This window comes from Miscanthus floridulus, chromosome 11, assembly GCF_019320115.1.
Source record: "Miscanthus floridulus cultivar M001 chromosome 11, ASM1932011v1, whole genome shotgun sequence".
In the NCBI taxonomy this organism is placed as follows: domain Eukaryota; kingdom Viridiplantae; phylum Streptophyta; class Magnoliopsida; order Poales; family Poaceae; genus Miscanthus; species Miscanthus floridulus.
This window is the reverse complement of record NC_089590.1, coordinates 67,235,376-67,307,464: the sequence shown is the minus strand read 5'-3', so window position 1 is coordinate 67,307,464 and position 72,089 is coordinate 67,235,376. Positions and strand designations below refer to the sequence as shown.

Genomic DNA, 72,089 nt, shown 5'->3' with positions numbered 1-72,089 from the left:
CCTCTCTTCTCTAGCCCCGCCTAGCTGCCCTACCGCATTCGCCATCTTCTCGCGCATCACGTGCGCCTGCTAGCTCGCCTTGCCGTGGTCGGAGATGGCCGCCGGCCTCGTGGCCGAGCTGCGCCGCCGCGCCAGCGCAAGCGCCGGCATGGCCTCTGCCTCAGCCAGCCAGGCCGAGCCAGGCCGTGGGCCGACGCCTGCCGGGTTGTCTCCCCTCCCTTGCGCTCGGGCCGCGTAGGCCAAAAGCGGCCATGGGCCAGCTGATTCCAGCGGGCCGGCCTAGTAGCGATTGAAGGAATTATTTTCAATTTATTCTTTATTATTTGAAAATAGAAATGGTTTGCAAAATGTTTAGGTACTCAAAGTTGCTCTAAATCTATTGAAATAAATTTGTCTAGGTTCCTTATCATCAGATCTACTAGAGAAAATTATTACATGTCATTTTTGAAATACTTTTTTGTAGAACTTTATTTAATCATGAATATTGCTGATAACTTGAAAAATAGGTAGAAAAATCTATAGGCTCCAAAAAATATGATTCTAGGTTTGTTGATCTTATTATATAATGAACTTCCTAGGAAAAATATGTTTCATGCATGTGCTGTGGGAAAATTTTGAGGTGTAGTTCAAGTACCTTTAATGGCTGATTTTTGTTATTTTTGCTATAGAGCAAACTTTGTATAAAACATGCATGTGATAATTTTTGTACAGTCATTGTATGATATGAAGAACCTAAAAAAATACTAACTCTGTTGTTTGACACTTTTCACAGTTCAAAGTATTTTTATGTTCATAATCCTGCCATAGCTTGTGATTTTTGTGTAGGCTAATCCACTTATTCAAACACCATGAAAACCTGATGGTAGACTTCTTAGGGTAATACTATGTTGTAGTAATTTTCTAAGATTTTTCTAAGCAAGAAAAATTGAGGTTGCTATTCAAACCTATTATTAATTAGGGTTTAATTAAGCATTGCTTTATGTGTTTAAGAAATTAGCAAAGCTTTGGTGTATCTTTGAAGCATTTCATAAGATATGTTGACTTAACATATTTGTAGTAGAAGAGAATGCAGTAGATAATATTTGCTTGTAGTATATTTTCTTGGATGATGTTGACTACCTTGCATTTAAACATATCCATTGTATTCATCTCATCCGATGCACCGATTGCATAAGCACTTACGCACATTGCATCATACAGGATCGCAAACCGAGAACCCAGTCGTCATACCCGAGAAGCCTGAGGAGTAGTTCGAGGTGCAGCCGCAGAAAGTGCCCGAAGCCGACGAGGAGAACGTTGAGGAACTTCCGGAGTGCCCCGATCACCGTCCGAGCTCCTTCGAGAGAGGCAAGCCCCAGAGCATTTTCTCCTGGTTTGCGATTATTTAATTAAATGCTTTACTTTAATTGATGCATTACGTTCAGGAGTTGTTTGCAACCGTTGCTGCATTATACCTTGTCTACCTTTGTTATACTATATCCTTGTTACCTGGGTATCCGCAGTCGAGTCAATGCTTAGCTAGCTTAGACCGGTAGAAGTCGGGTGATTCCCTATCACCTGCGAGCTATAGGTGGTTACCTAGATCTGCTTAGATGACTATGAAGTCATGGTATAACTAAGTGTCAAATGAAGTTGAGACCGGACGGAGACTTGTAGAGTTTTGGACTGTAGTGCTTTCCGTCTGTGTCGATTAAGGACCGACCGTTGTTGGGCCTCGAGTCATGTTGAACGCATGCCTTATATTTAGCTGGCCGGATAAAGTACCTTCCGACCGTGAAGCTGGGAAATTTTTCAGGCAGAGTAGATTGCCCGCAACGCACTATACCGGAGCAGGTGTGGTAGGACACGGGGGCGGGATGATAAGACCAAAGTGTAGTCGGTCGGCCCCCGGGTACATGTGGTTCCTGGCAAACTCGAGATTCCTGGAAAGTTGACTCGGTGATTAATATCTCACTTTAGTGGGTGAGTGAGGTTTGTGTAAGGAATAAATCACCAGCTGGTTAGGAATCGATTCGAATCGCCATCGCTCCTGGATAGTGAGCACTTGACTTGAGTTACTTCATCGTAGTAAATGTTTATGGAACACTTGGACAGTTATAATGAATATGATAGTATGGAAGTTGTTTAATGATCATTGGTTATCATTATCTGCTTAATCATATGTTTACTCTAGTATATGTGCAAATCTAGTTGACAGGTTAATAACAATTAACTTGGCAATAATGCTTTTTAGAAAGGTTCTTGAAATGCTAAAAATGCTTCTTTTTGCAAATGAGTCAGCTATCCTACTATAAAGCCCTTCATAATCCTTGGTGTTATTTATTTTCGGTTATGTTGGGTAAGTCTAGCTGAGTACCTTCTTGTACTCAGGGTTTTATTCCCACTTGTATGAGTGCCACTTGTTTGAGTGGTAATGTATGGATCATTTGCCTCTATGCCTCGATAAGTGTGAGTTGTGAGAGCATGATCGGATACACCGCCGATCTAGGGTGAATGCTTATATGATGCTGGAGTAATTACATGTTCTATGCATGTTTTACAAAGGTATCTTATGTATGGGTCTTCCGTCTGTTGAGGCGATGCCATCAATAGGACGATGGTTCGGGTAGTTACTACCATTGTACACGTATCTGGGGATTCGTGTAGAGCGTGTAGATAAAACTTTACTGCTTTTATGCATTCATTGGGAATTGGGCTGAAATGAATCTTCTGTAGGTACATAACAATGCTATCATGTAGAACATATTAGCTACGTATTGAGAGATCATTGTATGCCCCCGAATTCGTCGTTAGAAATTAATTATTTCCTAAGTTTGTGAGAACGTACGGCACGTACATACATCATGTTACTTTGCTTTGGAGAGTGCTCCATGATGTGGGGTACCCAGAGGGTCAAGAGCCGGTGTACTCTTGGAATGAGAGCCAGTTAGCAGAGGATGGACTCATAGTGGTGGAGATCACGGTTCCTGCTCTCGGTGATGCTCCAGATTAGGATGGTTGGCACTTGGAGTTTTAGGGTCGCACTCCAGCTGAGGGTGTAGAGGGAGCTGCCTTTTGTGTCATCAGGGATATTATGAGCAGATTTCCCAGTGAGCTTGCAGCAGCTCTAGCTAGCACTTTTCCTAGGGATGATTCTCGTGATGCCATTTGGGTTCAGCCTCAGGGAAGTGCATTAGTCAGAGGTCCAGCTGAGGGATAGGCTAGCAACAACCAGGCAATGAGTGCTATGTTCGCCGCCATCAGAGTGTATGAGGGTCTCGAGAGTACCTACTAGACTTTGACTGGCTTGCGGGGTGAGGATTAGCTCAAGGGGAGAAAGCAGAAGAAGAGACAGGCACGTGCTATAGCTAGCTTGCAGGAGCAGTTGGCTGATATGAACTTACAGTGAGATCAGGCAGTTGAGAGAGGTGATAGAGCTATGCAGCAAGTGCATATGTTGACTCAAGCCAACAATAATGTAGACTGCATGATTAGACAGTTGGTTCAGGAAAAGAATGAAGCCTGAGACGAGAGGGACCTTCTGCTGCAGAGGGTCGATGAGCTAGAGGAATACAACGGCAACCTACACGAGGAGTTTCACGCACTCTACAATGGGGTTGGCCCATATGCTCCACCAAACGCCGCTAGCATGGACATCGACGATAACAACGAGGACGAGCCTGTAGTTTCACCTGGGGGCGATGGTGATGTCTCCGATCCTGACGATGGCCCCGAGGAGTAGGCTAGTTGCCTTGCGCTAGTATCTAGGTCCTATCGCGATGACCTTTCTTTTGTTGGCATGTAACCTATTGTATGTTGCTTCGAACGTATGAGACTTGGCATGTGGTTGGAACTTGAATTCGAATGCGATATCTGAATGCATAAAAAGTCCAGTGTATGTATGCTGGCAGTTTGATTGTAAGGACGTGATGTTTACCATTGAAGTAATTTGATTAAGTGTTGTTGTTTTGATTGGGATGTGATTGTTGTGCCTCTATTTTATTGTATGAATTTATTCTCTCCAGTAAATTCAGTACGGCATAATTTTTCCTTCACTCGCAATGATTACAGCTTCACTCAATCATTACTTGTTGCTGAAACATGCAGATGACAAACACTCGCCAAACCACGTATGGGGCCGCTGAGACCGGTGCTAACGGTGCGGGGACCGGTGGTGGTGGTGGTGGAAACCATGGCAACAACAATGAGCCTCCCCATGAACCACATTTGCCACCTCCTCCCCCATTTACCCTTGAGATTTTCCTCGCACAGCTGCTCGGGAGTCAGCGCAACGCGGAACAATCTCAGAAGAACATGAAGGATTTTCTACGCACCATCGCCAACAACGTTCAACGTGGTAATAATCAAGGTGATGGCATGGGAGTGAACTAATATAGCAGCTTCAAAGATTTCATGGACACCAGGCCACTAGTATTCAAGGAAACAATAGAGCCACTCGATGCTGAGGAATGGATCAACACGATGGAAGATAAATTCCGTGTGTTGAGGATGACTGAGGTGCTAAAAACGGAGTATGCTGCACTTCAATTGCAGGGACCGGCGGGAATGTGGTGGAAGCACCATCGCACCACCTTCCCTCCAAATGCTCAGATTTCTTGGAGAGAGTTTGCTAAGGCCTTCCGTGGAGTCTATATTCCACCCGGGCTGACCGAAATGAAGTTGGGAGAGTTTCTGGCATTGAACCAGGGCACCAAGACTGTGATGCAATATCTGCATGCCTTCAACAACTTGTGTCGCTATGCTCCCGACATGGTTGACACAGATGCCAAAAGGATAGCCAGTTTCAAGAGGGGACTCAATCCAAAAATGATGAAGCATGTTGGTACCAACAACCGCGTCAGATTCAATGACTTCATCAGCGACTGTCTGAAGCAGGAGAAGAATAACAACGCCAGCACCGTAGCCAAGACACGTAAGAGAGTCTTTGAAGGTTGTCCGTCCCAAGCTAGAGCACCTATGGGAGGTCGTCCTCCATATCGCCCATCGGCACCTGGCGCTAGGTTCCGGCCACCTTAGCAAAGAAGTCAGAATTTCTGTGGACCTCAGAAGCCGTACAAGATGGCAGTACAGCCCAACAAAACAGCCGCAACTGCGGTACAAGGCAGTTCCAAGGGAGCTGTGGGATCTACCGGGACAGTGAGAGGACCCTGCTATAACTGTGATCAACCCAACCATTTTTCGAGGTTTTGTCCGTACCCGCCCAAGAAGAAGCAACAGACTTATAATGCTAGAGTGCATAGTACGACAGTGGATGAAATTCCAGAGGGAGAGCCCGTCACTACTGGTAAGTTTTCTGTCAACGAAAACCCTACAGTTGTTCTATTTGATTCTGGATCATCGCATTCTTTTATGAGTCAAGCATTTGCATAGAAACATGAACAACTATGCACAGAATTGGGTTATGGTTACCGTATAAGTTCAGCAGGGGCTGATGTTTCGACCAACCAGATGGTTCGAGGGGCAACCCTTGAATTAGGTAGTAGGAAGTTCCGAGTGAACTTGATAGTTATGCCTGGATTAGTTTTGGATGTCATTATAGGGATAAATTGGATGAAGGATTGGGGAGCAGTCATAGATGCTGGAAGTTGAGTACTTACCCTTAAGGATCCCCTGGGTGAGGGTACTTTCCAAGTACCATTGCCTCGGAGAACAGACCTGATAAGTGTTACATGTGCTACGACAGTCATTCCTATTCATCAGATTCCGGTAGTGTGTGAATTCCCGGATGAGCTACCTAGTCTTCTGCTAGATAGGGAGATTGAGTTTGGAATTAAGCTAGTCCCCAGAACAGCTCCGATTTTAAGGAGACCCTATCGGATGCCTCCCGATGAGTTAGCTGAGCTAAAGAAGCAATTAGAAGATTTATCAAAAAAGGGATTTATTCGGCCAAGCAAGTCTGAATGGGGATGTCCCGCCTTGTTTGTGAAGAAGAAGAAAGAGGGCATGTTGAGAATGTGCGTAGATTATAGGCCACTCAATGCTGTGATCATAAAGAATAAGTATCCCTTGTCTCATATTGATATTCTGTTTGACCAATTATCCAAGGCCAAGGTGTTCTCAAAAATAGATTTGAGATCCGGTTATCATCAGATCAAGATTAGGCCACAGGATATACCGAAAACCGCATTTTCCACCAGATACGAGTTGTATGAGTATCTTGTCATGTCCTTTGGCTTGACAAATGCTCCTATATACTTTATGTTTTTGATGAATACAATTTTCATGCCAGAATTGGATAATTTTGTGGTAGTATTCATCAATGACATTCTGGTGTACTCCGAGAATGAGAAAGATCATGAAGAGCATCTGAGAACTGTCTTGACCAGACTTAGGGATCATCAACTATATGCTAAGTTTAGCAAATGTGAATTTTGGTTGAAGGAAGTTCCTTTCCTTGGTCACATTCTATCAGAGAATGGGGTTTTAGTCGATCCAAGTAAGGTGCAAGAAGTTATGAATTGGAAAGCACCGACCATAGTTCCTGAGATTAGAAGTTTCTTAGGACTAGCGGGTTATTACCGTCGCTTTATACCAGATTTCTCAAAAATTGCCAAACCAATGGCAAGCCTCCTATAGAAGGATCATAAGTTTGTGTGGACAGAGGAGTGTGAAGCAGCTTTCCACACTTTGCGGAAACTGTTGACCACTGCTCCTGTTCTAGCACAACCAGATATCGAGAAACCATTTGATGTGTTTTGTGACGCATCGAAGACTAGATTGGGCTATGTTCTTATGCAAGAAAGGAGAGTCATTGCTTATGCATCACGATAATTGAGAAAGCACGGGGTCAACTATCCAACACATGATCTTGAACTTGCTGCAGTTGTGCACGCCCTAAAAATTTGGAGACATTACCTACTTGGTAATGTGTGCAACATTTTCACAGATCACAAGAGTCTTAAGTACATCTTTACCCAACCAGAGCTAAACATGAGATAGCGCAGATGGTTGGAATTGATCAAGGATTACAACTTGAATGTGCAATATCATCCTGGAAAAGCTAATGTAGTGGTAGATGCTTTGAGTAGAAAGTCACATTACTTGAATGTGCAGCCATTACTTGAAGATGGGTTCGATCTAATGCATCCTGCTGTGTTACATAGTATTCAAATTAGTTGCTCTTTGAAGAGTAAGATAATAGAAGGCTAGAAAACTGACAAGGGGATATTCCACATCAAAGAGAAAATAAAAGAAAAGCTGTCTCAACACTTTAAAGTGGATGAACAGGGCGTGTTGTGGTTTGACGACCGTCTTGTGGTTCCCAAGGATCGAGAGCTTAGGAATAAACTCATGGATGAAGCTCACCTTTCTAAGCTATCTATCCATCCCAAAAGTAGTAAGATGTATCAAGAACTAAGATCTCGTTATTGGTGGACCAAAATGAAGAAAGAGATTACAGCCTATGTTGCCAGATGTGACACATGTTGTCGAGTGAAAGCCATTCACATGAAACCTGCCGGTATGTTGCAACCCTTATCAGTCCCTGGTTGGAAGTGGGATGATATAAGCATGGATTTTATCATGGGTTTGCCCACTACTCAAAAAGGGCATGATTCGATTTGGGTAATTATGGACCGTCTTACCAAGATCGCTCATTTCTTGCCTATCAAAACAGAATATCGACCACCTCAATATGCCGAGAAGTATATCGTAGAAATTGTGAGGTTGCATGGTATACCAAAGACCATAGTATCTGATAGAGGCTCATAGTTCATGGCTCACTTTTGGGAACATTTACACAAAGGCTTAGGAACTAGTTTGATTCGCAGTACCGCTTATCATCCTCAGACAGATGGTCAGACTGAACGAGTGAATGCTGTTTTGGAGGATATGTTAAGAGCCTGTGTATTGTCTTCTAAGGGATCATGGGAGTCATGGTTACCATTAGCTGAGTTTTCTTATAATAATAGTTATTAAGAAAGCATCAAGATGGCCCCATTCGAAGCTTTATATGGCAGAAAATATAGAACACCATTGAATTGGGTCGAGCCTGGAGATAGAAGGTATTATGGCATTGACTTTGTAGAAGAAGCCGAGAAGAAAGTTCATATTATTCAGCAGAATATGAAAGCTGCCCAATCACGTTAGAAAAGCTATGCAGACAAAAGAAGGAGACCCCTTACGTTTGAAGTTGGTGACTATGTTTATCTGAAATTCACGCCAATGAAGAAGAAAAGGTTTGGAGTCCGAAGAAAGCTTGCCACGAGATTCGTAGGACCATACAAGATCTTGGAACAAAGAGGTCCGGTAGCCTACAAGTTAGAGTTACCTAAAACAATGAGTACCGTTTTCCTAGTTTTTCATGTATCACATCTCAAGAAATGTTTGCGTGTTCCAGAGGAAAGAATAGAACCTCGAAGTATCCAACTCAAATCAGATTTGGTGTATCGTGAGCAACCAGTCTGAGTGTTAGACACTAAGGAACGTACTACTTAGAATAGTGTGGTGAAAACATACAAGATACAATGGGATCATCATGATGAGGGAGATGCAACTTGGGAAACAGGAGAGTATCTGCAAAAAGCTTATGAAGAATTTTATAACAAATGGTTTGTAACCCAAATCTTGGGACGAGATTTTTATAAGGAGGGAGGGCTGTAACACCCTGGTGTTATGCCTGCATTTAGGCACTGCAAATCATGCATATCATGCATCATCAAGCATTCTAATCACACATGCCTAATCATGTAAATAACAACTGAAACATGGTTTTGAAACATTTGAAACATGTGTGAAACCTGAATGTTGCATACCTTTGTTAGAATGAATTTTGCTTGCTAGGTTAGTAGAACTTGTTTGGCTATCATGGTAAATCATCTAGAAATGTTTAGTTCAATTTTTGGAGCAAGGTTTGTATTCAAATTAATTCAAAATTTGGCTTCAAAAGTAATTTCCCAAAAATTAGAGTTTGGAGTTAAACATTGACTTTGATTTTATAATTCAAAATCTAGAAAGAATTTGGCTTTGGTCATAACAGCAAAGTTGTAGAGAATTAAATTCTAATCAATTTTCATTTTTGATACATTTTCAAAAGATGTCATTTTATTGCTCAAAATAATATTTGAAGATGGCATTTAAAAATTCCTTGAAAATATATTTGGAAAAGGCTTTTTCCTCCTTCGCGGGCCGCCGCTTTGCTTCTGGCCCATGACCAAAGTCAGCCCAGCCAGCCTCCCACGTGCGCCTCGCCTCGCCTCGGCCCAGCCCAGCCCAGCGCCGCGCTGGCCTGCCTTCGCGCGCCTGCCCGCTGACGCGCCGCGCCGCGCGCCTGACCGCGGCAGAGCGTGCCCGCCGCGTGGCAGCCATGTGCCGTCGACGCTGCCGTGCGTCACAGCCGATCTGCGCCCATGCCCATGCGCCCGCCTTCACCTACCAAAGCCAGTGCGCTCGCTGGCTTATTCCCGCGCTGCCTCTCCTCCCCGCCAGAGCTGAACGCCCCAACTCTACCTCTCGCCGTGCCCATGCACCCGCCGGCGAAGTCCGCCGCAGCTCCTCCACCTCGGCCGGCAATCATGCTCCCGTAGCTCCGCCTTGCCCTCCTTCAAGTCATGCTCGTGTTTGCGCCGCCTTCCGAGCTCAGGTAGCGCTGCCTCAAGCCCCGCCACCGACGGCCATGGCGCCGCCGTGCTCGGCCGCCATGGAAGTCACCTTTCCTCTCTTCTCCAGCCCCGCCTAGCTGCCCTACCGCATTTGCCATCTTCTCGCGCATCACATGCACCTGCTAGCTCGCCCTGCCGTGGCCGGAGATGGCCGCCGGCCTCGTGGCCGAGCCGCGCCGCCGCGCCAGCGCAAGCGCCGGCATGGCCTCTGCCTCAGCCAGCCAGGCCGAGCCAGGCCATGGGCCGACGCCTGCCGGGCTGTCTCCCCTCCCTTGTGCTCGGGCCGCGTAGGCCAAAAGCGGCCGTGGGCCAGCTGATTCCAGCGGGCCGGCCCAGTAGCGATTGAAGGAATTATTTTCAATTTATTCTTTATTATTTGAAAATAGAAATGGTTTGCAAAATGTTTGGGTACTCAAAGTTGCTCCAAATCTGTTGAAATAAATTTGTCTAGGTTCCTTATCATCAGATCTACTAGGGAAAATTATTGTATGTCATTTTTGAAATACTTTTCTGTAGAACTTTATTTAATCATGAAAATTGCTGATAACTTGAAAAATAGGTAGAAAAATCTATAGGCTCCAGAAAAATATGATTCTAGGTTTGTTGATCTTATTATATAATGAACTTCCTAGGAAAAATATGTTTCATGCATGTGCTGTGGGAAAATTTTGAGGTGTAGTTCAAGTACCTTTAATGGCTGATTTTTGTTATTTTTGCTAGAGAGCAAACTTTGTATAAAACATGCATGTGATAATTTTTGTACAGTCATTTTATGCTATGAAGAACCTAAGAAAAATACTAACTCTATTGTTTGACACTTTTCATAGTTCAAAGTATTTTTATGTTCATAATCCTGCCATAGCTTGTGATTTTTGTGTAGGCTAATCTACTCATTCAAACACCATGAAAATCTGATGGTAGACTTCTTAGGGTAATACTATGCTATAGTAATTTTCTAAGATTTTTCTAAGCAAGAAAAATAGAGGTTGCTATACAAACCTATTATTAATTAGGGTTTAATTAAGCATTGCTTTATGTGTTTAAGAAATTAGCAAAGCTTTGGTGTATCTTTGAAGCATTTCATAAGATATGTTGACTTAACATATTAGTAGTAGAAGAGAATGCAGTAGATGACATTTGCTTGTAGTATATTTTCTTAGATGATGTTGACTACCTTGCATTTAAACATATCCATTGTATTCATCTCATCCGATGCACCGATTGCATAAGCACTTACGCACATTACATCATACAGGATCGCAAACCGAGAACCTAGTCATCATACCCGAGGAGCCCGAGGAGCAGTTCAAGGTGTAGCTATAGAAAGTGCCCAAAGCCGACGAGGAGGACGTTGAGGAACTTCCGGAGTGCCCCGATCACCGTCCGAGCTCCTTCGAGAGAGGCAAGCCCCGGAGCATTTTCTCTTGGTTTGCGATTATTTAATTAAATGCTTTACTTTAATTGATGCATTATGTTCAGGAGTTGTTTGCAACCGTTGCTGCATTATACCTTGTCTACCTTTGTTATACTATATCCTTGTTACCTGGGTATCCGCAGTCGAGTCAATGCTTAGCTAGCTTAGACCGGTAGAAGTCGGGTGATTCCCTGTCACCTGTGAGCTATAGGTGGTTACCTGGATCTGCTTGGATGACTATGAAGTCATGGTATAACTAAGTGTCAAATGAAGTTGAGACCGGACGAAGACTTGTAGAGTTTTGGACTGTAGTGCTTTCCGTCTGTGTCGATTAAGGACCGACCGTTGTTGGGCCTCGAGTCATGTTGAACGCATGCCTTATATTTAGCTGGCCGGATAAAGTACCTTCCGACCGCGAAGCTGGGAGATTTTTCGGGTAGTGTAGATTGCCCGCAACGTACTATGCCGGAGCAGGTGTGGTAGGACACGGGGGCGGGATGATAAGACCAAAGTGCAGTCGGTCGGCCCCCGGGTACATGTGGTTCCTGGCAAACTCGAGATTCCTGGAAAGTTGACTCGGTGATCAATATCTCACTTTAGCGGGTGAGTGAGGTTTGTGTAAGGAATAAATCACCAGCTGGTTAGGAATCGATTCGAATCACCATCGCTCCTGGATAGTGAGCACTTGACTTGAGTTACTTCATCGTAGTAAATGTTTATGGATCACTTGGACAGTTATAATGAATATGACAGTATGGAAGTTGTTTAATGATCATTGGTTATCATTATCTGCTTAATCACATGTTTACTCTAGTATAGGTGCAAATCTAGTTGACAGGTTAATAACAATTAACTTGGCAATAATGCTTTTTAGAAAGGTTCTTGAAATGCTAAAAATGCTTCTTTTTGCAAATGAGTCAGCTACCCTACTATAAAGCCCTTCATAATCCTTGGTGTCATTTATTTTCGGTTATGTCGGATAAGTCTAGCTGAGTACCTTCTCGTACTCAGGGTTTTATTCCCACTTGTTGCATATGGGCAGATGTATTACGGCTATTGTATCAACTGCCTATATCCTGCGATGGGTGATGCTTAGGACCATGGGCATGGTCATTCCTTACGTCTCGTCTGATGCTTTTGTTGGAGATGATCATTCGCTGGCACTATATTTAAACTCCGCGTGAGTGTGTGTGTGGTTTGAACAAATGACTTCCGCTACATTTATTTGAACTGGTTTTGTAATAACTATGTTGAAACTCTAATGTATCTAAGATTGCGAACTTTTATGTAATATGTGATGGTGACCGCTAAACTTATTACGATCTTGACTGGAATGGAAGTTGGTTTGAAATCCTTCATGATTTCACGGACTACCGGGTTATACGGGCTTAAGTTTGCTAAATCGTCTGCTCTGGCGGATGATTTTCTTACTTAATTTCGTATAATTGGTCGATTCTGTTACAGCCGCCGGCTTCACCGCGCTCATGTTGGCCTCCGTCACCATGGCCTTAGTGGTCCCGGGGGCTTCGACCCCTGCCACCGTGGCCTCAGTGGTCCTGGGCACCCTGGCCTCCATTGCCTCTGCCTCGGTGGCCTCAGCGACCAAGGACGCCTTGGCCTCATCTGACCCATGGGCCTCGGCCTCACGGGCCGAAGGCGCTTCCTCCCCCGCCTGTGTAGGGGCTACCTCGGTAGCCTCTCCTTGGGAGACCAGCTCCTTCGGGTTGGCCCTCGCCAACGCCGCGCCACGTTGTATGGCGGCTTGTGCCTCCACCACCCAATGGGCGGTGGAGCTAGGGCTCACCTTGAGCACCTTAAGTGGTGCCAAGGCGGGCACCTCTGCAGCATGCTTCCAGCTAAAGATAAGATACTTATGGGGTTAGCATGCGACCAAAGAACAAATAGAAGATGCTGCGACTATGCCGAAAAAAGCCTTACCTCGAGCGGGGTTGCAACCGCTTCGGCATGACGACCCTCCTCTGCGAAGGCGGCGGCGGTGGTGGATGCACGGCCTCTATATCCGCCGGTGCCGGCTGGTCCTCGATGGACCCCGGCACCCCCTCGGTCCTTTGTGGGGGTAGTTGCGTCGCCCCCACCACCACCTGCTCCACCTCTGCCATTGAGCCCACTGGGCTGACGGCGCGCTTTCCCAACGCCCGTGCCTTGGGCATGTCGGCCTCGGCCCCAGGGTGGGCGATCGCTAGCCTTGAGGTGTCTCCTCCTCCTCCTCCTGGGAGCGCTGGGCTGCTCACCAACACCTTGGGCACAGTCTCCCCAACGTTAGGGAGATGGTCCTAGGGACCCCGCCCTAGCTCGCTCGCATCACCACCGCCCGAAGAATCCGCCAACAGTGATAATGATGGAGATGCCTCCACTGAGAGGCCCTCCTGCCTCTACTGCCACCAGCGTTTCTCCAGCTCTTCACGCTCAAGGGTCTTCCTCTTGCGCTTTTCCTGCTTGGCGTCCTTTCGCTTCTTCTGCGCATCGGCATGCGCCCGGTTCGCCGCCCGCCGTGCTGCGTCCTTAGGAACGGGCGGCGGGGAGGCTCGCACGTCCCTCATCCCTTGAAGGAACAGCAAACACAAATAAGGGACTGGAAAATGGCAAGGAACGAGGAGGCCTCAGGGGCTGCAGTGGCATGTGACTTACCAAGGAGAGGAACCCCCGCGACGGGCGCATCGCGATGGGGGTCAGGCCACCGCTCCTCAGCTTTGCCTCCACCATCTTCCTCACTCGACGAAGAATCTCCTCATCAGAGATGGTGGAGGCGGACATCCGGATGCCCTCGATCGGCTCATCCGGTCTCATCTCGAATAGGCGCCGCCGCCAAGCCATCAGCGGTAGCACCCTCCGACGGTGGAAGGCAGCCACGACCATAGCCACCAAAAGGCAGCGGTTCCGTAGCCTCTCTAGCCCCTCCAAGAGCAGCTGTATCTTGGGCTGATCCTCCTTCAGGATGCCATACTTCCACTTCTCCGGACAGCTCTCCATGATCCACCTAGTGTAGGGGGGAAGCCCGCCGTCATCATTGTGAAGATAGAACCAGCTGGTGTACCAGCGGCGATTGGTTGACGCAAGCTAGGCTGGGATGTACAGGTGCTGATGATCCTGGCGCACTTGGAGAGTGTAGCCGCCAGCCCTCACTACCTTCCTCATGCCCAACATGCCCGTCGGCTTGGTGGTATGCCCTGCCCAGAAAAGGTGGAGCCACAGCTCCTAGCAGGGAGCAATCCCTAGGTACCCCTCGTAGACGGCGACGAAGATGGCCACCTACGCGATGGAGTTGGGGTTGAAGTTGTGAAGCTCCATGCTATAGTAGTACAGGAGTGCCCGCATGAATCGGTCCACCGGCAAGCCAAGGCCACGCTCATGAAAGGACACGAAGCTCACGACGTAGCCGTTGCATGGCCTCGGCTCCGGCTCGCCCGACAGAGCGATCCACTCTGGCCTGTTGGGGTCGGTAACCGGATAGAGAAGGCCATCATCGATGAGCGACTGGAGCATCTCCACGGACACGTTGGACTAACACCAAGGGTCCACCTTAATGACAACAGCGCCGGCCATGGGTGCGATGGAGAATACAACTATAGCGGTGAGCCTCTCTCGCTCTCTCTACCTTGCCTCTCTCTCTTCTTCTCCTCGGCGCTCTCTGTTCTAGCAATGGCTCAAGGGCGGCAAAGGCGAATGCGGGCAAGGTAAGAAGGGGAGGGGCAAGGCTCGTTGTGTATTTATGCAGGAAGGAGGTGAAATAGATGGGCGACAAAATCGGGAAAGTTTCCCTCAGATCCGGCACAGTCAATCCAGATCCGATTTTACCGCCCACGTACCCACCTTTTCCTCATTAATAGCGTGAACAGTTACATTCCATCCGCTGATGCGACATCATGTCTGACTGCTGCAGTGGCAGGCGCCGTTCCGCCTCCCCGAGAAAATCACCTCAAAAGGCGTGCCTGCTGTTGTCAAACTAATGGGGGGTATCCCCCACCTGATTCCTTTTAGACGAAGGAACTGGGCGCTGAGCCCATTACGGTCTAGGGGTTCAAAGGCTGGGCCCTCGAGGGTTTTGACAGCCGCCCTAGGGCAATAGAGTCAGGGACGACTACGGGCGAGCCCATACGGGGCTGAGACCCAAGCAAGCGAAATGCTTGGGACGCCCTAAGTCATGTCCGAGACCGGTAGTGAGGTCTCCGAATGGGATCCCACCGTAGGGAGGCACCGAGCCACCGAGGCCCATCGAACGGCCCCGGCACCCACTAGAGAAACCCTCTGGTACCCTTGGAGTGTGTCTCTAGACTACTAGCCGACCCCTATCGAATGAGGTATGGGCCTCCACTCAGACTTACCGGTTAATAGCTCACCGAGGGTGTCACTGCTCGCGCCCACCGAGGGTAGCATGGCACCCTCCACCCCTCCTTCTAAATAAAAAGGATGCGCGAGGGTCGTACAAAAAGCTATGGGACTCCTGATGGCCCTCTCGCTCCATGCAGAGGCTAGGGGGCTCTTCGTGCAACCTTGCCGAGACCCAGCGACCTAGGCTCGCACTTGGGGGGGCTCAGCAAACAACCCATCCTTTCGAATGAAAAGAATGCGCGAGGGTCATACAAAAAGCTAGGGGAACTCCTGACGACCCTCTTGCTCTGTGCAGAGGTTAGGGGGCTCTTCCTGCAACCTTGCCGAGACCCAACGACCCAGGCTCACACTCGAGGGGGCTCGGCAAACAACCCCTCCGTCTGAATGGAAAGGATGTGCAAGGGTCACACAAAAAGCTAGGGGAACCCCTGACGGCCCTCTTGCTCCATGTAGAGGCTAGGGGGCTCTTCCTGCAACTTCACCGAGACCCAGCGACCTAGGCTCACACTCGAGGGGGCTCGGCGAACAACCCCTCTATCCGAGCGAAAAGGATGCGTGAGGGTGGCACAAAAAGGCAGGGAACCCCTGACTGCCCTTTCACTCTATGCGGAGGCTCAGGGGCTCTTCCTACACCTAGGACGAAGACAAGCGACCTGAGCTCACGCTCAAAGCCCCAAAAAACATGATAAAGGGCATCGAGCCCGTTATGGTCTAGGGGTTCAAAGGTTGGGCCCTCGAGGGTTTCGACAGCCGCCCCAGGGCAGCAGAGTCAGGGATGACTATGGGCGAGCCCATGCATGGCCAAGGCCCGAGCAAACGATCGCTTGGTATGCCCTAAGTCATGTCTGAGACCGGTAGGGAGGCCTCTGAATGGGATCCCATCATAGGGAGGCACCGAGCCACTAGGGCCCATCGAATGGCCCTGACACCCACTAGAGAAGCCCTCTAGTACTCTTGGAGTGCGTCTCTGGACCGCTAGCCAACCCCTATCGAATGGGGCATGGGCCTCCACTTAGACTTATCCAATAATAGCTCACCGGAGGTGTCACTGCTCGCGCCCACCGAGGGTAGCACAACACCCTCCACCCCTCCTTCCGAACAAAAAGGATGCGTGAGGGCTACACAAAAAGCTAGGGGAACCTCTGATGGCCCTCTCGCTCCGTGCAGAGGCTAGGGGGCTCTTCCTGCAACCTTGCCGAGGCTCAGCGACCTGAACTCGCACTCATGGGCTCGGCAAACGCAATAAAACCCCTCTCACAACGCCAGAAAAGCCCCTAGGGGAATAAATCCACTCCTCCAGGGCCTTGGGGGCTACACCCGGTAGGTGCGCTCATGTGCACCCACCGAGGCCTCAAGTATGAAACACCATCCCGCCAGGAGCTGCTGTGAGCCGAGTCTCGACAAAACCTCAAAGAGAGCACTCACACTCTCCCTGAGGCTTGGGGGCTACTGTCGGGTACCACAAGAAGGGGTCCCCTAAGCAACGATCGAAAAAATCGCTAAGACCTCATCAAAGTCAAAGCCAAGGGATAGCTATTGGCCAAACCCTAGCCCTGTCCGAAGCCACCTACTCTCTGCCTTGCTAGAGGCCTCACATGGAAGGCCTTGGACGGCCTACCGAATCTCTGCCTCGCTAGAGGCCTCGCACGGAAGGCCTCGGACGGCCCACCGATTTTCTACCTCGCTCAAAGCCTCGCGCGAAAGGCCTCGGCTGGGGAACCGATTCTCTATCTCACCCGAGGCCCCACGCATACAGCCTTGGACGAGACACCGATTCTCCACCTCGCTCAAGGCCGGCCCAGCAAGACAACCCCACCGCCTCTGCCTCGACCAACTTCTTGGACAAGATGTCATGTCCGCCACGCATGTATGACCGCTCCCACGATATCAGCTGAACAATGGCTCGACACAGCGGCATGGCTGACTGGACGCCAGTCACATTGAAGCCATGCTATCCAAGACAGGACAGGGCGAGGGTTTCCGGCCAATATGCTCAGTGTTGTGCCCACGACCGGCGCCCGTACTACGCTGTGCTACCAAACTCCTGCTCTAGGGACAACGCGGCATGCGAAGTCAGGTCTGGGTTACTATAGCCTTGGAATCAGTGTATGAGACCAACTGCTCCCTCCACGCCTCGGCAGTCTACTTCAGAGTCTCGGCAACCTCGGGATTCGCACCCGCCGAGCCCCCACGACGGCTCAGCCTCGGCACCAACTGAGCCTCAGCTCTTTACACTATCAGCACATAGCTACCAGCACGTCGTCCACCATGCCCTGCGTCAGGCTATCACTAGAGCTCCCACGTCGCATAGGATTGGGCGTGGTCGGCGTGTTGCTCTAGTGCATCAAGGACAGGACCGCTCCGTCGACCATACCACCACAGTAACAGGCTATAGGGCTCAAACATGCCGCCTCTGTTTGTAGGACGCCGTATAGCGAACGCATGTATTACCCCTACCTGGCGCGCCAACTGTCGGTGTTTTGGACCGACGGGCCCTCAACCAACCAATAAAAATGTATTGTGTGCTCCTAGTCTAATGACAACTTCATGAATTGTGGCCAAGTCTACCGCACTTGCCGCACTCGTACTGCTCGAGGTCAGTAACAAATGGAGTTCCTCTCCCATGCCTTGTTCTTTCGGATATCTGATCCATAACCATCCTATGCCTCGTCCTCTATCTTGATCCATGCTTGCTCTAACGGTAAGCTAGATCCACAATGTACTTCGGCCCATCATATGGAGGCCACTCTCTAGGGTCCCAAAAAGGCATGAAGCAGGGGTTCCATGTGTGTACAAGCGTGTCGACACTAAACTTGTCAGGTATCCTCCTCTCGATATTATAGTTGCGATGCCTAGCTGCTGCCACCAAATGAGAACATAGAAAGTGGTACTACCTTGGTTTACCACAAGTGCACTTGAAATCTTAGAGGACAACCACATGTATCCTCGACTCTCGAACCTTGCTGTCGGACGTTGTACCACCCCTATGCTGGACCTGATAAGTCCCTGTGGCATGGTCAAAGCATGTAACCTCATGCGTGCCGGCCCTTTCTCTTGTCTTCTCTAGGCATGCCTTTGGTTTTGGAGCCCATATCTCTCCATCACTCCGCAACTGCAATGCATGGGCATGTTTATCGTTGAACCAGACAACAAGCTTATAGAAGGTGAATTGAACGATTACATTCACGGGCATACCACGTATCCCTAATAGCAACTTATTGAATGACTCTGCCATGTTGCTACACTGAAACTCGTACCTCCATCCACTAGCCTCGTGAGCTCTCGTCCATTTCTCCAAATCCCTCATCAAACCTATGAGCCATTGTCTACCTTCTGCATTTGATGCGGTTCTGACCTGCTCCAACTTTTCTTTAAAGTAATTGTCCTCAAGTTATCGAGCAGCCTCCTAGAATAGATCAAAGTTACCCTTGACACCATCCTTTAGGAGTAGATTCTCGACAAGGTGCCGAGTACACCAACGATGGTGCAAAGGTGCATACCCCTCTATCTACTCTTGCACGACATTAAGTATGCCCTAATGCCTATCAGATATGATGCCAATCTCCCTACCAGGCCCAACCATGTGTATCCAGACTAGCCTCAAGAACCATCCCCAACTATCATTGTTCTCCTTCTCAACCAAAGCAAATGCCAAATGAACTAACCTATTGTTCGCATCACAAGATATGGCTATAAGAAGTATGCCCTGGTATTTGCTAATCAAGAACGTACCATTAATGAAGAAGACAGGACGACACTGCCCAAAGGCCTTGACACACTGAGGGAAGCACTAGAAAGCATAGAAGAATATCTACCTCTCATCCTTCTATGCATTTGGTTTTGGGATGTACTCATAATGCATGCCTGAATTCACCGCTTTGATTGCATTGAAAAGAACTAGCAGTTGCTCATACCCATCCTCCTAGTCCCCATATATCATCTTCCATGCTCGCTGCTTAGCCCTCCATGCTTTACCATAAGTTATCATATAACCTCCATACAATGCCTCAATGGTCCTAATAATTGTCCTCACCTTCATGTTGGGTTCTCCCTATAAAATTCTCATCAACCGCTTGGCAATAAGGGTAGATGTCAACTACCGATGCCTCAGTGTCAGCTCATGGTCAGCACAATTGTGTGGCCCAACAACTTTTGTGATCTTCCATTTTCCGGTTACCTATTGCTTCCTTGCACAAAACCTCCATGGGCAGCGTTCCTTGTCACACACAACTGTGTAACGGCACTCCGCATATGAATGCAATACCTTGTAAGGTCTCTTTCGTATCACTGCAAAATCCTGCAACCACCTCTTCAAAGTAGGGAGGTCATTGAACACCCTCTCATTCTCAATTACCATGTTAGGACCAGCCTTAGGAGCTTCTAGGAGCTCATCATCATGTCCTTCTGCAAACGCCTGATCAGAATGAGCAAGATCGCTGAACTTGTGAACTCTAGGATCACAACGGCCAGGAAAGATACGCCTCATTATCTCAACATCACTCTCCGTCAGCTCTCTAACAGGGTGATCATCATCAGAATCAAGAGCCCTGCCATCTCATATGGCTCCGATTCATGCATAATTTCAACACTATTGGAGCCACGAAATCCATCTCCAAAGTTCACTTGCGTAGCAACAGGGGGCACATCTACATTCTCAGGAATGTCTCCTGCAAGATAAGTAGAGAAATGAGAAAAGAATGAAAGAAATAGATGTAAGGAATAGGGTAAGCTCACAAAAAACCATGCGGTTAAGACACTTACTTGGATGATTCTGTGTCAAAGGAATCTCATAAGGAGGATCTACCATGGAAACATGAGTCTGACAACCATCTCCAACTACCGCATTCAGGGTAGATTGAGCATGAGGAACCATAGGTGCAATCTCCACATACAGGTAAGGTTCAAGAATGGGAGGGTCAATGTGTGCCTGCTGATCCATTGCTGGGGTAAACCCATGAGGGATGGGATCAACTAACACTCGACGCACAACCACGTCCAAACATTGCAGCTGGCTCTTCATAGCCGATCTCATATAGTTCTCTTACTGTTTTGCACAACCAATTGAGATCATTCATCTAAAGATGTTGGGAGGACAACCTAGGTGCAGTATACCATCAACTGCAATGCCATCATCTCTAAGGCAATGCAGCTCATCCCGAGCCCTTGCAACCATCTCACTAAATGAAGGTCTATCATTGAATAGCACAGGCACGCTTTGCATGTCAACAAACTCAACATATCCATAGTGATCACTTTCAATGGTGCCTCCATGATATATGGTCACTAGGTTGTCCATCTAGTTCAAACACGTAACGAAACATATGTCCTTTAGTCCAAATTAGACGATAGATAGTACCTAACAAGTACTTTCTAACTACAAACTAAGTAAATAAGATAATAACTACGTATATATATATATACTCACTAAATAGCTACATCATATTTAGTTAACTAAATATGTAACTACATATCTAAGTAGCTATCTAAATATATCTATGTACCTATGTATCTATGTTCCTATCTATCTACACATATATCTCACTAGATCACTAACTAAATCAACTACCTGAATCATCACATTAACTAGTAAATAACAAATGCCAACTAAGTACATATATTGTATATTCATAATTTTTACCTTTCCAATGACTGATCCACGGATGTCGATGGAGTCACAGTGGACAATGGGCGTGGGTCAAGCCGACGATCTAGGCCAGCGGTGGCACGGCCGGCCACTGCAGGTGGCAGGGTCGGCGGTGGCACGGCCGATGACAACGATGGCACACGGCGAGTCTAGCTCGATGGGCGCGGGAGGCATGACGGCCATGACCAAGGCTGGCGGTGGAGGGTGGCAAGGCGAGGAGAGGGTGCGGCACGGGAGCAGGAACTTGTGAAGGGACCAGGGCGTAGGTGGAGGGGCAATGTCCGTGGCACGGCGGTGGCGGCGAGGCACGGGACAGCCTCGGGGTGGCCGCGGTGGCGCTAGGTGGCCTCAAGGCGCGGGCGCGGTGGCGCGGCGCGAGCACGCGTGGTGGCGCAGCTGCGGGAGTGGTGGCACGAGCGCGGGTGCTGGCGCGGTGGTGGGACGGCGATGGTGCGGGCATGGGCACAGTGCGGGTGCTGGCGCGGTGGTGGGGCATTGGTGGCTCGGGAGTAGGCGCTGGCGCGGGAGAGGGTGGCCGGTGGAGCCGCGGGCGCGGACGGCGGCGGCGGCCATGAACCTCGGCTCGGCTCTGCCCAAGCGAGAGAGGGAGAGGAAGAGAGGCGCGTGGCCCATAGGTAGGCACTGAGCTCGGCACCAGGATCTCCAGCGCCAAGCTCGGCGCCAAGATCTACGGCGCTGAGCTCGGCGCTAGAGTGACTGGCACCGAGCTCCCTGCCATGTCATCCACTGAGCCTAGGACCTCGGCGCCAGGGACACTAGTGTCGAGACATGTTAGCTCAGTGCCAGCATCAATGGCGCCAGCTAAGAGTCCATTTTTTGTATTCTTTCCACTAGGGGTCTATTTGTGAGAAACTTTCAAAAAAAGGGCTAAATTGTAAAAAATTCACCCACCGTGCGCCCTCAACTATAGCATAGCAATGGCGAGCAACGAACCCAGCATAGCCCAATCGAGCAGATGCGTCCGACATGGTCATCAAGCTCGACGAGGCCCGCCCCCACGTTAAGCCCAGCATCGCAGATGGGGATGGAGAGGAGCGCCGCCGAGTAGCACGCGACGGTGAGATCTACAGGCGCGATGGGTGGCGCATGGAGCAGGCGGCGCCCGTTGGTGCCATGGCTGCCTCCACGTGGGGGATCTGCATGGGCTATCCTCGCTGCAGCGCGTTGGGACGGGCCTCGTCCTCTCTGTCTCCGCCACGGTGGTCGTCGCGCTCATGGAGAAGAACAGTCACTAACAGAGCCAGAGGGGTGAAAGGTCATTGTGTGATTTTGGTAATTGAGTGACAACCCTAGGAGGACTAATTATGTTTATGTGAGATACACAGGTGATTAGTCCACAGATACATGTGTGTGAGCAACATATGCCATGAAGGTGAAAATGGCTTGGAGATGTTGTAAAGCTCACACATGTGATGATGAAGGAGCTTATTGCACAAGAGACATGACATTGAGTCATGTGATCAAGGTGGAGAAGATCAAGACATGACTTGGCTTGATGGACCAGTTGCAAGAGTGAAGGGCAAGTCAGAGGCTTTGGAGTGATGGACCGCGTGGTGGTGAAGCTTGAGCAAGACTTGGCGCCGATGGACGAAGGCAATGGTGAAAAGCAAGTGAAGTCAAGATCGATGAACCAATATGATCACGTGATGATATGAAGTGGATCATATCATTGTTTATCATGTTGGTGCATGTGTTGCATCGACATTGGAGGAGATGGAATGGAATGCTCAAGGCAAAGGTATAACCTTGGGCATTTTATTTCACCGGTCATAGGTGTGTAGAGAAGTTTGTGATCGGGTTTAGGATAGATGACCGTACTATCAAGAGAGGTAAACTTGTTTACATATCGGTCATCTAGTGCCACTCTGAAAGGGTCGAGATGGCGACTAGAGGGGGGTGAATAGTCCTTTTTTAAAACTTAATCACGTTGGCTAACCGAAATAAGTGCGGAATTAAAACTATCGGTCTAGCCTAGACTATACCCCTCTATCTATGTTCTCTAGCACCTTCCAAAGATACTAATTAATCAACAAAGGTGTCGGGCTAGCTAGAGCTCTCCTAACCAATTCTAGAAGCAAGGTCACACAAACCTATGCCACTAGTACTTCAAGCAACAAGAGAGCTCCTACACATGCTAGTAAGCAAAAGCACAAAGCCAACTAAGCTCACTAGCAATGCTCAATAACAAGGCAACCAATGCCAAATTAGAGAGCGCAAATACTTAGCTACACAAACTAAGTAATGTGACTAACAAGGTTACACAAACCAAATTAGCCACGCAAGGGAGCTACTTCTATGCTACATAAGCAAGAAGGTAACTAGTAAGCTACACAAGCTAACTAATTACAAAAGCAACAACACAAGCTTAATGTATAAGAAAGTAATCATAAGCTTGTGTAATGGTGATGCAAACCAATGGGAAGAATAAGGTTGACACGATGAATTTTCTCCCGAGGTTCACGTGTTTGCCAACACGCTAGTCCCCGTTGTGTCGACCGCTCACTTGGTGGTTCGGCGGCTAATTGGCATCACTCGCCAAGCCCGCACATTGGGCACCATAAGAACCTACCCCAGAAATGAGGGTAGCTCAATGACAACTTTTACTAAAGTGGCTCTTCGCGGCTCCTGTGAGGCGAGCACAATGCCCCTCACAAGCTCCTCTCCAGAGTGCCGCACAAGCTTCTTGCGGGCTTCTACAGAGACCACCACCAAGCCATCTAGGAGGTGGCAACCTCCAAGAGTAACAAGCACCACCGGCTTGTAACTCGATCACCTAGTGCCACTCGATGTAACCTCATGATGCAATCGCACTAGAATCGCTCACTCACACAATCGGATGATAACTATCAAGTATGTGTGAAATGGAGGGCTCCTAAGCACTCTCAAGCATGGACACAAAGTCCCCTGAGGTGCTCAGCACCAGCCATGGCTGAAGGCCACTTCTATTTATAGCCCCAAGGGCTAAACTAGCCATTACCCCTTCACTAGGCAACAGTCAGGTCGATCAGATGCTTTGCTCATGTTGACCGGACGCTGGACCTCAGCGTCCGGTTGCCTAATGACAGCCATGTGTCACCTACGTTTAACGGCTTTCTTCCGATCTCAACGGTCATCTTCTGATCGGACGCAACAACTTCAACTGACCGGACGCTGGACCCTCAGCGTCCGATCATTAACAGTAAGGTACCGACCCCGACTGGACGCGTCCGATCGGATGTGATCGAACGTAGCCCCAGCGTCCGGTCACTCTCCAGTGACACTGCTTCGTCCGACAATAGGACCGGACACTGCCTCCAGCATCCAGTCACTTTCAGAGCCAGCGTCCGGTCGACTGACCGACGCTGCACGCCGACTGCCACCACTGACCAGACGCTGAGCCTCAGCATCCGGTCACTGCGTGACCAGAGTCCGATCCACTCTATGGGACCTTTCTCATCTCTGTTTCTTCACCGAGTTGATCCACATCAACTTCAACTTCATCTCTTTTGTAAATGTGCTAACACCACCAAGTGTACACCACATGTGTACGTGTGTTAGCTTTTCACAATCATTTCCCAAAGGGTTAGCCACTCAACTTGTCACGCCACTCAATCCTAGCAATGATACAAAGTTAGATCACTCGAGTGACACATAGATGACCGATATGCAAATAAGTTTGCCCCTCTTAATAGTACGGCCATCTATCCTAAACCCAGTCATAAACTTCTCTACACACCTATGACCAGTGAAATGAAATGCCCTAGGTTATACCTTTGCTTTGCGCATTCCATTCCATCTCCTCCAATGTCGATGCAACACATGCACCAACACGATCAACAATGATATGATCCACTTCATATCATCATATGATCATATTGGTTCATCGATCTTGACTTCACTTGCTTTTCACCGTTGCCTTCGTCCATCGGCGCCAAGTCTTGCTCAAGCTTCACCGCCACGCGGTCCATCGCTCCAAAGCCTTTGACTTGCCCTTCACGCTTGCAACTGGTCCATCAAGCCAAGTCTTGTCTTGATCTTCTCCACCTTGATCACATGACTCAATGTCATATCTCATGTGCAATAAGCTCCTTTATCATCACATGTGTGAGCTTTGCAACATCTCCAAGCCATTTTCACCTCATGGCATATGTTGCTCACACATATGTACCTATGGACTAATCACTTGTGTATCTCATATAAACACAATTAGTCCACCTAGGTTGTCACTTAATTACCAAAACCACACAAGGACCTTTCACACTCGAGTGATCTAACTTTATATCGTCGCTAGGATTGAGTGGCATGGCAAGTTGAGTAGCTAATCCTTTGAAAAATGATTGTGAAAATGCTAACACACATACACATAGTGGTGTACACTTGGTGGTGTTGGTACATTTCTAAAGGAGATAAAGTTGGAGTTGATGTGGATCAACTCGATGATGTAACGGAGGTGAGAAGGGTTTGTAACTCCACCGATGGAGTGTCCATCCGTAGAGTGTGGATAGTCCGATGGTGCCATCGGCGCCCTGTTCCGAAAAGATAGGGTCTCATAGAGTGGACCAGACACTGGTCACGTAGTGATCGGACGCTGTGTTTGAGTGTTCGGTTAGTAGTGGCAGTTAGCGGGCAGGCGTCGGTCATCGACCGGACGCTAGCGCTGGAAGTGACCGGACGCTGACAGGGTGCGTCTAGTCAGGGTGACGTGTGATGACGCAGGCAGAGGAGAGAAGCTGGAAGTGACCAGATGCTGGTGCTGCGTCCGATCGTGACCGACCGGACGCGTCCGATCATGTCTGGTACCTTACTGGAAACGACCGGACGCTAGGGTGCTGCGTCCGGTCAGTTCAAGCTGCTGCGTCTGATCGACAAATGACCGTTGAGATCGGGCGAACTGTGCGAACTGTGTTTGAAGAAGGGGACACATGGCGTGCTTCGCAAGACCGGACGCTGAGGTCTAGCGTTCGGTCGATCGGACCGGAGCGTCCGGTCATCCCGACTTTTGCCCAGTGAAGGGGTAATGGCTCTATTTGTTCGTGGGGTTATAAATAGAAGTCATGGTCAGCCTTGGGCCACAAGCTGAGCACACTAGAGCCTTGGTGGCTTGTGTAGTAGTGCTTGTGAGCCCTCCATCTTACATATACTTGATATTGATCATTCGATTGTGTGAGAGAGCGATTCTAGTGCGATTGCATCGTGAGGTTGCATCGAGTGGCACTAGATGATCGAGTTGTAAGCCGGTGGTGCTTGTTACTCTTGGAGGTTGCCACCTCCTAGACGGCTTGGTGGTGGTCTCCGTCGAAGCACGCAAGAAGCTTGTGCGGTGCTCCGGAGAAGAGGTTTGTGAGGGACATTGTGCTCGCCCCGCGGGAGCCACGAAGAGTAACTCTAAGTTGAGCGTGTCATTGAGCTACCCTCACTTTTGTGGTAGGTTCTTGCGGTGCCCGACGTGCGGGCTTGGCGGGTGATGCCAATTAGCCGTCGAACCACTAAGTAAGCGGTCAACACAACGGGGACGTAGCGTGTTGGCAAACACGTGAACCTCGGGAGAAAAATCACCGTGTCAACCTTGTTCTTTCCGTTGGTTTGCATCATCGTTACACAAGCTTGTAATTACTTTCATATACATTATGCTTTGTGTAGTTGCTCTTGTAATTAGTTAGCTTGTGTAGCTTACTAGTTATCTTCTTGCTTGTGTAGCATAGAAGTAGCTCCCTTGCGTGGCTAATTTGGTTTGTGTAACTTTGTTAGTCACTTTGCTTAGTTTGTGTAGCTAAGTATTTGCGCTCTCTAATTTGGCATTGGTTGCCTTGTTGTTGAGCATTGCTAGTAAGCATTAGGTGACTTTGTGTTTTTGCTTATTAGCATGTGTAGGAGCTCCCTTGTTGTTTAAAGTACTAGTAGCATATGTTTGTGTGATCTTGCTTCTAGAATTGGTTAGGTAAGCTTTAGCTAGCCCGACACCTTTATTGCTTGATTAGTATCTTTGGAAGGTGCTAGAGAATATAGATAGAGGGGTATAGTTTTGGCTAGACCGATAATTCTAATTCCGCACTTATTTCGATTAGTCGATGCGATTAATTTTAGAAAAGACTATTCATCTCCTCTTGTCCGCCATCTCGACACTACAAGGGGTGAGGGAGAAAAAGACACCGAAGGTAACCGCATCAGACGCGTGCGAACGCAACGAACCAGGCCGACGGGAAACGGTTCGTTTCCTAGGATGCAGGCTCCAGGTTGCTTTAATCACCGTGCGCACTCGGCTGGCGAAGAGTCCAGGCAAACAATCATGGCCCGCTGCACCACGAGGGCATGTCCCAGAAGCCCATCTAGGGAAACAAACATGCCCCAGATTGCTGTCGTGAGTCGTCGAGTGCAGAGAAGACCCACCGTATGAGTAGTGACGGCTGGAGGCTGGACCTGGACACAGGACGCTGGACAGATGAAATGGAATCACGGGAACCGGGGGCGTATTGGCGGCATTGCAATGACCCGGGTGGCAACAAGCTGCTCTAAAGTCCAAACGTGCTCGACCCGTTACCGTTAGACGTTCATAGTCCGCCACAGTGCCACGTGGAATTTTGTCACTCTCTTGGTTTTCCATGGTCTCATAAAGTTTTTTTTAAAGAGTTTAAAACTCTGCTTTTAAGAAAGCAAGAGCGGTACACAGCTTGTTCGGCAGGTCGTAAACGATCGTGGATTATTTACTGCTGGCTGGTTTGGTGTGAGAGAAAAATGCTGTTCTAGCTGGAAATTTACGATTATTTACGACCAAGCGAACAGGCTGACAATCATTTGCTTCGGTTACCAGCTACAGTTCAAACCAAAAGATGAAAGTCTGAAACAACTAGCACTCATAGCTCACTGAAAGGAAACTAGAGATCGCAAACATCGGTAGAGACTAAAGCACTAGGCCTAAACGCTTTCAGCCACCCGAGGAGAGACTCCTTCACTTGCATGACACACCTTCTGTCCTCCTCCTTAAGTAGAATGCTCTATTTCTGCATCAATGAGAGTGCAAGATAGATGACATCAGTAGGAGTCTTAGGGAAGCTTTTCTCAATCGCCATCTTATTCCTGGTCGTCCAGAGAGCCCAGGCAAATCCTGCAAAAAATGAACATGAGTAAACGATCAGGCAAAGGCCCCTTGCCTCGCAACCAATCGTTAGAAAATTCCATCAAGGATCTGGGCACATCCTTTAACTGCCAGACCTCTCTAGTCACACTCCAGATGAATTTAGCAAGATGACATTTGAAAAAGATGTGATTCACAGATTCTGGACACACACAAACAAAGCAGTTACATGAACCTTTCCATCCTCTTTTAATATGACTCTGACCTACTTACAGTTTATTATTGAAAGATTGACAGAGGAAAAACTTAATTTTCAAGGGTAATTTGCACTTCCAGATATACCTAACAACCCTGCTGGTTGTACCCCTATCAGTTAAGAAGCGATACAAAGACTTAGTATTAAACATCTTGGACTTATCTAAAGCCCAAACTACAGTATCACGACTACCAGTAAGTGAGACTTCAGAGAATTATAACTTCAGCTCTAACCATCTATCATATTCCCGAGCTGATAGGGATATTTTGAAATCTATAAACCAATCATCATCCTCCCGGCAATCAGCTACAACACATGGAGGATCTCTAGCAAGCTTAAAAAGATCTTCATATGCAATTTTTAAAGGGACCTCCATGATCCAGCAGTCCTGCCAAAACCTACACAATTTACCATTTTCTACCTTGAAAATAGCCCCCCATTTAAAAAGGTGTTTGATTTTGTGAAGGCCTTGCCAAAACTGAGAACTGCCTTTCATACTCGATCCAAGAAACCATCAGATTTCATATACTTGGCTTTTAAGATTTTATACCACAGAGTTTTTGGCTCTAAATGTATTCTCCAAATCCATTTAACCAAAATACAATCATTCATAATCTTAGTGTTAATAATCCCCAAACCCCCTTGTCCTTAGGTCTACAAACCATCTCAAATTTTGCCATGTGGTATCTAAACTTGTCTTCAGCCCCTTGCCAAAGAAACTTAGATCTCACCCCATCCATCTTCATGTGTACCCCATCTTGCAGCCCATAGAAACCCATGCAATAAAGCGGAATGCTACTCAAACATGAATTTGTCAAAATCTGCCTACCTCCAGAAGTGAGATTCTTGCCCTTCCATGGGTCTAACCTCTTGTTCATTTTCAACATAATTGGAGAGAAGGCTTCAATATTCAAATGCCTATCACTAATTGAAATTCCCAGATATTTGAAGCAAGTTTCCCAAGACACAGTTTAACATATTAGCCATTCTAGGCTTCTCGGGTTGGGGAACCCCAAAGACAAAAACTTCACTCTTATGGAAATTAATCTTTAATCCAGAGAGCCACTCAAAACTATATAAAATCAGCTTTAGATTTCTTATAGAAGTGTCAGAGCCATCTATCATGATCACAGTATCATCTGCATACTGGATATGTGATATTCCCCCTGGAATCAAGTCCTCCAGCACCCCTTTAATGTGACCATGGGAGACAGCTTTATCAATCATTACCCCTAAAGCATCAGCTACTAAATAAAAAAGAAGAGGTGAAAGAGGATCCCTTGCCTCAACCCTCTAAAAGTCCTAAAGTAAGGGCTTTTTCCCCCATTAACATTTACACATACCTGACCCCCCTTAATAGTCCGCATCACCCAATTAATCCATTTATGTGGGAACCCTCTCCCAATAAGAACCTTTTTCAGAAAGGCCAAGCTTACCCTATCGTAGGCCTTTTCAAAATCAATCTTCATGATCAAATCCTGCCTTTTTTATCTTCTCAATTCATGTAAGACTTCATGGAGAACCATTACTCCATCCAAAATATTCCTCCCCTTCACAAAACCAGTTTGATTGCTTCCAATGATTTTACTGGCTACAGGAACTAATCTGTTAGTGAGCACTTTGGTGAACCACTTAAAATCTACATCGAGTAGACAAATAGGTCTATACTACTTAATACTATTGGCCTCTTTAAGTTTTGGCACCAGAGTAATCACCCCATAATTTAACCTCCCGATATCTAAGTTTTCAGCTCAAAAATCCCCAAACATATCTAAAAACATCAACCTTGATGAGTTTGCTTGCGATGATGGTCATGGCCCTGGTAGTGATAATGGACTTATGGGAATTAGTAGTAACGTTCTTTACCATCGTGGAGGTAATCCTCTGTACATGAAGGCTATCTGTGGACTTCTCTGTCATGCAAAGAGTGTTTTACAGGAGCTGGACAACTTGAAAGAAGCATTCTCGCCAGATTTAAAACTTTCTATGTGATATTTTGCCCCAGCATTTGAAGTCGTGTCTCACATTGTGCTCTGATATAAGCAAATTAGGCTATGGATGTCTTAGGGCTTCATCAAGTGTGGGGAATTTGGGAACCTAGAAGAAATAGGCACTCAGTATTTCAATGAGTTGGTGTGCAGGTCATTCTTTGAGCATTCATCACTTCATCATGATAAAAAAGAGGACAAGTTTGTTATGCCTAAGCTTTTCCATGATACGGTAACCTCTATCTCAAAGGACATATGCTTCAGATGCGCGGATCTTGTGCACAATATACCATAAAAAATTCGTCATTGGTCACTTGTTCCTTGGAACCATCGAACTGTCGTCGCACTCCATCGTATGACCAAACAGGTTAGGATTGTGAACAGATCTGAGCTAAAAAACAGCAGCATGTCATCAACTTTTCTTAAACTTGAGGGTTTGGATGATTTCTTGTTGAAGTTCCAATCCTTAAGATCATTGAAATTAAGCTATACTGTCATTGGTCAATTGCCTGCCTCAATTCGAAACTTGAAGAATTTGCATTGCTTGGCTGTCAATTATAACACAGATATAAAAAGGCTTCCATCCGAACTTTGTTTACTTGAAAATCTTCAGACATTGGAAACGTGGGATTGCCCTCAGCTTGTTACACTACCAGAAATAAAGAATCTGGCTAAACTGCGACATCTAGATGTGAGGAAACAGACAGGCCATGTGAGAATGCCGATTGGTGTGGGCCACTTAATGCATCTTCAATCACTCCCGGTGCTCAATATTGGGGAAGGTTTGTCTGATTGCTCGATCCAAGAGTTGAGAGATTTAGTAATCTGCATGGAGATCTTGCCATAGCAGGTCTTCAAAACGTTAAGGTCGTCAATGAAGCAAAGGAGGCCAAGCTAACAAATTAGACGTACGTTGAAACTTTGACACTTGAATGGAGTGATAACAGTATATATTTTGAAGACGACGACGACGACGACATTTTGGTTGAGGTATTCCAAAGACTCCAACCATCACATGACCTTGAGAATCTCATTGTTTGGAATTACTCTGGCAGCATATTTCCCGAGTGGATTGAGAAATCTCCCTATGACAATTTACAATCCATTACACTTGATAATTGCTATAACTGCAGCATGCTACTGGCTCTTGGTGATCTGTAATCTCTCAGATACCTATGCATTTGAAAGATGTATGCACTGAAAACTTTTGGGCACACTGCTTCTTTATCCGAAGAAGGGAGGGGTGGAAAATTTCCAGCATTGGAACATCTGAAACTCTAGGAAATGTATGAGTTGGAAGGATGGATCCGAGTAAGAGATGAAGACTTCCCTAGCCTTTGTGGTGTTTCCATTTGTGCATACCCACTGCTGAAGAGCCTGCCAAGCTTTTCGTCGCTTATGAATTTATCATTTCATCGCTGCAACCAACTGCTGGAAATCCCAGAACTTATGAAACTTGAGTCACTCAAAATTGAAGGCTTCCATGACATAATTGCATTAGATTTGCCACAGGGATTGCCTGCGCTGAAGAATCTGGAGATAATTCGTTGCAACAACCTTGTATTTGTGGTTGGTTTATCAAATCTGCCATCTCTTGAGAAGTTGAAAATTGTCAAATGCCCAAAACTTGATGCAGTCAACAAATGCCAGCAATGTCATTTCAAGAAAGTCATCATTATCAGGTAAAGTAATCCAAAGAAAAAAATCCAATCTTTTAATTTTGACAGGTTCCACTGCACATCAAAGTATTTTGTTTTTTTTCTCAAACTTCATTTTCTCTTTGTAATTCTTTTTTTTAATCTCTATAACCCCCTTTGCAGGAATGATACAGATATATCAACCTAGGACAGGAATCCTGCTTTGAGCGTCTGAATATTATGAGAAACTTGGGACTCATGTAGTTATGTCGTGCATTACCAAAGGACGGGGTAATATTAAGTTTTGTAGCCTATGAAAGACTACAGGTTAAGGTTAGTCTATGAAAAACTAAGATACTCACAATCCCCTAATGTACAGTGTACCAGTGTATGGAAGATAAACATTTTGACGAGTAAATCATATCAGCGTACTTCACTAATATTTTCTGCTAACAGATATGTAAACGAACAAGGCGCTCAACCACTAGTATATTTATGTGGAGTACAGAATCTCTTCTCTACTCCTAGAAAGAGTCACCGGGACCCGTGAAGCTGGCCACCTGGCCCACCTCACGCCTCCTTGTAAAATTTTGGCCCATGCCCTCTCCCTGCACGCGCCTCCTCGCTCGGCCGCTTGGCCCCCGACCCTCGTCAATAAAAAAAACAGAAGCTGAGGCTGCCTGTCTTGCTCCTCGCTGCGGTCTCCACCCAGTACGCCGCCGGCCCGCCCCTGCCTCGCCCCGCGTTGATGTGCCACCCGCCCCATCGCTTAGTGCTTATCGTGCCGTCTGGCGGCTCCATGCTCTCCCCGCACCCAGCATCCCTCCAGATCCCTTCCCTAACTCACCTCCCTGAACCCTAGGGTGTCGCCTCCACCTTCGTCTTTGTAGCGAGACGACGGTTGTGGACCACAGCCCTGTGGAGGATGAGACACACATGACCTTGGTGAGACTCGATCAGATGCCTGTCTTCCCTAGAGGGCGGGAACGGCCCTCACGACGGGTGAGCTCCCAGGCGGAGGGTGAGCACGCCCCTGTGGTGGCCCCGGCGGGCGCCCCTCCAAGGTTACGCACGTGTCCGGTGACCCACGCGAGCATGGCGAGGGCGGCTCCAGCGACCCACGCGAGCACCTCAAGAGCTGCTCTGATGGCCCGCTACATAGGAGGCAACCGTGGCTCTGGAGGCCTGCACGCGAGCGAGGAGAGGGCAACTACGGCATCCTGATTCGTGGGAGGTGAGCAAGGCTCAGCCTTTAAGTCCCAAACAAGTTAGGGTAGGCTAGAGTTGAAACCCAGCAGAAGCAATCAAGGTTCAGGCACGTGGATAGCTATTTTTCAAGCACTCCTATCTAAGACTAAGTCTTTGGGTATATTCCATCCTTTCAAGTCTCCTTTTATTGTCTCTACCCAAGTCAACTTCGGTCTTCCTCTGCTTCTCTTCACGTTACTATCCTAGCTTAGGATTCCACTATGTATCGGTGCCTCTGAAGGTCTCCGTTGGACATGTCCAAACCATCTCAACCGGTGTTGGACGAGCTTTTCTTCAATTGGTGCTACCCCTAATCTATCACGTATATCATCATTCCGAACTCGATCCCTTCTTATATGACCATAAATCCAACACAACATACGCATTTCCACGACACTTATCTGTTGAACATGTCGTCTTTTTCGTAGGCCAACATTCTGCACCATACAACATAACAGGTCTAATCGTCGTCCTATAAAACTTGCCTTTTAGCTTCTGTGGTACCCTTTTGTCACATAGGACACCAGATGCTTGGTGCCACTTCATCCACCCTGCTTTGATTCTATGGCTAACATCTTCATCAATATCTCCATCTCTCTGTAGCATTGATCCTAAATATCGAAATGTATCATTCCTAGGCACTACTTGACCTTCCAAACTAATATCTTTCTCCTCCTGAGTAGTAGTGCCGAAGTCATATCTCATATACTCAATTTTAGTTCTACTGAGTCTAAAACCTTTGGACTCCAAAGTCTCCCGTCATAACTTCAGTTTCTGATTCACTCCTGTCTGGTTTTCATCAACTAGCACTACATCGTCTGCGAAAAACATACACCAAGGGATGTCCCCTTGTATGTCCCTTGTGACCTTATCTATCACTAAAGCAAACAGATAAGGACTCAAAGCTGATCCTTGATGTAGTCCTATCCTAATCGGAAAGTCATCCGTGTCTCCATCACTTGTTCGAACACTAGTCACAACATTGTTGTATATGTCTTTAATGAGCCCGACGTACTTCGTTGGGACTTTATGTAATGGTGAGCAAGGCTCCTGGTAGATTAATGTTTAGTAAGATTTAAGAGGATCTATTTCTGTTCCTTATTTTTATTATTTTTAAAATACATGTTACTTGATGGCTGCCGGATTTTAGCATGGTTGAATTTGTTCATGGCAATATTGTGCTGAAAAAGTGTATCAAGGATATCATTGCATTAATCAAACCAGTAGATGATTAGTAGCAAGTGGCTATCCACAATTTAGGAGCTGAAAAATTGTATCCACTCTCTTGCATCTTTGTTAGGTAACTTATGTTTGTTTATGTTACAACTGACAACTGAAACCTTCTTAGTTGTGTTTAAAGTTCCACCTATAACCCTGATATTAGTTAAGGTGCATTGATGTCAACTTTGACACTGAAACATGAGCATACTTTGCCTGCAGTTAAGGTGCACAACACACTGACAGCAGACGGGGAACCCAATGAGCTGCTGCATGATTCTTGTGATTTTTGTAATGCTTCATTGCTGTGATTAAATCTCTAATTAATTCATGCTTTTGTTTTCTTATATGTGGTCATGAGCATAAAGGGGTTGGTGAACGATGATGGACATGCATAGGTGGTTCGAGGGACAACGAAATATCTTTTTCTTGAACTTAAAACTTCATGTCTTTTTCTTGAACTTCAGTTCATTTTGCTGATTTATCTGTCTACTTGATAGTATAGATGGCATTCTTTGATTCCTTGGCTGCTACTGTTTTTGAAAATTGACTAGAATTGTTCTTTCATTCTTGAAGCAGCGGCATGTGAATATATCTGGTCTACCATTTATTCCTTGACTTGATTCCCTTATAGGTGCCAACATGCAGACACTTCAATCTCTTACTTATGGAATGAAAGGTGGAAGCAAAGCCGTGTCGGCAATGAATAAGGTATGTTGAAAGACACCATATTTGTTGTTGTTCAGTATCAACACATCCTCTTAAGATTTTTTTTTCTATTTAACAAATTTTTGGCTATCTTCTAAGTGAGCTTCTGTATTTCAGTGCACACTTAGAAATGGAACCAATCCACTCAACTTAGCTGGACATGATGGTAATAATATTGAGACCTTGCTGACTTGTTTTTTTTACTTCAAAAATTAAATGCTATAACTCTTGTGTTGCTTGTGCATTGCATTATAAAAATATCCAACTATGTATGGGGCTTAAAGTTCATTCTCTTGTATGAATGGTTGATATCAGCTTGAAAATATTGGTGCCGGCATATCCCCCTGTAAAATCCTTCTCTCATGTCAATTCAAATAAGAGCAGTTGCACTATCGTAGTGCTATTTTGCAAGACCCAACATATTTTTTGTTTCTAAACGACCATACCATTCTAAATATGTGTTTCCTTAGAGATATGCCTATTTAGTTTGGTCAGATTAATCCACGTTTGGGGCAAAGGTTGTTATTTTTGTTCTTCCATTCAAAGATTCAGAAGTACAAATGTTGGATTCAGAAGTTTTATATATCTTAAAATTCAAAAAATGTTGATTTCAAAATTTAGAAGATATAAGAACTTACTCTTGCATGCATATATGTAAAATATCCATGTTTTTGGTAACTCCTGGATGTAAAAAGGAGTGGGGAGCAACTGTATTTGGTTAACTTGATTATAGCCAGCAAACACACACTAATCCTCCATTTGTTGGTTTAATCAATTCTTTGCGTACTTGAATTCACAAATCACAAAGGGAAAAAACGTAGTTCTGGGTGTACTTCTCTGAAGTGATTTCCACTTTAAGTTTTTGAGAGTCTAATTGTCCTCAATTCTGCAGGAGAATGCAGAGTTTTTGCATCCGACATTGAAATCGTTCGGCACCTGTTACCCAAGCTTCCGTTGATCCAGGTGAGTCCCGCTGCCATTACCCTTTGGTTCGAGCCACTTAAGACCATGTGTTTTGTTGATAAATGATAATAATAGTGAATAGTCAACCTCATTTATGTCTCAACCTAAAATTGCTTACTCTATAGAGAAAACAATTCAACAAATTGTTCATCACTGATAGCAAACTTACAGTCATCTAATGACTGAGCACACCACAATACACTTTGGCAAATTGTTCTTTTGCCTTCTGTTCTAATGACTAAACCATCCATCTCAGTGCCTGCGTCTTCCATTCCTGTATGTGCTGCAACCAACAAGTATTCTAATAGCCGAAGTCACACCTCCTGTGTTTGCTGCCATGTTCTCTCTGATGCAATGCATTGAATGTTTATTCTCTGCACATAATTAGTGAATGAATGGTATCTATTTTCAGTGGGTGAATTGATTAGAAAAGTTTCCATCTCATATTTATTTTTGTATAATCAGAGACGTCCTAGAGCCTAGCAGAGGTTGTGCACACCTAAAAGGGGGATATAAACATTCCGGAGCTGTGGTCAAGGACCAAAAGCAACCATAACACCGATGCTGGAAGAAATTTCAAAATAGTTCTAAAGTTGGAGTTAGACATATGGTTAATTAAAACCAATTTGTACATAGTTAGTTAGTTATTAAGTTGAAACTTCAAATTGACCTTTGTATCAGACTGAACTTAGATGCTTCACGATACTATTGTATCAGATAACTCCAACTTTAAAGAATGTTTCATCATTGCAGTCTTAGGTTCAGAGAATGGCACTGCCATTTCTTCTCATTGTATGAGCACATTGGATTTTTTCATTGTCATATGAGAAAAAAACGGTGAGCATGTGAAACATATAAGTTAGGTTATTCAAATGGATACCCACATTAGGCTTGGCATGATGCTTTAGTAAAAGGACGAATTTTAGTTGAAATGGAGTTTTTTTTGGTTCAGTGGGGGTATTTTTGGTGGTGCAATTGAATATTACCCATACATATATAAGTGTTCTCCTCGTTGGCAACGCATGGGCACTCAACTAGTACTGTTAACAAATGCAAGAACGTCATACTCGTACTCGCAATAGACAAGCAGATGATTGCTTGATGGATGAGTTTGCCAGCTTAAGGAACGGAAGGCGAAGTGGATTGATGTAGGGGTAACGAGTTGCGGCACTCAGGGATGAACACTCAGATCCGCCACCCCTCTCTCCCAGTGGCAGGAGCTAGAGCAAATACGAGTGGGGTGCGCTCGCCTTATGGGTGCGTAGGATTTTACCGTGTGGGGTGCGAATATGGTAAAAATTTGATCATAATCACTGTTTTTTTGATATTTTTGTGGGTGCGCCCGCACCCTGCACAGTCTATATAGATCCGCCCTGTCATACCCCAGGCGTCAAGCGCCGGGAAGAAGTAGGCGTATTAGTTGATACAAGGCATATTTGAGCTATTTATGTAATCGCTTAGTATGACATGTGGACCCATTGCGGTTAGTGGCCAAGAGCCCTTTTATTCCGAGCTGTAGCCTGTAATGAAACATCGAAAAACCTATTATCTAATACAGTGAGCGCGAGGAATATTCCTCTGCGTCTCGGCCGATTCCGGCGATCCATCTGTGTGCTCACATCGATCTCGGTCCGCCGGCGGCTAGGGGTATTTCAAGTGGTATCAAAGGCGGTCCTTCCTCGGCACAACCCTACCCACCCTATTTCCCATCTTGATTTCGCGTCGCCCGGCTCTCTGCTTCGCAACTCGTCTCCGACAGCTCCAGCGACGGATCCAGCGGCTGCCACCAACCAACCACACCAAAGCGCTCAACGTTCCTCGGTACGTTCCGACACCACGTGCTTCAATCTTCAGTTCGTAATTCCGGTCGGCAAGTGATCTCCGTTCACGCCCTCGTGGTGTTCGACGCGAGATCACATAGGTCCCTCCTTTGGTTGAACTGGGTCAGCACCAGCAGTGGCACAAACCCGCTTGAGCCCCACCATCTCCACCTCCACAAACCCCAATCCACCATCTTAGCCCTCCACCATACCCAAATTCCCCACTTGTTTCACGGTTCCCACTCCATCTACGGCTCTACGTTCGACTGAGGGACTACTTTCGTCAACATCGGGTTCGGCGGCGGGAACCATGGTGAGCACAACATCAACGGTGCTCCCATCTTTCATTACACACGCAATCGGAGCTAGCAAGGGTTGCGGGGCATTGTTCCCGTGTAAAATTCCGGCGTTGCCTTAACCGATTGTGGTGTGGGAGGCGACGGCGAGGGAAGTGTCCACTTACTCGGGTTGCATGAATGTGTTTCCGTGTAAAATCCTTGGTAGTGCCTCCCTTCCAGGAGTAGTTCGGCAAAAAGGGTGTAGCAAGATCATGGGGAGGTGCTCACCAAACTGGTTTGCTTCACCAGCTCACAACTTTTCATCACATTTGGTCACCACGGCTCCTCCCAAGCCATCCAAGCAGACGCAATCCTGCTAGACGAGATGTCTCGCAGCCAAAGGGCCTCTAGTCCAACTGGTTAGAGCGTCCCAGCGGCACTCTTCAGGTCCTGGGCTTAACTTCCCGTGGGAGCGAATTTTAGGCTGGGGTTAAAAAAATCCCCTCGTTTGTCCCACGCCAAAGCACAGGTCTAAGGAACGGCCCTGTTCTCACAGGGGTACGGTGCCGCTGTGTATGGGTGGGCCAGGGGTTCGGAGGTTTTCTGGACCCTGTGTGAGAAGGTTCTTCTTCTTAATGCAATGCCCGGGGTGGCTTTCCTTGCAGGTCCTTTTTTTTTTTTTTTTTTGAGATGTCTCGCAGCAACGAGGACGACAAGACTCACTGGACTCCGTCATGGACAACTTTGATATGCTCTTTGCTCGATTGAATGACATCAGCATCATACAGCAAGATCTGAGGACTCAGCTTCAGGACAACATCCGCAGGGTGGACAATGTGGCTTCTGACCAAAAGTTCATAGCAGACAAGTAAAAGTGAATGGCCATGCAGTAGCTCAACTGACTCTTCGCCAATTCGACGAAGAAGCTCATTCTGTCAGTGGCAGCTCAGGCTCCGTAGTGTTTGAGGAGGAAGCACCATTCACAAATGTATTCGCAGATGACAAAGGCAAGGGCACACTCAAGCCTAGCTCGTCCAAGCGTCCAAGAACCAAGTTTGATGAACCCAGGAAAGAAACCAAAGAAGATAACAATCAGAAGAAAGATCAGCTACCACACCACACTTTACCAAAGATGCCATTTCCCACATTTTCTGGTGACCACCCCAAGATATGGATCAACAAATGCAACAACAACTTCACCATGTACTCCATCCCTGAGAGTTTATGGGTTACTGCTGCAACAATGTATTTACAAGACAATGCTGCAATGTGGTGGGAAGCATACAAGCTGAGTACTCCTACTGTCAACTGGCAAACTTTTTGCCAGAACATTCAGTCCAAGTTTGGAAATGATGGACTATAGAACTGCTCTAGCAGATCTGATTGCTTTGAGGCAAACTGGAACAGTAGAGGATTATACAGCCCAATTCCATGCCACTACAGTACAAGATCACAATGCACAGTGCCAAGCATGATGAGTTGTACTTTGCTACACAATATGTTGCTGGTTTGAAGGATGATATCAAGGCCACTGTAGAACCACAGGTTCCACTGATTGTTGACAGGGCTGGCCTCATTGCCAAGATACAATAGAAAGTGCTGGATAGGAGTAAACAGAAATTTGAGCGCCATAATCCATCCAACAAACCCCAACAACAGAGACCTGAGGTCAAGCAGCCACCACATATGGCACGTTATGGAGGGATAGACAACTAAGAGATTATAGAAAGGCCAAAAAAATTGTGTTTCAATTGTGGAGACAAATTTGAGGCCAGGCCACCTTGAGGTCTGCAACCAAGAAAAACAGCCACAGTTACATGCCTTAGCCCTGAACGACTTGGACAGAGAGATCAGTGAAGAAGCATTAAATGAGATGGCAATAGAAGACCTAATCACTGAAGATTTTTGTCAGCTCTCTTTGAATGCTATTTCAGGTGCAGAAGCTACTGATTCCATCAAGCTGAAAGCAACTGTCAAGAACAAGACTATGCTGATACTGGTGGACACAGGAAGTTCCCACAGTTTTGTGAGCTCTCAGTTTGCCAACTTGACCAAATTGACCATTTCTCCTATTCCAGTGCAAAAGGTGAAGATGGCCAATGGTCAATGGCTGACAACATGCAGACGGGGTCAAAAATCTAACTTGGTATATCCAGGGACATTCCTTTTCAAAGGACATGATTGTGCTTGATATGTTACCATATGACGCCATTTTGGGCTATGACTGGCTGAAACAGTACAGTCCAATGACTTATGATTGGCAAGCCAAAACCCTCCAATTCCAGCATCAGGGCACTAGTATTTTACTCAAGGGCATTCCATCACCAAGTCCAGAGATCACACCAATGACAGCAAAACAAGTTTACAAGAGCTCCAAAGGCAATGACATTTGGGGTTTTGTGGTGTTGGCAGCAGCTCATGCCATCAACATCAAGTCCAACCACAGTAGCACTGTTCCAGATAGCTTACAGCTTCTGTTAACTCAGTATGCAGATGATGTTTTCCAGGATCCCAAACAGCTTCCACCAGCAAGAAGTTATGACCATGCCATACCACTCACTCCTGATGCAGTACCAATTAACTCCGGACCTTATCATTACTCTCCACAGCATAAGACAGAAATAGAAAGACAAGGAGTTATTGGATAATGGGTTAATATGCCACAGTCACAGCCCTTTTGCATCCCCTGTTCTCTTAGGGGCCGTTCGGCTGACATGAAATGCAGATGGAAAACACTGTTCATCCTGAAAAAACACTGTTCACTCTCTCACAAATTCCTCCAGATTCCTCCAAATTCCTCCTAGTTAGTCAAAAAGAAGGATGGAAGCTGGAGATTTTGTGTGTATTACAGAAAGTTAAACACAATGACCATTAAGAACATGTTTCCAATGCCTATCATTGATGAGATCTGGATGAACTGCATGGAGCCAAATTCTTCACTAAATTAGACATGAGATCGGGTATCACCAGGTCAGAATGCTGCCTGAAGATGAGTACAAGACAACATTTAAAACACATCATGGTCATTATCAGTTCAAAGTGATGCCATTTGGCCTGACTAATGCCCCAGCAACATTCCAGTGCATCATGAATCAAGTGCTTCACCCTTTTCTCAGGAAATTTGTCATGGTATTCTTAGATGACATTCTGATTTACAGCAATTCTCTGGAAGACCATCTCATACACTTGCAGCAAGTCCTTGAAGTTCTGAGGGTCAACAAGCTATACCTAAAGGCATCCAAATGCTCTTTTGCTCAACAGAGCCTTGAGTACTTAGGGCACATCATCTCTGATAAAGGAGTAGCAACTGACAACTCCAAGATTCAGGCAATGTTGCAGTGGCCAACACCTACTAGTATGACAGAACTCGGAGCTTTCTTGGGTCTCACTGGCTATTACAGGAAATTTGTGAAACATTTATGGTATTATTGCTAAACCACTCACACAATTGCTCAAACTCAAAACATTCCAATGGTCAGCTCCGGCACAACAAGCTTTTGATGCTTTGAAAGCAGCTATGACAACCACTCCAGTACTGGCATTACCTAACTTCCAGAATCAGTTCACAGTGGAGACTGATGCCTGTCTAGATGGAATAGGAGCAGTGCTCATGCAGGGAGGGCAACCTATTGCCTACCTCAGTAAGTCTTTAGGGGAAAAGCACAGGAAACTATCAATCTACGAAAATAATTCTTAGCCCTGATCATGCCACAGATTCTCATGCTCAACAATTGCTAGCTCAGCTTTCCACTAGTAGTCCTGATGACAAAGGGTACAGTCTGCAGCAAGGGCTTATCAGATACAAGAACAGGCTTTGGATTAGTGCCAACACAGCCCTACAAACCAAACTAATAGCAGCTTGTCACTCAAGCCCAATTGGGGGCCACTCAGGAGTTAAAGGGACTTACCAAAGACTTAAATCCCAGTTTTCTTGGAAAGGAATGAAGGTTGATGTGGATAGTTTTGTCAAACAGTGTGGTATTTGCCAACACAACAAGCATTCTCATCAACACCCCTTTGGCCTCCTCCAACCACTGTCAATTCCCACTGGAGTTTGGAAGGATCTTTCCATGGATTTCATTGAAGCTCTACCTAAATCAGAGGGACACACAGTTATACTGGTTGTGGTAGACAGATTAACTAAATTTGCTCATTTCATTCCAGTCAGACACCCTTACACTGACAGCACAATTGCTCACCTCTTCCTAGATCATGTGGTCAAATTACATGGCATGCCCTCCACAATTGTGTCTGACAGAGACACAGTCTTTGTGAGCAACTTCTGGAAAGAATTGTTCAAGTTATACAAGGTCACTTTGGCATTGAGCACAGCATACCACCCTCAGTCTGATGGACAGACAGAGAGGGTGAACCAGTGCCTGGAGATGTACCTCAGATGTTCAGTCCAAGACTCACCCAAGACATGGAAAGCATGGTTACCATTAGCTGAGCTATGGTACAATTCATCATATCACAGTTCAATTGGTTGCTCACCTTTTAAGGCCCTCTATGGCTAGATCCTAACCTGGGAACAAGTATCCACATTCCAGCTGCCACTTCCCCAACAGTCAGTGAAGTAATTGAGCATAGAGAATTGCATCTGCAGATGCTGAAGCAAAGATTGGAACAAGCACAGAACAGAATGAAAGTTTTTGCTGACAAGAACAGAACTGATATTGAATTTTCTGTCGGGGACCAGGTATTGCCTAAGCTCCAACCATATACTCAGTCATCAGTTGCCAACCGTCCCTACCCGAAGCTCTCCAACAAGTTCTTTGGCCCATACAAGATCTTGGAAAGAATTGGTACTGTGGCTTATCGCCTGGAACTTCCAAATGAGAGTCAGATCCATCAGGTGTTCCATGTCTCCCAACTGAAACAGTTCCACCCTGATTACACACCAATCTTCTCAAAGCTTCCAATGCTGACTGATCTTCAGGCTTCAGCAGCACAACCTTCTCAGATCCTCGAACGCCGGTTGGCAAGAAAAGGTAACAATGCTGTGACACAGGTGCTCGTAACTTGGGCAGGTTTACCAGCGTCATCAGCTACCTGGGAAGACTACAGCGTCATCAAGCTTCGTTTTCCAGAAGCACCTGCTTGGGGGCAAGCAGAGTCTCCAGCGGGGGGAGTTGTCATACCCTAGGCGTCAAGCGTCGGGAAGAAGTAGGCGTATTAGTTGAGACAAGGCGTATTTGAGCTATTTATGTAATCGCTTAGTATGACATGTGGACCCGTCGCGGTCAGTGGCCAAGAGCCCTTTTATTCCGAGCTGTAACCTATAATGAAACATCGAAAAACCTTAGGAGTATCTAATACGGTGAGCGCGAGGAAGATTCCTCTGCGTCGACGGCCTCCGCCGGCGGCCAGGGGTATTACACGCCCATGCTCTCTCCTGTTTCTCTCTAGAGGGGCGAGGAGCCCTTGAGCTCGCTGTGCACCATGGACTGTGACCACCACACGGCGCTGCATCGGGCGTGGAGGCAGGGCGCCAACTCGCCGCGGCTGCGTGTAAGTGACGGGAGCAGGGAGGCACGCGCAAGGCTGCCGACCGCCGTTGAGCGCCGGCGCTCGGCGGTGCACGCCCGCGAGGCAACTGGAGCCGATGGTGCTGCGCTAGTGAGCGCGTGGGCCGTGGGCCGCTCAAGCGGGCTGGCAGGAGATCGCACCTCGCGGAGGGCGGACGGAAGAATTCGGGGTGTTGGCACATGGGCCTTTCTCGAGCGCTTGGGCGCTTAAAGCCGCGTGTGGTCGAGCCATCGAGGGCCAGCCAGTCCTGTTGGAAGCGTGGCAGCGGCTGGGCTCAGCCGTTGTGGATCGTTAGCGCGGTGGTCGTGACCAACCAAACCGTCCAGCTCCCCCATGACGTGTGCGTGACCTCACTCTCCCCGAATCCTCGGCCTCGCATCCGCCAGTGGCCGCCGGGGGCGTGGAGCACCCGACTCCCACGGTCCCAACTGCTGCGAGACAACCCCCCCCCCCCCCACCCCCCCCCACCCGAAGAAGAAGAGAAGGCGAGAACCATGGCGCCACCTGCTGCGTCCATCTCGCCCGTCTGCTGCGTCCCCTTCCCCGCCTCAGCCCCTCGTCGCGCGTCCCCCTCTTCCCTCAGAAGGCTTCCCAGATTCGCGGCCCGGAGTAGCGGCGGCGGCGGGGGCACGCGCCCTGAGCCGAAACCAGGTAACCTCTCTGACGTGGGGTGGGGAGCAGAAGGGCAGTCGGATTGGAGCTTGGGCTTTACTCCGTGCTCTTGCTGGTGTCGTCGCGCAGATGACAACGAGAGCAAGGCCGTCCTCGACGCCTTCTTCCTCGGGAAGGCCTTCGCGGAGGCGCTCACGGAGCGGGTCGAGTCGGTGGTGGGCGAGGTGTTCAGCGTCGTCGGGCAGTGGCAGGCCGAGCAGCAGAAGCAGGTGCAGGAGTTCCAGGTACTGCCGCCACACGGTCCTTGCTCCAGATGAGCACTCACAGTATTTCGTTTTCCATGTCAATTCTCCTAATGAGCTCTTTAGTAATTGATGACATATCGATGATGTGATATCATCCGTGTTTAACTTACATGTATTTTAGTTTTCCAATACCAAAATTTATAAAACGAAAGACATTCAACAAGGAATGAGCATTGAACTGCAAAATGGGCGTAAGTGTAATAGCCTACCAATTGTAGAAGTAGATATGTGCCCTGGGTTAGGTGGAGTTAAAGTGTTAAACATGTCCTGAAAATTTGCAGAAGGGAAATGGTTCTGCATTCATTTTGGGGAACTATATAGTCCAGATGCCCAAGGTAAAGTGTGATGGGTTTGTTTGGAGATATCACATAGATCAACTGTTTTGCGTCATTATTGATAGCTGCGTTACATATAGTGAAAAATTTCCATTTCGGATTTCTTCATTTTTTTCTTCTCTGTAACCCTGGCTCTACGCCACATGCTACTGAATTCTCTTATGTATATATATGATACATATAGGAGGAAGTAGTACAAAGAGCCCAAAAGGCTAAGGAGAGAGCTGCAACGGAAGTCAGTGATGATAAGGGGACAAAGTCTCTAAGGGAACCTTCAGCAACAATTGTGAAGACTACACCTATGTCATCTTCATCTCCCCCTGCTACTCCCACACAGACAGAATAGTTCTAGCCTTCTTGGTGGCAATGAAGAGTTGTTGCTGCAAGTAGATGCAGTTCTTTCTGCAGCTAAAAAGCTTTAGTTGGCTTTCACATGATATATGTCGATGGCAAATATATTTGCTAGTGAAAAATCTAGCATTTCAGTTAAAAATCTAATGTACAATTTTTCATATGAATGGCATGATATATATTAGTTCACTTTAGTACCCTGAGGAAGAACTTTTGCATCTAGAGTGTTTGGGTATATGTAATATGTTATATGCCATTCTTAAGAAAATACAGCTTCAGAAACCTTGGTAACAATATAGAATTAGTGTCTTGATTTACGCTATTTACTATAATTTATAACTTTGAATGAGGACTTCATTGCAAAAGCTTCAGAGGAGATTTATGAAAGAATGATTTGATCAACAAAATAATGAATTCATGTCTTTTCTGTATCAAATGCCATATGCAGAGGTACTGTTTCATCGAGGACTTCCATTCTTCTAGGGACAATATGTATGTATACTGGATTGTGCAAGCAATTGCTGATTACTTTGATGTGTGGATTCAATGCTTACACTTTGCATCATTCATCATTCAATGCTTACAATTTGCATCATTCATGATTTGATAAAAAAAGGCTTAGAGTTTATGACACTGGCATACATGGACATGAGGAAATTTACCAAATAATCGAATACAGACATGGACTTTGAGAATTCTGTATTTCTGTGCTAGGAAACCATATGATTAGGTGATTCTTCAGAGGCCATCTCTATCTGTTCATAGCCCTTGATAAACTTGCTGTACCATTTAGCAGACAGTTTTGGTGTTCGCTTTAGTGACTTGAAATCCACATGGCAAAGACCATACTTTACGGTGTAACCAGCGTTCCATTCGAAGGTATCCATCAAAGACCACACAAAATAATCTCTCGCATCTGCTCCTTTCCTGCACAGAAGTAGCAAAGTTTTGCTATTACCTGGCTGCGGAGCAGTTTTCATGAAAAGATAATTGAGGAATGCAACAACCTTATTGCAAAGCTCAGGTAAGTGAGGTAGTCATGAATGTAACTTGACCTTTCAGTATCAATAATTGATTCTTCTGCTGTGGTGCTGCTATTGCCCTTTTGGGCATAACCTGAAAGACCAAAAAGGGAGATCAAGAGGTCCATACAGATATTATTATGGTACCAGTGTACTACAAGTGTACTATAAATAAAGATGCATACAAGTGAATCATTGTTCTGTACAATGGCTTATGTTTTGTAGCTAATATGTATATTTTACCAAACCTAGTAAACCACCATTCTCTGTGATGTACAAAGGTATGCTTTTATATCTCTGCTCTAAATACATGACTAACGTCTCCATAGAGCTTGGAGCTGTTGGTCGCTCGGCTGCCCAGCACACGTAAGCAATAAGTTTATCAGCACACTCACTCACTATGGCTAGAGGTAGAAGAAGATATTGAGAACTAGCTCACACACAGCACAAGCCCAGCGTTGGCCAAAAGCTCTGCTTCTGGATGTGGCTAAACTGAACTGCTCTTCACTGAATTGCAGTGGGAAGCTATATATACAACTCTACCCATCTAATTCTAGTACACAGACATGCTAGACTGCCATGCTGTTACAGTGACTAGATGTGACAGCAGGGCTGACTTTAGCGCTTGCCCCTGCTGTGGCTACATTACGGCAGGGGAGCCTTTCGGTGCCTGCCCCTGCCGCGGCTACAAGTGCAGCATCAGGGGAGCCCTTTTGGTGCCTGCCCCTGCCACGCGTACAGAGGGAGAGCAGCAGATTACTTTACAATTCTTTCCCTAATCCTGCTGCTAACCCTAGAACCTCCACCATGTCGATCATCTTCTTCAAGCTCCGTGAACCGAAGACGGACGAGCGGCTTGGTGAGGACATCCACAAGTTGCCGACCAGTTTCGACGAACTCGATGACGAACAACCCTCCATCGACAGTCCCTGAGGAAGTGGAACTTGACGTCGATGTGCTTGCTTCGGTCGTGGAGAACCGGATTCTTTGCGAGGGCGATGGCGGGCTGGTTGTCCACATCAGTGCTGGTGGGTGAGCTTCCACATCGGTCAGCTTGCCTAGCAGTCGGCGCAGCCACACAGCTTGACGCGCCGCTGTGGCCACCGCCACGTACTCTGCCTCGCACGTGGACAGCGTCACCACCTTCTGTTTCAGCGACAGCCATGAGATTAGAGCCGACTCGAGGAAGACGAGCATACCAGAGGTGCTTCGCCGTCCGTCGATGTCCCCCGCCATGTCTACATCGCTGAACACAGTGAGCTGCAGCCCACTTCCGTTGGTCTTGGGAAAGACGATCACCTGATCCATCGTCCCCTTGATGTAGCGCAACCGTCGCTTCACCATGGCCCAGTGATCCTCTCGGGGATTCTCCATTAAGCGGCTGACGTAGCCCACGGCGAATGCAATGTCTGGTCTCGTGTGGACTAGGTAGCGCAGACCGCCGATGATGCTCCAGTAGAGTGTTGCATCTACCTTCGCCGCGGTACTGCCCTTCGTCAGCTTCAACCGCTCCTCCATCAGAGTCAGGCACGACTTGCACTTAGTCATGCTGCTCCGCTCCAACAGCTTTGAGGCGTACGCGCTCTGACTGAGCATGAGCGCCTCCTTTCCCTGTCTCACCTCGATGCCGAGGTAGTAGGAGAGCGCGCCTGAGATCGCTCATTCGAAAACAAGTCGCCATCTCGCGCTCGAAGCTGTCGATGTCCTCCGCACTGCGCGCCGGTGACGATCAAGTCGTCCACATACACATCGATGACGAGCTCCTCCTTCCCCCGTCGCCGTGGGTAGAGCGCGTGCTCGGTTGCGCACCGTGTGAACCCAAGCTCGCCCAACGTGGCGTCAAGCTTGGCGTTCCATGCTCGCGGGGCCTGCCACAACATGTAGATTGCCTTGCGCACTCAGAGCACCCTGTGCTCCTGCTCTCTTGATGATGAAACCCAGAGGTTGCCTGACAAAGACCGTATCCGTCAGCTCGACATTAAGGAAGGCTGGTTTTATGTCCAGGTGATGGACACGCCAATCCTTCTCTGCTACCAAAGCCAGTAGCAGTCAGATAGACTCCATGCGCGCTACCGGCGCAAAGACTTCCTCGAAGTCGATGCCCTCGCGCTGGACAAAGCCTCGGGTGACGAGACATGCCTTGTGCTTGACAATGGTGCCACGCTCAGTCCCGCTTGATCTTGTACACCCACTTCAGGCCGATCAGATGGCATCCTGGAGGTGGATCGATGAGCTCCCAAGTCTCATTTTCCTCGATCACCTTCATCTCCAGCATTGCCCATCGCCAATTTGCATCACGCTTGGCCAGTGCGAACGTGGGTGGTTCCTCAACACTGACGAGAAACAGCTCTGGGTCATTGAGCAGCCGACTCGCTAGGCCTGAGGACCCTGTGCCACCGATGATGTCGTCCAGCTTGCGGAACTGCACATCCTCACTGTCGTGGAAGGCATCCACGAACTCGATGATTTTGCTTGGAGGTGAGCCAAACTCGATCGGCATCGATGGAGTCCCCTGTTTCGCCGGAGTGGTCGGCACAGCACTTGGAGTGCTCGGCACCCCGTCTGCAGTGCTTGGCACTATTCTTGGACTGCTCGTCACCACTCATGGAATGGTTGGCACCACTGCAGGAGTGCTCGGCACCAGTCTTAGAGTGGTCGGCACCACTACAAGACCTCTCGGCTCCGCTACGGGAGCATTCGGCACTCGTCCTGCAGTGGTCGGCTCCACTGCAGGATCGCTCGGCACCACTGCTAGAGTGCTCGGCACCACTCCTGGAGTGCTCAGCACCGCCCTAGGAGTGCTCGGCTCTGTTGCTGTAGTGGTTGGCACCTCCTCTCCAGCGTCTCCACCATCGTGGATGACCAAGTGCTCGACGACGAAGGTGCTGGTGAAGCCGCCAGCTTCCCCCATGCCCAGACTGTCCCAGTCCTAGGCCGCCTTCTCGTCGAACACGACGTCGCGCGAGACAACCATCTTACCTCCACATGGGTTGTAGAGCCGGTACGCCTTGGTGCCCTCCTCATAGCCCAGGAGCACCATCGGCGTGCTCCTGTCTTCCAGCTTGCCGAGGTGAGGCTTGGTGTTCTTCACATGGCCGACGCAGCCAAATGTCCTAAGGAAGGACACATTCGGCTTGCGTCTATGCCAAGCCTCGAACGACGTCTTGCCCTTCAGGGCCTTGGTGGGCGCGCGGTTGAGGATGAACACCGCCGTGGTCATCGCCTCTCCCTAGAACTTTGCTAGCATGCTTTTGGCCTTCATCATGGATCGAGTCATGCCAACCACCGTCTGGTTCCACCGCTCCACAATGCCATTCTGTTGTGGTGAGTACGGCGTGGTGTGGTGTCACACCACACCCTGATCCGCGCAGTACGCAGCGAACTCCACCGAAGTGAATTCGCCATCGCGATCAGTCTACAGCACGCACAACTTCTTGCCGCTCTCTGCCTCCACGCGCGCCTTGAACTTCTTGACCGCTTTTGCTGCCTCAGTCTTGCTGGTCAGAAGCTGCAGCCACATGAACCGGCTGCAGTCATCCACTAGCAAGATGAAGTACTTACGTCCACCGTGCGTCGTCGGCGTGATTGGCCCGCAAAGGTCACCATAGACCAGCTCGAGGGCCTCTGCCGCGCGGTACTTCGCCGTCTTCGGGAACGACAACCTTCTTTGCTTCCCGACTAGGCAGCTGTCACACAGCTCGCCTACGTGCTCGATATGAGGCAACCCAGTCACCATCTTCTCCAGCCGACCAAGAGCGTCGAAGCTAAGATGGCTATACCGGCATGCCACAGCCACGACTCCTCCGTGTGCCGTGCAGCCAAGCAGATGGGCTGCTCCACCTTCAAGTCGAGCAGGTACAACCAGTTTCGGGACCTCTTCATCTTGGCAAGAAGCCGCTACTCCCGGTCCTTGATCCCGAGGACACCGTCCTTGATCACTACCTCGTTGTCGCGCTCATCGAGCTGGCCAATGCTGATGATGCTTGAACGCAGCTACGGGATATAATATACATCCATTAGCGCACGGTGCTCGTCGTTCTGGCACCTGAAGATGATGGTGCCGCACCCTCGGATCGCCACCCTTGAGCCATCCCCGAACTTCACCATGCAGATCACGTTGTCGTCGAGCTCAGAGAAGGCTTCCTTGGAGCCCATCATGTGGTTGTTGGCACCGGAGTCTAGGTACCACCGCTGCTCCTGCTCGTCGCCCACACGTCCGAGGTGGACTTAGGCATGCGGTTCATCGAGGTTGACAGCCTTCAGAGCCTTGCCGTGCCCTTCCACCGTCATCACCTCTCCCTTCTCCTTGGCCTCAACGTCGTGCAGTGCGCAGAACGTCGCCATCAGGAGAGTGGCCTCATCATCCTCATTAGCCTGCGCTAAATGAGCCTCAGCCTTCTTCTCCTGCTTGCGATTTGGGTACTCCTTTGCCTAATGGCCCGTCTTCCCGTAGCGCCAGCAGGCGTTGGGGTCGATCTTCTTCTTCTTCTTCGAAGAAGCCTTGCCGTGGCGCTTGCCATCGCCACCGCGGCTGGAGGAGGCTTCCCCGGACTTCTTCTCCTTCATCCGGGCAGCCCACTCCTCCTCTGTCAGCAGTAGCTTGGTGTTGTCCGTCGTTGCTATGGCCTGCTCTATGCGCTTGTCCACCGCGTGCAGATGGCCTGTCACATCCTCAATAGTGAGGGTGGACAAGTCCAGCATCGTCTCTATGGAGAGAGCGATCTAGATGTACTTCACCGGCACGGAGTGGAGGTACTTGGAGACCGTCTCTTCTTCGTCGATGGTGACGTTGTGGCTCCTCAGCTTGCTGATGAGCGACTGCAGGCAGAGGAAGAAGTCCTCCACTGACTCACCATCCTTGAACTTGAGGTTGGCGTACTCCTGCTTCAGCAGCTGGGCCGTCGCCTTCTTTGCGCAGTCGGAGCCGATGCACATCGCCGCAATGGCCTCCCACGCCTCCTTAGCAGAGTTCTTCACCTCCAACGGCTCTTTGTACTCCACTGGCACAGTAGCGATGATAGCCTCCAACGCTGACATGTCGTCTTCTTCGTTGTCGGTGCCCTTGTCAATGGCATTCCAGAGCCGTCGGGCTCTGAGCTTGACCTTCATGGTCACCGCCCACTCGCCATAGTTGGTGCGAGTCAGTGTCGGCCAACTGGTGCCGCTGACCTCCTGCACCGTGCGCACGACGACCTCCTGTCGTGGCTGGGCAGCCACAGCAGCGCTGCTGCTATCGCCCATCTTCGAACTATCCATTATCGCCAGCGGTTAGTCCGGCGACGGCGCTTGTACGGTTTTGATACCACTTGTTGGTCCCTCGGCTGCCTTGCACAGGTAAGCAGTAAGCTTACCAGCACACTCACTCACTATGGCTAGAGGTAGAAGAAGATATTAAGAACAACTCACACACACACAACACAAGCCTAGCGTTGGCCGAAAGCTATATGTACAACTCTACCCATCTAATCCTAGTACACAGACATGCTAGGCTGTCATGTTGCTACAATGACTAGATGTGACAGCAGGGTTGACTTTGACGCCTGCCTCTGCTGTGGCTATAGTGCGGCAGGGGAGTCATTTCGGCGCCTGTCCCTGCCGCACGTATAGAGGGGAGCAGCAGATTACTTTACAGAAACCACATAGCTGTTTGCTGGTGTCTGTGATATTAATTTAGCAGTGTTAGGTTGTGCAAAATCAATTTTGAAATAGGATTCTTGATGAATAGAATAATGCAATGTACAATGCAGACTTTTACCGGTTTTCCAATGGGTATCCCATTTCGTTCTGATGATTCAGAAACTAAAGCTTCACAAGTGTAGAGGTCCAAGTCACATAGAGAATATATGCAATCCTTGACGTAGAATGTTTCGTAGTGATTTACTCCGATGAAGTCAATTTGTTTTTTCAGTAGTTGCTTCTCTCCTTCTGTGAATTTCGGCAAGTTTGGACATAAGATTTGGCGCATTTGGTGTGGATAGTCACCAAATAACAAGGGATCCAGGAACCTGTTTTCGCATATATCATCAAGTGAGCATTCAGTCGCAAGTCAGTTCCAATAGTAAAATACTAGTACGATGGAAGGTTACTAAGTCAACGGATACCATTGATCTTCGAAAGACCGAGCTCGGCTTATTGCCAAGTGGTCCTCTGTGATATTCCTCAGTGGTTCATACCATTTCATATGTAGTGAAATTCCAACAGAGCCACCTTGCTTGGCCTGAGAAGGATGGAGAACAAGGAAAACAACTTATACAATTTCCATGAGGATTTAAGAGCAAGCACATGGTTAGTCCCCACTCCCTTTTGATCCAAATGTGTCTGTTGTACCATGTAATTATTTCTGTAGATGTTGACCGTCTTTGCATGAGCTAATATCATGTTATGCGCTGCAATGTAGGGCTCAGTTGATGAATTCCCAGAATCGCATTTCCCACACTACCGGAAACGTCAAATTTGCGAGTGTTCATAGGTTTGCCGAGTGTTTTCCCTTGGACACTCGGCGAAAAAGTTCTTTGCCGAGTGCTGCGCTAAAAACACTCGGCAAAGAGGAGGTTTGCCGAGTGTAAAAAAAAAAACACTCGGCAAAGAGAGGGTTTGCCGAGTGTTTTATTTTTTATACTCGGCAAAGAAATTAAACATTTTTTCTGGGAAAAAATAAGAAGAAAAAAAATGAAAAAAACTTTGCCGAGTGCTCAGATTAGGACACTTGGCAAATAAAAAAACTAACTTAATTAACGCCGCGCCCGTGCCCTCTCTCCTCCTCCCTCGCCAGAACCGCTCGCGCCCTCTCTCTTCTCCTCCGTGCACTCTCTCCTCCTCCCTCGCCAGAACCGTCCGCGCCCTCTCTCTCCTCCTCCGCGCCCTCTCTTTCCTCCTCCCTCCCCAGAACCGCCCCCCCCTCTCTCTCCTCCTCCCTCGCCAGAACCGCCCGCGCCCTCTCTCTCCTCCCCCCTCCCCAGAACCGCCCACGCCCTCTCTCTCCTCCTCCCTCCCGGCGGATCTTCGGCGCCGCCGAGCCTGTGCCCTCTCTCCTCTCTCTCTCGGGATGGAGGCGGCAGCCGGCGAGCGGGGCAGAGGTCTGCTCCGGCGTCGCTCCGACGGTGGATCTGGCGTGCCCCAGCGAGGAGCAGCCCGGATCCGGCAGGCGCGAGCGAGGTGGCGGCGCACCTCCACCGGCGTCGGGCCGGCGATGTGGCGCTCCTCCACCTCAGCTGTACGTCATCTCCGGCGCGCCCTCTCTCCTCTCTCCCTCCGACGAGTTCCATCCGGCCTGGCAGCGTGGATCCGGCGAGCTCCACCACCTCGAGCTCTAGATCCGGCGGGCGGGTGGCGGATCTGGCGAGCTCCGCCACCTTGAGCTCCAGATCCGGTGCACCCCAGGCGGCGGAGGGGATGGCGGCGCGGATGGTGGTGGCGGCGGCGATGCTGGTGGTGCGGGCGTGGTGTCGGCGTGTCTTTTTTTTTTATTTTTTTTGGAAAAAAAGTTTGCCGAGTGTTTTTTGGGCACTCGGCAAGTGCCCGACAAAAAACACTCAGCAAACGTTTGCCGATACAGGGTTTGCCGAGTGTTTTTTGAACTCTGCCGAGTGCCCCTGGCACTCGGCAAACCTCGTGTATCCGGTAGTGCCATATGGCTCGGAACAGTGGTTGGGTGGAAATACCCCGACGAAGTATGCGAACTTTACCATAATATTTGGCTCATTGAATGTAACCCAGTGCTTTACTCGGTCACCAAACATCTTGAAGCAAAGCTCAGCAAAGTAGGTGAAGTCGTCCCTGAACAGAAATGCAGAAACAACCACATATGAGCTTACTGCGTCTTCGTAGATAAAGCTATAATATGGGCTTACTGAATCTCTGGGCTCAACCAGGAGCCATATCATTCTTGGAGTTCCTGGGGTATGTCATAGTGGTTGATCGTCACAAATGGCTGTATCCCTGCTCCAAGCGTATCAAATGCCAGGCCCAGATGAAAGAGACTGAACTGAAAGGCTTGCTTGTTTTGCAGGGTGGCATTTGTGGAGGGAGGTAGCTGGCCACATCTCTTATTATCAAACCGGGAGAGTTTGGCCAGCTCTCAGACCATCCACGTCACCCTGATTAATTCAGCCGTTGGATTCTTAGATCAACGGTCCTGGTTGCTCCCGCCGTCTTCTACAACGCCCGTCTTGGAATATCTACTCCCACCGCGTCCGTTGCCACTTGAAGCCTCCCGTCGTACCGTCTCCCTCGACCTCTCCGCGACGCTCGGTGCCCCCTCTTCCAGCCCTTCCTCTCTCCCTCCCGACACGGCGACGCCCTCCTCCTCCTCCTCCTCCTCCTCCTCCTCCTCCCCTCGCGTCACCGCATGCCGGGCGGGTCAACGCTGCCGCCTCACCGCGCGAGCCCCTGCCGGAACTGCAGCGCGATGCCGCGACGGTGGCCGACCCTCCGCGCGGCCGCCGCCATGCTCCTCCTCCTCCTCCTCCTCCTCCTCCTCCAACACCACCACCACCACCACCAAGTTGCTTCCTCCTCGCGACGCAAGGCAGCGGGTCGCGCGGCCTAGGGTTTGGCCCCTCCGTCGCCGGTCGTCCCCACGGCCGCACGGGCAGCCAGCTGAGGCCCTGACGCGACGGCCGGCTCTGGCGGCAGAGGGACCTCCGTGCTGGCCGTCGATGACGCCGGGGAGGTCATGTCAGCAAACTCGGTGGTGGATTTGAAGCGGCCGCTCGCGAAGCTGGAGCACGGCGTGGACCTCGCGCCGGCAACGGAGGCTGTGGATCTGCGCCGAGCAGGCGGATCCAGCGTGAGGCCTCCCCGTCTCCACTGGATCCGGCTGCATGGGCTCCACCGATGGCCGGCAAGGTAGAAAAGGAGATAAAGGGGATTTTTGCTCAGCCCCCTTCCCACACTGCCTGAATTTGCTCAGCCCTCAAATAAAACCTTGTCCTATTTTCATGGATAATGATCTCTGTTAGTTTCACATGTCTAAATTCAATCCTAGACTGATCCTATTGTGCGCCTTTAATTATATGCCGTCACCAGTAGGAGGTGTTTCCAAAGCCTGTGCTTTTAGCGTCAGCTTCTCATATAAGAGCTGGTGCTGGCCTGAACTTCTTGTGTGTTCATATGTGGATCATGTGCTGCATAGGTGAGTTCTATCTCTCATAGGTGTGTTCATATGTGGATCATGTGATTTTATGAAAAGATAAGTGGTAGATCAACTCGCCAGATAACATTGTGGCACCATCAAGAATTATCTCTATATTTTTTTGGAGTACCACTAAGCTAATATTAGTTGCTATGCCGTTTGTATGTATATAAGTTGCAGCAGCAATGTAGTGCCTCATGGTTTGCTTTGCTTTGTAATAATAGCTTCTAAAAATCGATCAGCTTAGCGATATAGGCTTATGCCTTGCTGCCTGTGGTGCCTTTTAGCAAAGTGATCGCCTTATCGATTTAGGTCTACATCTTACTGCCTATATTTTACAGGAAATAACTGCTTCTTTGTACGCCTAATCTGGCTAGCCAGCATTAGATGCAACCAAAAAAGATGTTTGACTCAATATAGAATCATGATGAGAGTCCTTGCTATAGGCTCATGTCATTTGCAGTGATTGTGTGTTGACGCTGGTTGAGTCATTATCAAGGTACACTTTGTCAAGCTATATTTTTTCCTGTTTTTTAGTGCACTGGCATTTATATTGTCTTTTGTTGTTCAAAATGTAAACATTCGTTTTCTCTTTACGACAATTCTATTCATAAGATCGGTATGTGATGTCTCTGTTTGCCTCATGCAGTTAATTGTCTTAGGTAAACTCACAGAATTTAGGAGAGGAGTTCTCTAGCTTTTAGAAAATCTGCCAGTTGATGTTGATGCTCAGATTAATCTTTTTGAGGTAATGCTATATCATTATTTACAGTAGTACACACAAGATTTCGAGAGTCAAATCAGCTCTGCCTTTTTTCATTGTTTTTTGGATATTTAGTGTGACATGGGATTGTCCTTTCCCCCGAGCAATTTTTCTCTGTGTGTAGCTTGCAGAGAGTGAAGCTTATTGGTTGATCATGGACGTTGTAAAAAAAAACATTTAGTTGCCTCTTTTTTTTCTTCCACATTTGTATGTACCTTTATTCTGTTTTTTATTCAATGTGTTCCAAATATTCGCTTGACTTCACTTATCTAGAAGCTAACTTCCTTTGCAGGTTCCAAGGCTCAAGACCTATTATGACTATGCGAAAAAGAGGTTGAGTATTGCAGAGAAAATGGGTTTGATCCCATCCAGCCCCACACAGGTATGCAAATTTTTACAGCAATCGTGTCAGATTACATGATTATTGTTCATGATGAAGATTAGACGCGCCATGGGTTCTAACATAATCTGTATGACCTTCAATTTTATATGCCAGACCTAGGCGCGTGATTTGCCGGCGCGCGCGATGGCACGCGTGTTGGACTAGTTTATAATAACAGAACAAAGAATTCATACCTTTTCCTAGCAGGCCATTGTAGAATTTAACGCCTTCCATATTAACACCTCCGAAGCGACCCTCTGACCAGGGATATTTGAAAGGTATAAGCATATAATTTTTGTTATACACTGGTACTATGGAAGGATTCCGTGTGTGTTGTCGAGCTGGGAGAGATTCTGAGAATGAGATCACTTGGAAGTATTCTCGACCAAGACAATGAGAATCTGTAGGAGTCGAGGCCAAGCGAATGCATCATTTCTATGTCCTCCTGCCAGTGTGACTTTGAATGAGATTCTATTTTTTGGAGGGTACGGCCGGCCTCTTCATCTTACTGATTTATGCAGGGTTAAAAAAAATGCATGAGCACTGATAAAAATATCTGCATGTTTGTAAGATGCTTACCTTGTATCGATGATAATGGTCAACGGCCATGTCGCCATTGCTTCCATCGATAATCCATCCTGATTTTTGGTTAATAGCCAAGACTAAGGGCTTCTTTGGCACGGCTTATGCCGGCTTCGGCTTCATCTATTTTACGCAAATCGAGGCACTGTAGCGTGAATCCGTTTTGTAAGCCAGGGTTAAAATGACTAGAAGCCGGGAAAAGCCAGTTTTTCTGGCTTCACCGGCTTTGGCTTCACCGGTGAAGCCATTTTGGATGAGCCGTGCCAAAGGGGCTTAAGACATGCAACAAAATCAAGCGACGTCTGTGATTTTCAAAGCGCACGTTTATAGCGGGGACAGGCACCTCCTGAATCGAGTCTAGCAGCAGTGATTTTGGTTGGGTTTCAGGATTTCAGCACAAAATGGTCCTAGTTGGGTGAGACCCATCTGGTCAGCTTCTCGTTACCTCCCAAAAACGCATGGGCGACGTCCGTCACGTGCGGCGAGTGGGTGGTCGGCATGGGTCATGACTACGCACGCGGTGAGCGGGGTGGCAAGCGTGGTGCTGCGGTTGCGTAGGCGGGCGGCGACGGGTGTGCGGCAGCTGCGGCCAGCGCAACTGCACATGCGGGCGTCGCAGGCTAGAGTTCCGTGGTGCTGGCGCGGGCCTAGTGCACGCCGCGGTGGTGCTGGCTCGACTACGGCTTGCGATGGCCGAGGCCAGAGCCCGTCGTGGCTTCGCAGCAAGACGTGGCGGCGGCAGCGGTGGTGGCCGTGAGTCGGTCGCGTTCCTTGCCGGAGGCGGTGGTTGCCGCGTGCCAGGCCGGCGGCGGTGCTCGCGTATCACAATTCACAAACCGGCAACCTGCAGTGCAGGGAGCGACTGCAGCACATTGCGGCCGCCCCTTGGTGACCTCGTCGTGCAGTACTCGCTCACGTAGCTCAAGGGATCGGGAACTGGCAGCCCAGGGAGCGACGACAACGACGGGACGTCGCGATCCGACGCGCGGTGTCCTGGTGTCGTGAGCTTAGATGAAGATCGGATCGTATCTATGCCACCCGCCCCTGTGTAGTAACTTGGTGCAAGCAGATCGGATCGTACGACCGCACGAGGCGGGCTGGGTGACTCCGCCGGCGACGCTGCGGCGGCAGAGGATTTTGACGTCGGCTCCCCCTACGCAACCCTCCTGTCTCTCTCCCGCTCGGGCTTATAAGGGCCCTGTGCGCAGTTGCCCGGCCTTGGTGGGACGGGACGTGGGTTTGGGACTTGGAGAAGCCAATTTTGACGGCGACAGCGGAAGCTTCGAGGACGAAGTTGTAGGATGAGAAGAAGAAGGCAAAGTGTAAGGTAGCAACGGTGCAGTTCTTTCTTCGGCTGACTCCAAGGAGGGAGCCCGCCTAACTAATGAGTTGCCTCAGCTAGAACTGCCGCGGTTTGGGCAACGCTGCGACAGTGAAGGAGCCTCGCGAGCTCGTGAAGAAAGTTGCCCCTACCGTGCTCTACATAGTGGAAACACCAGTTGATCGAGCATGCGTGGAAGGTTTGAAAGGTACCCTAGGTTTCGACAATGCTTTCGCCGTAAGTACACCACTACAATAAAACTTAACCGAGGGGTTTTGCAAAGGGGCTCGAAGGAGGGTAGGTATTTGAACCGCCTCGGTTAATGCTTAGGATTAACCGAGGCGGTCATTTTTTATTAACCGAGGCGGTTACAATCAACCGCCTCGCAAAATCGATTTACGGAGGCCTTATATGAGGTCCACCTCCAAAAATACCCTCATTTTTGGAAGGTCCGCCTCGGTTAGTATTCCCGAGCCTACTCCCTCTCCATCTTAGCCCATCTTGGCCCAACAACAACGTTACAGTATATATATACACGAGATGAAACCCTAGCCCACTCCCTCACTCATCTCTCTCTCACACACAACGCCCGAGCTCCGAGTGGCGCCTCTCCCTCTCAGCGGCGTCTATCCCACTCCTTCTCAGCGGCGTCTCTCCCTCCCTCTCCCTTTCCCTCCCTCTCCCGTGCCTCCCACTCCCTCTCCGTCTCCCTCACCCAAGCGGATCTGGAGGCCGGGCGTAGGAGTTCGCGGGTGCGGCGGCCACGGGGGCACGGCGTCCCGACGGCACGGTCTCGTGGGCGCAGCTACCCGGCCTCGCCCCTCCTCCGCGACGGCGTCCCTCATCCCCATGCCCTTCGATCTCCTCTGCGACGGTGCCGGTGGTGGAGCAGCGAGCGGATCTGGTGGTGGAGCAGCCGGATTTGGCAACGGTGGCGCTCCCTCCCCCTCGAGCTCGCTTGGCGCACGGGGAGGCCGGATCCAGCCCCGGCGCAGGGCGATCTAGCGAAGGTGGCGCATGGGGAGGCCGGATCCGTCCGCGACGCGGGCGGATCCTGCGACGGTGGAGCTCCCTCTCCCTCGAACTCGGCCGGCACATGGGGAGGCCGGATCCGGCCCCGGCGAGGGCGGATCCGACGATGGTGGCGCACGGAAAGCCCAGATCCAGGCCCAGTTAGGGCTGGGTTGCGGGCTTTTTTTTTCTTTTTTATGTGATTAATCGAGGCGGGCATTTGGACCGCCTCGGTTAAGGTTTGATTTATCGCGACCTTTTGACCGAGGCGGATGGGATGCCCGCCTCGGTTAATCTATTTTGCCCGCCTCCAATAAAATTCCTGTAGTAGTGGTAGTTCAGGGCGCAGTGGTGCCCTTGGCATTTTTTGGAAGAATAATACCAGGGTTGAATTGTTACCTTACTCTCAGTATCACATTGATACTATCATTACAGAGAGTGGGGGTGAGACATGGCGTTTGACGTGTGTCTATGGTGAGGCGCACTATGCGGAACGCCACAAGACATGGGAGATGTTGAAGTTCATCAAGGCTTCTTATCTTCCATTGTTGTGCATCAGTGATTTCAATTAAGTACTCCTCCAGTCGGAACATGATGGAGTGCAGGAGCGAAGCCATAGCCAGATCGCTGGTTTTTGAGAGATGGTGGATGTTTGCGGACCGGTGGACTTTGGGTTCGAAGGACGTAGACAGACTTATGAGAAGAAGGCAGTTGGTGGCTCTTACTGCTGTGTTCGGCTGGATCGGGCGCTGGCGTGTGCTGACTGGAGCGCTCGGTTTCTGCTGGCGCATGTACGTCACCTTACTACATCGGCGGCATCGGATCATGGTCCGATTGAACTTTGATGGGATTCCGATATGAGCTAATTTGGGAGAGACATGCGGATTTTCGGGGTGTGCTTGCACAATCGTGGGAGAATCAGCCGCGTGCAACGACTATGGAGGGTTTGCATAGGAAGCTTGGGGCTGTGTCGAATTTCTTGAGGGGCTGGGATAACCAATCTTTTGGCAGTGTGACGCGGGAGCTCAAGAAATTGAACGCAAAGCTCGAGCACCTTCGCTCTGAGCCCATACGGACAGGTCCTTCCCATGAGGAGATCAAGATAGTGGACAGGATCATGGAGCTAAATTATAGAAAAGAGATCATGTGAAACAGCACTCATAGATCACTTGGCTTACTGAAGGCAATAGGAACAGAAAGTTCTTTCATTTGAGAGCCAACCAACAGAAGAAGCGAAACCGAATTAGCAAGTTAAAATAGGACGATGGAAGCTTGCTGAGGTTGAGGAGGAGATGGCTACCCTCACGACGACGTTCTATAGGAATTTGTACACGTTGGAGGGGACAGAAGATATGTATTAGCTGCTGAATACGGTGCCTGTTAAAGTCACCGGGGATATGAATGATGTGCTCCTTAAACCTTTTAGCACTGATGAAATTAAGTCTGCATTGTTTTAGATGTTTCCGACCACGGCACCAGGACCTGATGGATTCCCGGCACATTTTTTCTAGCACCATTGGAATAACCGTGGGGAGGAAGTGGCTACGGTGGTGCTACGGGTTTTGAACGGTGAGCATGATCCGGCCTTGATTAATGATACCAGAGGAACTTGGACAATTCTGGCCGATCAACCTATGTAACGTGGTTTACCAAATTGCATCAAAGACTGTGTCAAACAGGTTGCAATGCATTTTGCCTGAGATTATCTCCGAGGAACAATCAGCCTTTGTGCCAAGCCGGTTGATTATGGATAATATCGTTACAGCTTATGAGTACCTGCACTTTATGAAGAAGAAGAGGGCGCGAGAAAATAGATTTTGTGCTCTGAAGCTGTCCATGAAGAAGGCATGTGACAGATTGGAGTGGGACTCCTTGCAGAAAATTACGATCAAGCTGGGATTTCACACGCCATGGGTAGAGATGATTATGAGGCTGATTAGTTCAGTATCGTTCTCAGTGTTGTTCAATGGCCAGAAGATGGACATCTTTAAGCCGTACAGAGGCATCCGTCAAGGGGATCCAATTTCCCCCTATCTCTTCTTGTTGGCAGCAGAGGGCCTTTCGTGCCTCTTAAATTCAAGAATTCAGTTATCAGATCTCATGGGTATAAGGGTGGCTCCGTCTATCGGCTCCGATAGTGAGTCATCTACTCTTTGCGGACGACAGCCTGCTGCTTTTTAGGCGGGCGAATAGGGAGAATGTGGAGGTTGTGAGGGATGTTACGATGGGTACTGTAGCACTTTTTTGAAATTTGGCCTGGCAACTAAACACGGGCAAAACAAAAATTGAAAGGTTTAGGGGGAGAGCTACAGTTCATTGAGTAATAAATAAGTAGTGAAAGGGGAAACGGTAGACGGTGACTGAGACACAAATACACAAGGCCATAGCAGAGCGACTAGCCGGTCAAGGAACCTTGGCTAGTTGGCTTCCTCCACCCCCAGTTTGCAAGTTAATTATAATGAAAAAAATGATGACGGCACGCAGCTTAATCGAGTCAATAAACAATGCAGACTACATGCGGGCGCCGAAGAGGAAGGACGGCGGGAAGTCGCTGCGCCTGAGCCCGGTGACGGAGGAGTAGAGGAGGGGAAAGAGGAGGACGAAGAAGAAGAGACGCGCCATGACGGCGGGCAGCCTAAGGCGTGATTGGTAGCTCGTATCAACCCGACACAACATCATTTGGTTTTTGCTGTGTTTGGTAGCCTGAAGTAGCACCTGGGCCTGTCTCGTCCGGTGCAATGCAACAGTGCTGCTGCAACCTGGCTGCCTACCTAGATATATACGAAGAAAACCTACGTTTCTATCGAGCCCCCAGGCCGCGTGTTGGAAGGCTGTGCCTGTGCGGACCACCGAGACTGGCGCTGGTGTTGTGCAGCGTGGGTTGTTAGGCTGTGCGGACTTGAGAGCAGACGTACATACAGACTCCAATCACCATCGGCCAGGGACTCAGGACCAAGCGGCGGCGGGCACTGAAGAAGGGCGGCGGCGGGCTGAAGAGAAGCGATACCGAAGAGCTGAGCTATTCTGTTGTGGGTCCGGCCGGCGGCAATTCGGAGGTTGGGCAAGGTGACATCGGCAGTGGGATAGTGTTGTCAAAGGTTGGTATGTGATGCGGCGCGGCTCGCCGTTACGCCGTCCGTACGTCCTAGTCACACGACCAACAATGCACTTATGCACTGCGCCCGGTCGCGGGGGTATAAACCCCGTTAACCGAAATTCGAACCCAGATCCGAATTCAAAATAGCCGAACTCAAAGTACCTGATTGCTGCTTCGGATAGTAAGGGGGTGTTTGGGACTGCTCCACAAACTCTGCTCCATAAACTCTACTGTGGAGCAGCTCCACAAAAAACTGGAGTTTGTGGAGTACCCCTTTAGGTGCTCTCACAACTCCACTATTTTTCCTGGAGCAGAGTACGTGGAGCTAAAACCGTTTGGCTAAAAAACGTGGAGCGGAGCTGAAAAACGTGGAGCGGAGCAGTCCCAAACACGCCCTAAGTTTAAAAACTCGACTTTAGTTCGTCTAATTCGGGTATTACGTCGTAGTACCTGTTTTACCCAAAATAGTACTCACTCCATTCAAAATTATAAGTCATTCAAATTTGTTGGAAAGTCAAAATATATCAAGTTTGACCAAAATTATAGAAAAAATTATAAAGATTTATGACATTAAATAGGTCTACAATAAAAATATAATTTATGAAAAAATCTAATGATACTTAGTTGGTATCATAAATATTATTATTTTATTATATTATATGAATTTGGTCAAATTTGATATGTTTTGGCTGTCCAAGAAAATTAGGATGACTTATGATTTGCAATTGAAGGAGTAGAAGCTTATATGTACTATATGTGATTTGATTAAAACTGCATTTTCTAATATTAATTAAGTGTGACGTCATTGGGACACATTTATCTATGTGTTTAATGCTCGTGTTTTTTGTTCTAAAATACTACTAAGAGCTATTGTTTATATTGCTTTGACTTCTATAGTTCTACTTCTTCTAAATATTTATATGCTTTTGTTGATTTCAGTTAGTTTGGGAATACTCGAATCCGGACCCAAAATTTCAGTTACCGAAATATCGGGTACTATTTTGTCAAGACAATGCAAATTTCAAGTATCAAATTTGAAAAACAAAATATCTTACTATTATTAATTAGAGGCTCTAACGGAGGCACCACATCACCAGGCACACCAGGAAATAAAGATAAATTCTAAAACTCTTACAATAATCAGAAACATCTAGCCTTTAATTTGATAGATAATTATCCATCTCTACCATTATAAAAAAATACAAAAAGTAACCCTAATCTTGCATCTAAATTACTATGCATTTGCCTACGTCGTGGGTTTTGGTGTAATAATGGCATCCCATTTAGGAACTAACATGTTTATAAGTATATTGCAGTTCTTATTTCCATGAAATAATTAAAAGATGATTTCAAGGATGTGGTAACTGGTACCCCTTCAATTCGTTGGTTGGAAAGTTTTTGGACTCAAAGTGGTTTAAATTTGTTTTATATTTTGAATTTGAGTTTAGGAAACACGGCACTACAAAGAGGGATGGAAATCACGTTGGTCTGAGGGAGGTAGAGTGCTAAAGTACCTAATTAAAAGCTATTGAGAGAAACTTGAACACAGCACGGGCACCTTGGGTGAGTTTTGAAAGTTGGTTACATCGGAAGTTCAGACAGGCCTTAGAAGTTCCTATGTATCTTTGTGCAGCCCAACCCAAACCCTGTCGGAAGCAAGTTACCTACTTTCGACCATCGAAAGTTCCAACATGTGTCGGAAGTTCCGTTGTTGCGCGCGCACACAACAAGACTAAGTAACCGTGTTGGAAGCTGCCTACTTTTGACACATTAGAAGTTCCGACGTACGTCGAAAGCTCCGTTGTAGCTTCGACACAACTTTGTAACTCTGTCTATACTGTTCCCTTTATGAAAGCATGTCGTCAAAAGTTTCGACGTATATACATCGGAAGTTCTGATGTTGCCCAGAACGACTAAAATGTGCTAGAGGTATAAATATCACTCTTACTCACTTCTCACTGTTACAAACTCCATAACTACAACCAACCCTCAGCCAAAACACACCCTAGCATTCGAAGCTCTCTCCTCTTCTCTCTTTTGCTCCCTAAAGTCAAATGCTGCAAGAGATTGAGTTGAGAGAGGGGATTTGGTGAGAAAAACTGAGATTCTTGCTTGAGCATTTGATTTCTTCGTCAAGTGGTTGGATTCACATTCATTACTCTTAGGGCTTGGTCCCTAGCCGGCTAGGCGTCACCTGGGAGCTCCTAATATGTAGGAGATCCTTAGGAGATATGTACCCTTATGATTCTAGTAAAGAACTAGAGTTGACCTTTGTGGTTGCTTGAGAGTGTCAAGGAGGTGGTAGAGACTCCGACCTTAGTGGTCACCTCAACAACAGGGACGTAGGCACTCCTTAGTGGTGTGGCCTAACCTTGGATTAAATTCTTGTGTCCTGCGTGCTTGTTGTTGCTGCAATTGCTTGGAATTACTTGTATTGGCTTGAATAGCCTGGTTTAAAATTAAACTCGATCACAATGGTTAGCAGACGACGGAGGTTCTGTGGATTCTTGCGAAACTTCCACGGCGTGGAAGTTCCGAACAAATCCGCAAAGGTTCCGCATATCCTAACTGAAGTTACTGCAGCACAAAAATCAGAGTATGAAAAGTAGATCGAGTAAAATACCAGCATGTCTCAGGTCCCCGTAGCACCAAGTCTCTGCAGCTAGAACTCAATACACAAGTAGATCAGGTGGAAACCCTAATCTTGCAATTCAAAAGTGAGCTCAAACAACCAACAACAAATGTGTATTTTGTACAAAGTATTTCCTTCACTCTTGAAATCATCCTCATGAACAATCAATAGTGTTCGCAGGCCGGGGGTAAGAGATTCTTTCAGATATTGGTTATGGAGTGCATAGAATTGCATGGTTTCGTTGGAGTGGTCCTCGCTTGGAGCTAATGATAAGTGTCGAGCATCTTCTTCGACATTGCTGAATGTAGATTTCTCGATCCTGGAATATTCTTTGGCAGATACATATTCAGCAAGCTCATGATAGAGGTTATGCATGACAAACCTGTTGGAAGAAAAAATATTGTAGCGTTATAAGATATCTAAGAACAACATAAACACACAAGAAATATTGTTACAAAAGGTTGTCATCACCAAAAATGAGCCAAAAAATCAATATGCTTCTCTTATAATCTATACTTTTCAGCTTGTTTTTCAGCCCGAACAGTGTTTTTCTCTCACAACAAATCAGCCGGAACAGTGTTTCGGCTTGTTTTTTCAGCGAAGCGAACGGGGCCAAGGGACTGCCTGCGCTGAAGAATCTGGAGATAAGTCGTTGCAACAACCGCGTATCTGTGGTTGGTTTATCAAATCTGCCATCTCTTGAGAAGTTGAAATTGTCAAATGCCCAAAACAATAGTTCAGCTAATTCGGGTATTAGGTCGTAGTACCCGTTTTACCCAAAATAGTTGAAGCCTATGTACTATATATATGTGAATTGATTGATACTGCATTTTCTTATATTAATTAATTGCGACGTCATTGGGACACATTTATCTACGTTTCAGGGCTCATGTTTTTTTGTTCTAAAATTCTACTAAGAGCTATTGTTTACATTGCTTTGACTTGCATTTGTAGTTCTATCTCATCTAAATATTTTTACGGTTTTGTTGATTATGGGTAGTTTGGGAATACTTGAATCTAGACCCAAAATTACAGTTACCGAAATGTCAGGTACTATTTTGTCAATACAAATTTCAAGTATCAAATTTGAAAAACCAAATCATATCTTACTATTATTAATTAGAGGCTCCAACGGAGGCACCACATCATCATACGCTAAACTCTAGAAACTCTCACAATAATCATCACAAACATCTAGTCTTTAATTTGATAGAAGATTACCCATCTTCGCCATTATAAAAAGATACACAAAGTAACCCCTAATCTTGCATCTAAATTACTAACAGTGCATTTGACCCCGTCCTAGGTTTTGCTGTATTAATGACATCCAATTTAGGAACTAGCATGTTTATTGAAGTATATTGCAGTTCTTATTTCCATGAAATAATTAAAAGATGATTTCAAGGATGTGGTACCCCCTCAATTCGTTGGTTGAAAAGTTTATGGACTCGAAGTGGTTTAAATTTATTTTATATTTTGAATTTGAGTTTAGAAAATGTCGCACTATAAAGAGGGATGCAAATCATGTTGGTCTGAGGGAGATAGAGTGCTAAAGTACCTAATTAAAAGCTATTGAGAGACACTTGAACACAGCACGGGCGCCTTGGCTAAGTTTTGAAAGTTGGCTACATCAAAAGTTCCGATAGGCCTCAGAAGTTTTGATGTATCTTTGTACTACCCAACCCAAGCGCCGTCGTAAGGAAGTTGCCTACTTCCGACCATTGGAAGTTCCAACGTGTGTCGGAAGTTTTGATGTTGCACGCGCACAAAAACAGTGGTTGGCCGAGCAGTAGAAGCAGGTGCAGAATGTAAGTGCATCTAGCCCTTTAGTGGGTTGTAGATGTGAGCATTTCACCTCCTAGTGATGATTTGGCCATCTTATCTAAAGAGGAAGTGAAATGCTTATAACACAATGCTCAAGCTACTGATATCTTATTTAGTGCTTTGAGTGAAGATGTTTTTGATGCCGTCATATTTGGAGATGGTGAACCGCTTGAGGATGCTCATATCATTTGGACCACACTCAAAGAAAGATATGAGAAGTCCAAATGTGATAAGAAGTTGCTCTCAATGGAGGAACCACTTGAGGAGTGCTCAACTTCACCGACAAATGAAGAGCCTCAAGTGATTCTCTCAAATGGTCAAAGTGATCATGCCACATCCACTCCCTCACCAACATATGTGAACAGTAATGAAATGGTTGGTGAGAAAAATGCTTTTACATGTGGTACTTCTAATTCCTTTAGTTCTTGTGAGACCAACATTCTGAGGGAAGAAGAAGCTTGTGATCGATGGAGGCCAAATGATGAATCGACCTCACCAAGAAGCTCAACTCTCTATGCCACTCCTCATGTGGGTCTCATGGCAAAGAAAGAGAAGAATGTGGCAAGTGAGAGTGAGAGTGAAAGTGAAAGTGAGAGTGAGAGTGAAGATGAAAGTGATGATGATGAGTTCAATCAACACTTGGCACATCTAAGCAAGAAAGATAAGTTGATGGTGCTCAAGCTCATAGAGAAAATTCAAGAGTAAGAAGAAACACTTCATGACCAAGAAGAGTTTCTCATCAACAAGATCAAGTGCTTGGAGAAGTTGACCAAAAAGCATGAAAAGCTTAAGTGCTCTCATGCTAGTTTGGTTGAAAGGTATGAAAACTTGTCAATTGAGCAAACTCGTACTATTAACTCTCTATCTTGTGTTGCTCAATTAGATGATGAGAATTATGTGATCAAAGACAAGGTGGAAAGGCTCACTAGCAAGAATGAGACCTTGCAAGAAAGTCATGATGAGCTCTTGTGCTCTCATGAGAAGCTTATGGATTCTCATCTCATGCTAGATATTGCTCATAAGGTTGTGGTAACAAAGATAAAATCATACCAACCTTACACTCACAAGTGCACATGTACACAAGTTCCATCTATTTTATCATGTGCTAACAATTGTTGCTCTCAAGCAAGCCAACCTTCTATTGAGCATGTACTTATAGAAACTTGTGATAATTCCATTGTAAAAGAAAATGAAGAGCTCAAGGAAGAGGTTGAGAGGCTAAGAAGGGACTTGATTCAATGGAAGGGCAAGTGCAATGCTTAATCTTCTCAAGATAGCCGTGAAGACATGGTGAAGAAGCTTGAGAAGGGATCAACCGAAGCATGCATCAAGCCCCATCAAGAAGGTCACAAATCTAACAGTGGCAAAGTCAAGGGACAATTTGGAAAAGTGCAATATGTCCAGAATGCAGCAGTTCCACTCGAGGCTACAGAGGTTCTAGGATGCGGCAGTGCCTTATCCCAGAGCAGTAGTGCTGCACCTAGGCAGAACAGCAAAGCCCCCAAGGCTACCAAGGTGCAACTTCAACCAAAGAAGACTCTCATCACTTGCTTTAAGTGCAAGAAGGAGGGTCACCATATAAGAGATTGCTCCTTGAAGAAAGAAGAGAAGGGCATGAACAAGATCCAAGAGAAGAAGAAGATGGCTCATGTCACGTGTTCCAACATGGGACACAATGTCTCTATGTGTTCCAATAAGGTTGATGACCAAGCAACACTTCCCAACAAGAAGATAAGAAGAAGCAATAGGAAGTGTTATGGATGCAATGAGAAGGGTCATGAAATTGCATCATGCCCCTCCATGAAGGATGAAGGCTTGGCATCATCAAGAAAGAGGCTCATTAGCAAGGTAGCAAACAAGAAGCAAGATAAGAACATGTCTTACAAGAACAAACACCACATTTGCTACACCTGCTGAGGAAAGGGACATCTAAGTATGGATTGTCCCATGGGTAACACTCCTAAGCTCAACTCATTAATTGATTCAATTTTTCTTAAGAGGCCCAAAAATGACACTTGTACTAGAAGGGTGATTGATTCACCACGTACTAGCACAAAGGCCATTTGGATGCCTAAGTCTCATGTGACTAACCTTGATGGACCCAACATAGTTTGGGTACCAAGTTGTGCTTGATGAGTGTTGTAGGTACTTGAAGGTGATATGAAGCTTTGGGGTGCTTGAGCAACTTAATTGAAAATATCATCTCAAGCTATCAATCTTATACATATTGCCTATTCTCTCAAGATTGACCCAAGGTTATATTGATGGATATATTTGTAACTTCATACTCACCTCGGTAATTAGTACCTAACCCTTGCCAGCTAGCCACTTAACTTGTGTAGTCTCCAGTAGTTCACAAATATGTGTGTGTTTGTGAATTATTAGGAGTGGCTAGAGTACTTAAAGTTTAAATGAATTATTTGCCATATGATGCTTTTAATGGCTCTCTAGTAGAGCAAGATCTTATTCATGTTGTAGGTAATGAGGAACCACCTTGTGAGGCAATCAAGCAAATGGCAATTGATGATATAAGACCACAAGAGGTACAAGCTACAAAGGTGAAGGTTTCTCAAGTCGTAGCTGATCTGCAACCTGCTGCTAAAGTATGAGCCACAGTGCCGCTCTCAAGCAGCAGTGCTGGACAGCAGCACTGCCGCACCCATGCAGACAACAACAACTGACAATAGTCCAATTTGTGGATAAAACCTACAACCTTTGAGCAAGAAGAAGATGAAACTCATGACGGAAGTGATTCATTTCTATGTGATGAAAATGTAAGGTCAACTCAAGACCAATCTCTAGTGCCACAACCAAGAGCTAGCTCACCAAAACATTGAAAAGGTGTGGTAATCTCTAAAATCACAAGTGCATGTTATTTTCAAATTTTACTCCTTTATGCCTTGTGTAGCCACTTAGGTAAAGGAAGCACTTGAGGATACACTTTGATTGTTGGTCATGAAGAGAAGTATGGTTGGAATTGAATTGATCATCTACAACAAGCAACATAGATGACTTGAGTTTTCTTTGTGGACTTCAAACCAAGAATATCAAGATGAAGCAAGTTTTATGTTCATACATACTATGAGTTGGTTTGAAGGATTTTGAAACTTGGCTCACATTGGAGGTTGCAAATAAATTTCAAGAAAGCTAAGAATAAAGAATCAAGCTCAATTAAAGTAGAGGTGCTTATCACTCTCAATTCAAGAAACCTCTACTTGATAAAATCTTGTCATATGGTAGATTGCCAAATTATCATTCTCATCTTATGGCATTCTACATGCCAAACGGTTGTAAGTATTTCTTGGCATATTTCAATTTGATTACACTATTGTTGCCATGACCTAGACATAGAGTGAAATCCTAAGTTCTTAAATGAATAAAATGCCATATGAGGAATTCAAATACTTGGAGCACTTACCAAAAGGGAATTTACTCTATAACTAGTGTTGTGAGGATAATCTTTCTCTCTAAATGATATGTGTAGTCTCACTAAATGAGAATGTGTTTCTCAAATGGAGTGTGTTATCATATGATGGCTATCAATCCAAAATATTGTGATGTATTCTCTCTAGTTATTTTGGATTTGATTCATCTATTTTAGCCACTCACCATAATATGGCTTAAATCTACCCTTTGGACTTAATTGATCAATCATGCACATTCACATTCACATTCCCATTCCACTCAAAAGAGTGTGCATGAGGCATCAAGGGAGATGTGGCAAAACCTCCTAAGGAATCGGGCCCACATGTACCTACCGTTGTCTTAACAGACCTCGGATAGCATACACGAGTTCCCAACAACTCAACAGGTCTGTCGGGTGTCCTCGGGAAACCCGAATCATCCACGATTCTCTTTTCAAACAGGATCCCAATCACAGTTATTGCAGATTACAACAGTTTATTCAAATTTATACCAGAGTAAAAGATAGCGGAAGTCTTAAGATAACATTATTACAAACCAGTTGTTTTCAAAGTTACAATACCATAAGTGTCATACAACCATAGTAGCGGGATAATATTACATTAACTTTATTTATCATACAAACTAGTGCCTTGTCCAAAGGCCATTCATTACTCCTCATCATCATTGTTGACTTCAAACACTGACATGCAGCAGGGACCAAAACAAGCCTGCGCATGCGACTCACCTGCAACAAGGGTTAACAAACCCTGAGTACAAAAGTACTCAACAAGACTAACCCGACGTAACGGGGTGTAAGACTTTAGAGATGTAGGGGTTTGGGACAAGGTAAGGATGTAGCAAGATTCAAAAGTTCTTTGCCAAAAGCTTACTATTCTTCATTCTATTTTCAAGTTTTACCACTAAGTACCTTTTGTTCATTATCTCAAACTAAATGTACATTTCTCGTATTGCATTCCTTCTCATTCCATTTTTATTCTCATATTTTAGTAATTCACCAGTACTACATTGCTTCTGTAATGAATCGAGTCTCCATATCCGCGGAGCACCGGCAATTCGAATTGATTCAAGTCCCAGCTGGGGATTCCTTATCACACGACATATGTAGAACTTAATCTTGCATATATCAACCTCGCTACCGGATCCTCCTATACTAAGCCGTCTCCACGCCACCCGAGAGTACAGCACACCTCAAATCCGGCCACATTCTAGCCACGAGGGTACACGCTACTCCCGCCATCTCTCCACTCCCAGTGCGCGGGCATTCGTCTTAGTATCGGATTAGCCGAAGTAGGCTTACCGGAGTATGTGACCAGTACTACAAAGTGTCTCGTTCAGAAGATCCACAATGAGTGGCCTTTAAGCGACATAGTCGGCAACATTACCCAACATTCAAGATAAGTCACCCGACAAGTCTCTAATTCTACATTCTTTCTTTCTTTGGCCAGTATGCCATCTTTGATTGTATCGAAACTTTTACTTTGAAAGCCTACCATAAAGCATACTAAGCACACTACGCCTTTATAAATGAAAACATCTTCAAGGATGGTAAACAATTATCAAGGTAGGTAA

At 47.2% G+C, this 72,089-nt stretch overlaps 2 protein-coding genes and 1 pseudogene across 2 annotated transcripts; 2 read left to right on the top strand and 1 right to left on the bottom strand.

Annotated features, from left to right (window-relative positions):
* The first annotated feature begins 44,185 nt into the window (after positions 1–44,185).
* Positions 44,186–45,521, top strand: LOC136493307 (uncharacterized protein At4g13200, chloroplastic-like). Its single transcript, XM_066489378.1, has 3 exons — positions 44,186–44,375; positions 44,466–44,620; positions 45,161–45,521. Exons 1-3 carry the CDS (start codon positions 44,219–44,221, stop codon positions 45,320–45,322), a joined length of 474 nt encoding a protein of 157 aa, XP_066345475.1. The 5' UTR covers positions 44,186–44,218; the 3' UTR covers positions 45,323–45,521.
* A 150-nt stretch (positions 45,522–45,671) lies between these two features.
* Positions 45,672–62,163, bottom strand: LOC136492109 (probable inactive beta-glucosidase 14; annotated as a pseudogene).
* Positions 62,164–68,381: 6,218 nt separating this feature from the next.
* LOC136492108 (uncharacterized) lies at positions 68,382–69,011 on the top strand. The gene has a single exon (XM_066488241.1). It carries the CDS (start codon positions 68,382–68,384, stop codon positions 69,009–69,011), a length of 630 nt encoding a protein of 209 aa, XP_066344338.1.
* The last annotated feature ends 3,078 nt before the right edge of the window (positions 69,012–72,089 follow it).

What these genes read in the sequence shown, in the direction of transcription:
- LOC136493307 (XM_066489378.1), top strand. Translation starts at nt 44,219, where the DNA reads ATGGCGCCACCTGCTGCGTCCATCTCGCCCGTCTGCTGCGTCCCCTTC. An exon ending in GCGCCCTGAGCCGAAACCAG is followed by an intron (nt 44,376 to 44,465) that starts GTAACCTCTCTG and finishes GTCGTCGCGCAG; the next exon opens with ATGACAACGAGAGCAAGGCC. An exon ending in AGCAGGTGCAGGAGTTCCAG is followed by an intron (nt 44,621 to 45,160) that starts GTACTGCCGCCA and finishes TGATACATATAG; the next exon opens with GAGGAAGTAGTACAAAGAGC.
- LOC136492108 (XM_066488241.1), top strand. Translation starts at nt 68,382, where the DNA reads ATGGTGAAGAAGCTTGAGAAGGGATCAACCGAAGCATGCATCAAGCCC.